At 43.1% G+C, this 64430-nt stretch overlaps 3 protein-coding genes across 9 annotated transcripts; 1 reads left to right on the top strand and 2 right to left on the bottom strand.

Annotated features, from left to right (window-relative positions):
• Positions 1–3730: 3730 nt before the first annotated feature.
• On the bottom strand, positions 3731–16982 carry Cbx3 (chromobox 3). Of its 3 annotated transcripts, none has more exons than XM_052173727.1 (6): positions 16885–16982; positions 15545–15597; positions 12313–12455; positions 9674–9836; positions 5942–6036; positions 3731–4981 (listed from the first exon to the last, which is right to left on the bottom strand). In XM_052173727.1, the coding sequence occupies exons 2-6, from the start codon at positions 15566–15568 to the stop codon at positions 4855–4857; spliced, it is 552 nt and encodes a 183-aa protein (XP_052029687.1). In that variant the 5' UTR covers positions 15569–15597; positions 16885–16982; the 3' UTR covers positions 3731–4854. The 3 variants fall into 3 exon arrangements, with proteins under 3 accessions (XP_052029687.1, XP_052029686.1, XP_052029685.1); XM_052173726.1 differs by having other exon boundaries at positions 16708–16932; XM_052173725.1 differs by having other exon boundaries at positions 16703–16931.
• Positions 16983–17577: 595 nt separating this feature from the next.
• Hnrnpa2b1 (heterogeneous nuclear ribonucleoprotein A2/B1) lies at positions 17578–26249 on the top strand. Of its 5 annotated transcripts, XR_007976608.1 has the most exons (13): positions 17578–17757; positions 19928–19963; positions 20061–20171; positions 20294–20440; positions 20632–20842; positions 20930–21031; positions 21108–21188; positions 22063–22125; positions 22772–22891; positions 23102–23224; positions 23868–23950; positions 25305–25440; positions 25934–26249. XR_007976608.1 is itself a non-coding variant. In XM_052173722.1 (12 exons), exons 1-11 carry the CDS (start codon positions 17752–17754, stop codon positions 23927–23929), a joined length of 1062 nt encoding a protein of 353 aa, XP_052029682.1. In that variant the 5' UTR covers positions 17578–17751; the 3' UTR covers positions 23930–23950; positions 25934–26249. The 5 variants fall into 5 exon arrangements, 4 of the variants coding, with proteins under 4 accessions (XP_052029682.1, XP_052029681.1, XP_052029684.1 ...); XM_052173722.1 differs by lacking the exon at positions 25305–25440; XM_052173721.1 differs by lacking the exons at positions 25305–25440; positions 25934–26249 and adding an exon at positions 24107–24598 and having other exon boundaries at positions 17579–17757.
• Positions 26250–26801: 552 nt separating this feature from the next.
• Nfe2l3 (NFE2 like bZIP transcription factor 3) lies at positions 26802–51572 on the bottom strand. Its single transcript, XM_052173720.1, has 4 exons — positions 50900–51572; positions 35574–35747; positions 30497–30580; positions 26802–29948 (listed from the first exon to the last, which is right to left on the bottom strand). Exons 1-4 carry the CDS (start codon positions 51404–51406, stop codon positions 28740–28742), a joined length of 1974 nt encoding a protein of 657 aa, XP_052029680.1. The 5' UTR covers positions 51407–51572; the 3' UTR covers positions 26802–28739.
• Positions 51573–64430: the final 12858 nt, after the last annotated feature.

Raw genomic sequence — 64430 nt, 5'->3', positions numbered from 1 at the left:
ATTATTTTTTTCTTTTTGCTACTTTGTGTGGGTTCTTCTCCTGTTTCCTAATGATATCTTCTCTGACTCAGCTTTTCCAGTCTCAACTGTAACATCATCTCAAACCATACTTACTGACCCCACCCACTCTTCTGTCTCCTGCAACCTACTCTTTCATCTGACCCTCATTCTACTCTGCTATATTAGCTTCTGCTTGCTTATGTCCTCTACTGTACCCAGAAGTCCAAGAGGCAACCAACACTGATGGTCATAGGGTCAAGCAGTTCTAACAGCTAAGTATTCCCAAAGAGTCAGTTGGTTAACTATTGGAGATACAGGGCCAGGAACCCAACATTAATCATACACCTGTTCCTACATCTTGAAACTTCTCTACTTCTAGCCGTTTTAGAGGGTTCAGATTTTACATCAAGGTCCTTGATCTATTTGGAGTTTATTTTTTGTTCAGAAGCAGGTAAGGGTCGTGTATCATTCTACTTAGGTGTGCTGGCTAGCTTTTATTGTTAACTTGACATAGCCTAGACTAATATGGGAAGGAGTCTCAATTGAGTATTGCCTGAATCAGGCTAGCCTGTCTGCAGCACTCTGTCATGATTGCTACTAGATATTGGTGGGCCTAGCTCACTGTGGATAGTACCATCCCAGGCAGATGCTCTCAAGTTGTACAAGAACCTGAGGTATCCAAGCATGAGCCAGCAAGTAGAATTCCTCCATGACTTCGGCTTCAGTTCTTGCTTGAGTTCCTGTTCTAACTCTCCTCAGTGAGGGACTATGACCTGTAAGCTGAAAAAACCCCTTTCCTCCCTTACGTGGCTTTAGGTCATGGTGTTTGTCCCATGTTGAAAGCAAACCAGAATGGCAGCTGGTATCCAGTTCTTTTCAGAACTATCTGTTGAAGAGGCTGTTTTTTTTCTGTTAGGTGTTTAGGAAGAAACAAGATTCCAGAGGAACATGAAGTTAGATTGTTCTTCAGGGGAAAGATTCAGATGAAGCAAAAAGCTTCAGTCTGCCTAGGACAACAGAACCTGGTCCTTTTGAGAGTGCTGGGGTGGGATGGGGAGGGGAGGTGTTGTGCCACTGAAAATGGTCAAGGTCAGTTGACATCTAATCAGGCTGAGACATTTTGTTTTCTGTATTTCAGCTGAGATAAGTGTTTTGAAGGTCTCAAGTACATTTCAGGATAAGAGGATCAGGAAGAACAATGAGCTTATTTAGTATGTGATGTGACAAGTCACTTGTCCTTGCTGGTAGCTCTTCTGTTTATGGCTTTGTATCTGAAAGGGGCCATTCCCAGAAACTGGGATAGCACAAAGAAATACTTGTTTATTTATGAAAGCAGGCAGGTAGACTGCAGCTGAGGTGACTTTGTCAGCTGTTTGCAGCAGCTATGTTGAGGGGACAGAATGCATCTAGTGTCTGGGCACTAACATTCTCCAGTATTTTGTCATTTTTGTCAAATACCAGGTGGTTGCAGCTTAACTGATCTACATCTGGATTTTTTTTAAAAAGATTTATTTATTATTATATCTAATATTATATCTAAGTACACTGTAGCTGTCTACAGAAACACCAGAAGGTCAGATCTCTTTACAGATGGTTGTGAGCCATCATGTGGTTGCTGGGATTTGAACTCAGGACCTTCGGAAGCAGTCAGTGCTCTTACCTGCTGAGCCATCTCTCCAGCCCCTACATCTGGATTTTTTGATCTGTTCTGTTTATCTGTTTCTGTTTTTTGTGTCACTACATGTCGCTTTTGCTATTTTGACTCTAATATAACGTGAAGTCAGGTATAGTCATACTTGAAACTAAATTATTTTCCTTTTAAAAATACACCATTTAGGCATCACATGCATGATGCATGCAGTCAGGTCCAAGGGAAACTAATTTCCCAAACTCCAAAAGGCAGTTCAAGTTTCTAGAGGATTTCTGGCAGGTAGACTGCATTCCTCAGAAACTTGTGAAATTGGTTTCCAACTGCTAAATGAGTCATTTCCCTTCCCTTTGGCAGAAGGGACACTTGGCTACCTTTGATGCATATTAGCATATCAAAGCACATGCAGGCCACCGGGGTTCTTCAGTATCTAAAGTACTTGTTATACATTTTTAAATTCCTGCTAGCTCAGGCCTAGCCCTCCTCAACCTCCTTACTCTAAACTCCACCCAGTTATTGGGATTCCCTCCCCCATTGGCTACCAGTTCTCCTCGGAGCCCTGTTGTTCTGTTTTCTCCTCTCTATTCCCTGCCATTCTTCCCTCTTAAGGCCAGGTTGTTTGTTGGCCCTGTTCAGTCTGCACTCTTCTCCAGGCTCTTCCAGATGACCCGCACTGTATCTACCTTATTACTTTTTTTTTTTTAAGAAAGGGTTTCTCTGTGTAGATTGGGCTGTCCTGGGACTCACTCTGTAGACCAGGCTGGCCTCCAACTCAGAAATCTGCCTGCTTCTGCCTTCCAAGTGCTGGGATTAAAGGTGTGCGCCACCACTGCCGGCTAAGATTTTTATTATAGTTAGGAAAGTACAGTTGGGAGGCAGAGGCAGGCAGATTTCTGAGTTGGAGGCCAGCCTGGTCTACAGAGTGAGTCCCAGGACAGCCAGGGCTACACCTCGGGGAAAAAAACAAAAACAAACAAAATCTTGCCCATAACCATTCCATGGAGCAGTCATTTAACCCATCATTCAAGTTCCAAACCCTAATGTGTACCCACAAAAGGTATATACAACTACCCCCAATAATGCCTGTTGTATTAAATAAGTCTTTTCCTTTTTATACAGAAAAGTGAAATAAAATGTTTCCTCTTAGCTTTTTTTTTTTTTTTGGCTGAGACTGAGTGTGGTATATTTGAGACAAGTAAAAGCTGAGATGTCAGAAATAGAAAACAAAATGGTCATTAAAATCTACTCTCCTGACGGTTTCAACAAGTACTGCCTAAGACCCTGAAAAGATGAATACATGCAAAGGTTAAAGGTCAACTTGATGGGTTAGGAATAGAAATGTCTCTGCATGGGTCCTTGCAAAGATTACCTGAGGGTAAAGACTCTCCCTAGAGTGTGCAACCCTTCCAACAGTGACCCAGATATAAATAGGTCTAAGGTGGGCTGGAGAGATGGATCAGCAGTGAGAAACTTTCTGTTCCTCCAGTCAACCTGACTTCAGTTCCCAGCATCTATCTACTCTAGATGGCTCACAACCGCCTATTAACTCCATATATCGGGAGTTGTTCTTCATTCCCTAAAGGTACTGGCAGTCACCACCCCCATTATTAAGAGCAAAATCTTAAAAAGGAGATCTAAAGATGATGAAGTATTGCCTGCCATCCTTGCATCAGGTTTAGTCAGCCTGTCCACGCTGCTCCTATCACGCTCTAAGCTTCTTGGGTCCCCAACATCTTCAGCACCAGGCCAGGATGGCTCCAGCTTCATGAACCCTCTATTGCGCAGATAGTCACTGGTGGGACTACCCAGCCCAGACTGACAGTGAGTAAGTGTATCATCACACATCTTATTTGTACACAGATGTATGTCTGTAGTCCCAGTACTCATAAGGTAGACGCAGGAACACCAGAAGTTGAGGCCTAATCTGATGTGGTTATTTTGGGAGGCTGAGAGAGGATGACTGTTCAAGGAGAGCATAAATACAAAGAGGCCCAGAAACAAAAACAAAATAAAGGATAAACTGTGTAGATGTTTCCAACCCTTATTACAAAGTAAACCAGAAAAACAAAAAAAGCCACCACATAAAGGAATATAAAACTATTTATTGACCACTGTTCACCATTATTTACAATAAAGTAAATATACAGTTGGATGGCATTCTGATACTACAAAGTTAACTTTTCTGGCTTAATGAACCAGAATCCAAATACTGAAAAGATTGATCCTACCAGTAAGGAATGAGTCAGGGTAAAGAAAAAGCATGCAGGTCATTAATTGATATTAAGCAAATTTTGTTCACTCACTTAGTCAGCAGGTCTTAAAGTGCCAACTTCAGCTCCAACCATGATTCTATTTCCACATCAAACAGATTCCATGAATCATAACCTTTTAGTACAGACTTTCTACAAAGGCATGACACAAAGGTATAAAGGTTCACCAGAGGAACCTTTACACAGCCTGGCTGACCTGGACCTCTGTAGACCAGCTGGCTTCCTAAATCAGAGCTCCAGCTACCTCTAGAGTGCTGGGATTAAAGGAGTGTGCCACCACACTTAAATCATACTACCACCTTGTCTAATTCCATTTTCTGAAGGGGAAATGGACAACATTCTGTAAATAAACCACTGTATTTATGTGATAATGTATCAATTCTGATGTGGTTGCTTTTAAACTATCCAATAAATTGCAGAATCTGCTTAATATGAAAGGTTATGGTTTCGAGACTGTTCACAATGAGGGAATTTCATCAACTTGTGTTTTCATCTTCAGCTCTTTTGAGTATTAAAAACCAAGACAAAACCAACAAGTTATATTAAGTGTTTTATGCATACACCTCATACAAACAAACAAAAATCCCAGAATGGTCCTTCTGTGTCCCAGTTAAAAATAAGTTCTGACTTGAATAATGACTGTAAAATCTCCCCAGCGTTTAAGAAAAGCTGTTCTTCAAAGCCGAGGAAATACAACATGGTATCAAATATTCTACTGTTAAAGGAAGCAACTACAGAAAGCTCTTACTTGCTCAAAGGAATCAGTGCCTTTTGATGCAGAACAAAAACCAAAACTAACTACTGTCAATACTTTCAAAACCAGCATATCAAACTTGATTTTCATTAGCACGCTTTTTTCCACACTAGTAATTCAAAACCCAAGATCCAGATTTTATATATATATATAAATATATATATATATATAAATGCAAACAATTATTGTGCTTCATCTTCGGGACAAGAATGCCAAGTCAGCCTTTCCTCGTAGAAGGCAATGACAATCTGAGGACACTTCATATTCGCCTCCTTTGCCAGCACCAAGTCAGCCTCATCTGAGTCCTTCCTGTTGTGAGGGAAAAGAAACTGGTTACACATTCGAACTCTGTATGTCAACTCAGATCCATTCAATAAATAATTAAATCAAAATGAATGTTAAATGCTGCTAGAAGGGGTTGCATGGTAGTTAAGGCTATATTTCAATAAACATTTCTCAAGAGGCTATGCATTTGTCTTTTATGGCACTCCTACCCCAGCCTGCTGGGTTTACAGGCACGAGCCACTTCATTTAGCTAATTACATTCCACCCTACTCAAGAAACCTTTGGTATAACTTCCATAGAATTAGCCTTTGATTCTCATACTTGGGGGGCAAAGCCAGGCATAAAACTGTGAGTTGAGGCCAGCTTGGATAATATAGACAATTCCACATAAGCCAGGGCAGCTACACAGAAGACCCTGTTTAACCCCTGCCAACTCCCAAGTACACACACACACACACACACACACACACACACACACACACACACACCCTAACTAGTATATCTATTCTTTTATGTTTAATGAGGGTCAGTAAGATGACTTAGAAGTTAATGATGCTTGGCACACAAGCCTGGCACCCTATGTTTGAACTCAGGAATCCAAATCCACAGGTAGAGAGAATGGGACTCCATAAAGCTGTCCTCTTAACACGTACTGTGACATACATACTCCCCTTGCCATCATGCATGCATGCGCACACACAGTACAAAATAAAAACAAATAATCCCAAATAATCAAAAATAAAATAAAACAACAACAACAACAACAACAACAAAGTCGGGCGGTTGTGGCACAGGCCTTTAATCCCAGCACCGGGGAAGCAGAGGCAGGCAGATTTCTGAGTTCAAGGCCAGCCTGGTCTACAGAGTGAGTTCCAGGACAGCCAGGGCTACACAGAGAAACCCTGTCTTGAAAAACAAAAACAAACAACAAAAAAACCCCAACTAAAATAAAAACCTCAGAAAAACAACTGGCTGCACACTCACCATTTCATGAGAAACATTAATTCTCCACTGCTGTCCGTGGCACCAATTATTCGTTCAGGATCAAGACCTCTAGCAAAGCCCCTTGGTTTGTCAGCCTGTTTATAGGGTTAAGTAATAGCTTTAGCTTAAGTATGTACTTCTGTACAACAAATAACATTTAAAGTTCTTTATGAAACAAAACTTTTATTACAACTCCCAAGAATAAGCCAGGAACAAGTAGACCAAGAACTGAAGTTTGATATGAAAACATCCTTTGGACGGGGGACATAGTTCTATTGGTAGAGTATTTGTCTAGAATGCAAGAAATCCTGGGCTTAGTCCATCACTTGGTAGCTGGAGGCCGAAACAGCAGGAATATTAAGCCTGGGCTAGACAAGACCCTTTCTTTTCTTTTTTTTTTTTTTTTGGTTTTTTCGAGACAGGGTTTCTCTGTATAGCCCTGGCTGTCCTAGAACTCACTCTGTAGACCAGGCTGGCCTCAAACTCAGAAATCCGCCTGCCTCTGCCTCCCAGAGTGCTGGGATTACAGGCGTGCGCCACCACCGCCCGGCAGCAAGACCCTTTCTCAAAATATAAAATAAAGTTTTACTATGTAGCCTACATTAGCTCTAAATTTTCAACCCTTCTGTTTCATTTTATTGACCATTAAAACTACAGTTTGAGATAACATACTGAGCAATTATGTACTCTTGAAAATTAAAATTTAAATGCATTTATAGGTTCTTTAGAGGCAGAACCTTTAGAGGTTCAAGGCTAGCCTAGACCATTTAGTGAAATTTGACCAAGAACCACATATCAATAAAAAACAAAACCAAGTAAATAAATATGCAGCCACTTAAAGCAGTACAAGCTTATAATTTCAGTACTCCGGAATATTATAAGACTGTACCCACATGATGGCTTACAACTACCTCTAACCCCTATTCCAGGGACAACTCCCTCTTCTGACTTCTGCGGCAGCTGCATATATACATATACTCAGTCCTTGCCCCAATTAAATTTTTAGTGTAATACTAGTTATTATTGCTGGGCATAGTGATGCAAGCTTTTAATCCCAGCACTCTGAAGGCAGAGACAGATGGATCTCTTGAGTTCTAGGACAGCCAGGGCTATGTAGAGACCTTGCCTCAAAAAATAAACATATTAGTTATTATTATAAAATCATAATATATATCTATAAAGTTAGGTAACATTTAATTGTTTGTTTATATACATACATAACGTATTTAGTTATAATGTAATTAGTTACTATTCTGTGAAAGCCAATCCCAAACAATAAAACCCAATCAATTCATTTCTAGAAATTGAGTCTAAAATTATTTATTTTAAAAACATAAAAAAAAAAAAAACTCAAGTCTTATTTTGAGTTATCTGACTTGGGATTGTCTTTACACACTTCCTCTAAAATAAATCACAGCAAGCCAGGCAGGGCACCGTGAGTCCTGGGATTGATCCATTACTTGGTAGATGGAGGTTGGAAGGGGGTGGGTGGGTGTGGTAAGACTAGCCTGGTCTATATGAGACTGTCTCAAAACCACATTCATTTTATTTTGGAGACAAATTCTCTGAAACCTGAGCTAGCTTTAAAGTCTCAACACATTTCTCTTACCTCAGTCCCTCAAGCGCTAGGATTATAGGTACGAACCATCATGCCTAGCCCTGTCTTCCTTAAACTAGACACTGAAGAGACTCCTCTTTCATAACATGGTCTATACCCAAAGGTTTTATTTATATGTATGCTTATATGTATTTGTATAAATACATTTTTTAGAAGGAATGGGTCTTAATGTAGGGAAGGCTTGCTATGTAGCTAATGACCTTAAATTATCTTCTCAAGTGTTTGAATTACAGGTGGATGCCAGCTTACCCAGTTTCCAATCAGTATTACACACAAACTATTATTCTTGTTTAGGTTTTTCTTTTGGTATTGCTATTTATTTTTAAAAATCATGTATACTTTTCTGAGCATCTGTAAGTACTAGTGCTTTTGGAGGCCAGAAAGAGCATTGAATTCTCTGAAATTGGAGTTACAGAAAATTCTGAGTACTCACGTAAGTGCTCCAGGAGTAGTTCATGTTCTTTAATTACTAGTACTTGAAAACTGTTATCTTAAAATTACTTATGTGTTTAATTATTTTACCTATACATATGGCTGTGTACCTTGTGTGTCCCTGGTACCTATGAAAGTCAGAAGACTGTGTTGGATTCTTTGGAACTGGACTGTTGTGAGCTATCAAGTGGTGGGGTGCTAGGAACCAAATGGATCCTCTGGAAGAGCAGTACATGCTCTTATCCAGTTTTCCAGCCCTAAAATGTCTGCTCCCAATCCCCTTAAGGGTCTTACTTATAGACCTTGCTGGTCTGGATCCCAGAGAGACCTGCCTGCCTCTGTCTCCCCAGTATTGGAACTACAGTCACACCCCATACCTGGCTGTTTTTCAATTTCTAAAACAATGAATGTTGATTATAGCCTATGTAATTTTTGAGCATAAATATTTGAGAAGTGATGATTATCAGCAAACTACAACTACTCAAGTTTCACACCAGTCTAAGGAGACTATAAAGTCAGACTGGGTTAGATGAACAACTCTAGCCCTTTAGGTCTAGGTAAATTAATTAAGCTCTTTGGTTCAGGCTTATTATCTATCAGAAACAATTAGTCACTATGTCATAGGTTTTTGGTAGTGTATCGATAAGAAGTAGGCTGTTTAGAATACTGCTGGCTCAACCTAGCTTAGGCATTACTAAAGAAATTTACCTTATGCATATACTTTACTTTCAGAGCTCCACTGTAATTAATCATTTTCTCATCTATACAACTGAATCATTATCTAGACTCAACAGGGATGATATCAAGATTTAATGCCCTATATGCAAAGTACTTGTTACCTAGTTGATGTGACCACATTTGACACTCAGTCTTTTACCAATTTAATGTGTGCTGAAAGCCTGGAGTACAAGCCTAATTCAGCACCAAGATCTTTCCTCCAACTATCCCACTAGGCCAATAGAAATAAGTACAATCTATTTAAAGCTAAGGGTAGAGATCACCAAATCTGTGACACCATGCCTAGGATCTATAAAAGGTGTCCCTACCCCACCAATTAGAGTTTAAAAGTATCCTTGGGGCTGGAACAGATATAAGCATTTACCAAAGAATCTAAGTTCAATTGCCAATATCGACACTGGTAGCCCACACCACCTAGAATTTCAGTCCCAAGGTATCTGATACCGTCAAACAACTTCTGGGAACACTGAGCATGCATGAGCTACACAGATATCCAGGTCAAGCGCCATACATATGGAAAATAAAGTTTTCTAATCTTAGCTGGGCACAACAGTGAATGCCTTTAATTCCAGCACTTAAGAGGCAAAGGTAGGCAGATTTCTGACTTTGAAGCTAGGCAGAGCTACAATGAGAAACCCTGTCTTCAAGACACCTCACCTAGTTTTAAGCAAAAGTCAGAGGTAACAGGATGAGTTACCTCTGCTACATGAGACCCACCCCTCAAAAGGACACTAACAAAGGGGAAGGGCTAGGGAGATTAATTACAACAAAGTATAATGGTAACTATGTATGAAAATACCGTAACAAAACCCATCACTTGGGATGCTAACTTAAAGAACAAAATATGAACTAAATAAAGAGCTGGAAAAAAATTCAAAGCAGTTAAAACTGAAGTCACCTTTAGACTTTGGTAAGATGCAGTCTAACGGGCAGCACATACTTACAGCATCTCTCTTCTTCTTCGATTTGCTATCGTCAGATTCACTGTCAGATAAAGATTTCCTTTTTGTACCATCTTTTTCTTTACCAGCTTTTTGAGAATTAAGAAATGCTTCAATTAATTCTGGACAATCTAAATTTTCTTCTGGTTCCCAAGTATTATCAGCACTGTGTTCAGTTAAAGAAAACAAAAAGTTGATTCAATTAAACATTGCCATTACCTGGACCTGTTTATAACTATTTGGGGGGGAAAATCCATATAACAATGGATAATAGTAATAAAATAATAGTAATAGAAAAGAATGCACTCCCCATTTCCTATATTATTTTAGAATGCCTATATTTCTCTTCATGACCACTTTCATATCTCTATGGAAGCAATCTGCTATTTTACCACAAAGGCAGTTGAATACTAGTATTTTTCTGCTCCATAAGCAACTCACTTTACATAACCCCAGTTGCCTCAAACTTTGTATGTAACCCAGTTCTAATCCTCCTGTCTCCTACCAAGTATGAGGGTAAGAAGCACTTTCTATAACACTCAGTTTATCCCAAGGCCTTGTGCACACCAGGCAAACACTCTCCCAATTGAGCTACATACCAATCCCCGAGTTTCCCTTCCTTCCTAAAGGGGACAGATTCCTATGTACTATATAGGCTGGCTATGAACTCTCAGTACTGGATTTTAGGATTTTAAAAAATAGTCCTAATTCCTTAGATATTATGTAAATAGATTTGGGATCTCCGATGATGTTTTGGAAATGAAGATACCAAGACATTCTTAAATGTGAAATGCTCTCAAGTTTTGGTTGATTCTCAACTTGGGAAATGACAGACAGCAAGGGCTGGCAAAAACAAAAGTCAAATCTAGTCTATTGCATGGTTTGTAAAGCATCAGAACTATTTTTTCTTTTTTTTCTAAAGATTCAGACTCTCTGGGCTGGAGAGAGTGGCTCAGACATGGTGATTCACAACAATCTGTAATGGGATCTAATGCCCTCTTCTGGTGTGTCTGAAGAAAGCCTCAGTGTACTCATGTATATATATAAAAAGTCTCACTCTGCAGCCCAAGTTGGCCTCCAACTCCTAATCTTGCCTCATGTTCCACACAGTGCTGGAATTCCTGTGTTGTACCATCATGCCCAGGTCAATATTTTTTTAATTAATTAATTACACAGCATTTTGCCTGCCTGCATGCCAGAAGAGCACACCAGATCTTGTTATAGATGGCTATGAGCCACCATATGGTTGCTGGGAATTGAACTCAGGACCTCTGGAAGAGCAGACAACGCTCTTAATCTCTGAGCCATCTCTCCAGCCCCCCCAAATTAAAAAGTATTCCAGGGCTTATAGTTTCCCAGAGGACCAGGGTTTACGGGATTTCCAGCACCTACATGGTGGCTCAAAACCCCCTGTTGCTTACTAGTTGTAACAGCCATATATCATCTGCTGCTGCCTGTATGCTTCTCATGCCTCAAATTTAGTTTTATTTGCAATATTATCTTCTTTATTATAAATATACTGTAAATGCTAGGTTCTTGATCATAATTATTCAAACTAGTATGATTAATACAACATTAAAATGTTTTAGTAAAACACATTACGAGTAGGAAAAGATGCATCAGGAGGTGAGAGATAAAAGGGAAGGAGTATCCATTACAATATGCTTAGTTTAAAAATGGCATTTGATTCTTTGCATTCTACCTTAAAAATTCTGCCTTTCTGGGCGGTGGTGGCGCACGTCTTTAATCCCAGTACTTGGGAGGCAGAGGCAGGCGGAATTCTGAGTTCGAGGCCAGCCTGGTCTACAGAGTGAGTTCCAGGATAGTCAGGGCTACACAGAGAAACCCTCTCTCAAAAAAACCAAAATAAAACAAACAAAAAAGTTACACCTTAATGAACTTTAATTTTCTAAGTTTGACTGTCTATAGAAATAAACTCTAAAATGCTAGATTTTCAACTGTTGCTAAAACCTTACCTCTTTTTAATTTTTTAAGTGTATGAATGTTTTTCTGCATGTAAGCATACATGTGCATTATGTTGTGTGCCTGGTACTTCACAAGGTCAGAAGGTGGTACCCTCAAATTTGAGCTACAGGTGATTTTGAACTACCACATAGGCGCTGGGAATCAAACCCTGGTACTTTGTAAGAACAAGTGTTCTTAACCACAGGGTCATCTCTCCAGACCCCTCAAAGCCTTAAATAAACCCCAAACAAATCAAACTGGTTCAATATTTAAGCTGAGAGTAAAAATGCTCTTCTAAGTACCATTAAAGGCACTAACTTAAGGACCAAGGATGCAGATGGTAAAGTGTACTGGTTAAGCATGCATGAAAACTCTGGGTTCAATTCTTAGGTTCAAGGAACACATTTGTGGTGCCGCGTGCCTATGCTCTGGGGAGGTGGCACCAGACATAACAGAGTTAAAGGCTATCCTTTTATAGCAAGTCCAAGGCCAGTTTGGTATTCATGGGACCCTATCACAACAGAACAAACAATAAGTAAATGCATAAATGAGGCATAGTGAACAAGTATAATCCCAGCACTTGGGAGAACAAACCCGAGTCCAAGGCTAGTCTGTGCTAAAGACATCCTGGCTTAAAACAACAAAACCGTAAGAAATGAAGCACTGAGGTTTCTTACTCTGTGAACCCCTTCCACTTCAGGAAATACTCCACCTTCCCATTCACTACACGACGGTCCAGTACTTTTTCTACCACAAATTCTTCAGGCTCTGCCTCTTCAACTTTTTTACTCTTTCCATTTTGTTTCTTTCCCATTTTTTGCTAAAACAAAAGAGAAATTAAGAAAAATTTAAAACTTGAGTACATTTTTAAGGCCAAATTGTTCATTCATCTGACACATTTTTTTAAAGTATTTAACCCTCTATCCCTTTAAACTTCTGTGATCCAGGGTAAGCACCTCCTAGAAAGTCAATAGACAATAAAACAAAAGCTCTGCTTCACTGATGTATACTTATACCCTTCACCAGTACAACAGAACTAAAAAAACAAAACAACGAAAACCCCAACCATCTGAGAAATCTTTTCCTTCCCCAGTTTTATTCCCAGGATTCTACATGACCAAGTTTACCAAAATCACCACTCATTTTAATCACAACATAGTAACAAATAACTAGAAAACATTAGACAACATGAAGAATGGAGCAACTATTAGTAACTGTACTTTACACAAGAATGGCTTCTACAGGCTCAGATGTAGGTATGTTGGTCCCCAGGTGGTAGGCCTGTTTGAGGATTCTGTGGCCTTGTTGGATGAGGCATGGTGGGGGGATGGGGTGGTGGTGGGTGCTTAAGAGATTTCAAAAGTCAATGCTGCTTGCATTTAGCTCTGCCTTGTACTTGTGGATCAAACACAACCTCTCAGCTACTGCTTCAAGTGTCATGCCAGGTGCCATCTTCTCAGCAGGATGGCCATGGCCTTACCCTCTTGAACTGTAAATCTTAATAAACTCTCCTAGAAGTGGCCTTGGTCATGGGGTCTTATCACAGCAATAGGAAAACAATTAAGCCTGAAATGTGATAGTTAAAAGTAAGCTAACAAATAACAAAACCCCAAGACAGGGTCACACGTGGCCCAGGGTAGCCTCCAAATTCACCATTTAACCTAAGAAGCCCCCCAATTCCCAATCCTCCAGAATCTATACCTCAAGTACTGGATTTATAGGCGTGGTCCACCATACCCCACTAAATGATTGGTCTTTTTTGTTTGTTTGTTTTTTTTTTCTGAGACAGGGTTTCTCTGTGTAGCCCTGGTTGTCCTGGAACTCACTCTGTAGACCGAGGCTGGCCTGGAACTCAGAAATCTGCCTGCCTCTGCCTCCTAAGCGCTGGGATTTAATCCAGGCATGCGCTACCACCGCCTGGCTATGATTGGTCTTCTCAAGTACAGCAAAATAGACCTAAAACTGCAGCTGTAAGACATCCCTTTCCCAACACCAACTTAAAACTAAATCCCAAGGATAAAAATTAACTGCCAAGTAAAATCAGAGTTTTAGCCTATAGATTCAACCATGGAAATATGTTGACTACCATGGGTTGAGGGCCAACATGGGCTTTAGAGAAAAACCTTGTCCCACAAACCAAAAATGTCTTTTTTTTTTTTTTTTAAATTCTAGTGGGGGTGGATGGATTTGTTAAAGAAGTGTTTTTAAAACCTTGAGATGGTTAAAATAGCATGCTCAAGCATTTCACCTCCAGAACAGTGATATGTACCCCTTTAAAAATTTTGAGATAGCAGCCCAGTCTAGCCTTTAATTTGCTGTGATCTTCCTGACCCAGTCTCTTCCAGTGCTAGAATTATAGGTATTCACCTCCATGTATAACTACAGATGCTACTTAAGAAAATGTAAAGGAATCATAAAACAGCCTCCTCAGATGCCTAGACCCTCAAACCAAGTGAAGTATATAAGTAGGAAAAAAAAAAATCAACAAGCAGCACCTCCAAACCAGGACACTAAAATCCACCAGCATCTGGGGCCTTACCTACACAACAACAGCTTCCAGTTTACAAGATGATCCAGGCTTTATCACTTAAGGCTTTAACCTGACATCTTAGGGTGTTCACATGGGCTTCCGATTACAGAATCTAGTCCAGTCTGTAGAGTATTATGACGTAATAAGACCCTCTTGCTCATTTTGGTCAGAAACCCAAGGATCAAAATCCATGTTTTGTTTTACTTAAATGTTAATGCATATCTCTGTATGCTTGTGAGCAATGTGCCATCATTAATGTAGAAATCATAACTGTAAATTTCACTCTTTGGATATGAATCTTTTTCTAGACAGGGTTTTGGATGCAGCCCTGACTACCCAGTATTTTAGAATCCAGGCTAGCCTGCTTGCTTCAGCTTCTCCCAGGCTGGATCACAAACACCTTCAGACTCATTTTTTTCCTCCCTCCTTTTTTGGTTTCTCTGTGTAGCCCTGGAACTCACAGTGTAGATCTATCTACCAGCCTCTGTCTCTGTACTGGGATTAAAGGTGTAGGCTACCACCGCCTGGCTGACCCAGTTTTATTTGTTTATTTTAAATATAAAAAATAAACTTGCCTAACTTGCTAGAAATCCCAAGAAAACAAACATTGGATTCAGCATCAGTCAGGTAATCTCTTAAAAGAAATAGAATTGATTGAATAGTCTTTCACTCCTAGAGTTTGTAATTCCTGCTCATGGCAACATGAGCTGTATCTAATTCACTCTATGTGCATTAATGAATGCTCAGTATCTCCAGAACAGTACAGATTCAAGGGTAATCATGCCAACCAACAAGACTTTTATAGAGCTTCCCATGTGTCGCTTGTCATGATTAAGTTCATTAATATTATGGAGTAGTGGGCAGCGCCTGTGTGGAAATCATGGAACACTTTGGTGGAATCTGTCTTTTCTCTCCAGTTTTCCTTGGGTTCTGGAGATTGAGCCGTCTTATAACCCACAAACACGCATTTTTGCCTCAAAACAAAAACATCCAGCAAAATCTGTAAACACTTTAAAAAAAAAACGCATTGTGATAAGGTAAGCTTTATTTTAGCATAACAAACTCATTTTTCTTTACAGTGCTGGTAAATACATGAACTTAAGTAGGCTGGCTTCTAACTCACAGCAATTCATTTACTTATGGTGGAATTATAGGAATGCACAACCATGTCCAGCATGGGTTAATACTCCCCCATCCACATGCCCAGACAGGGTTTTTCTGTATAGCTCTGACTATCCTGAAACTCCCACTGCAGACCAGGCTGGCCTCGAACTCAAAAGATACCACCACCACATCGTTTTTTTTAGTTGTAAATTTTAAAGGAAAAAAAAAAAATCCTTCAACTAAGATTCTTATGTTCTAGGTTTTCACAAACTTACCAATGTAGTTTTATTGGAGGCCATTTTTTAAATTTAATCGGAGACTTGAAGAGCTATTGCAAGAAAAAAAATGTAGGACAGTTAAATTTTCATGACACACAAAAGGCAACTACAAGTTTTGTGTGGATTTCATCTTGTAAATTTCGGATAAAAATGAAGGAAAACAGTTCTGAGTTCCCGTGTTATTAGTATGTTACTAATAACCAGTACGTTAGTGTTTTAACCAAGTTAGTAAAAATAATCTCACTAGGAACACTGGCACCCCAGACAACTTTGTGAGAATTGTTACTTTCCCAGTCCAAATAGAATTGACAATTTCAGTGTTTATTTTAAATGAAAGGAAATCTGTTTCAAAACCAGTTACGATTATTTATCCTTTGTCCGTAAATTACCATAGGATCTTTTTCCTTAGATTTCTGTATACTCCAAGGAGCTCATATAATTCCATCCTTATTTTTTCGGAGGCCCTTTCTGTTCAATCACGATGTATAAAAGAAACACATTAAGATGTCTCAGTCCTATTTCTTGGTCTTTTTTTTTCGGGGCGTGTGTGTGTGTGTGTGTGTGTGTGGGGGCGGTAATCACTCTCTATAGTCCAGTCTGGGCTTCAGCTCCTGGCAATCCCCTGCCTCAAGCCCCCAAGTACTATTCTGATAAAAGAAGAAATCGCTCTCCTATACGCCCGCTCCCCTTCGAGGGCCCCTTCCCAGCTCCATTCCCGCTTCGGGAGCCCGTCTCCCACTCGAGAGCGCAGGCCTCGTGGTCAGCGCCTCCGCAGGGAGAAACAAAGACGGCGGCGGGGGCTCAAGGGCACTGCGCCACGGCCCCGCGCCTCCCCCATCCGGCTGCGGCCACGTAGCCGGGAGCGCGCCGAAGCCCGGGGCCTCAGGCCGAGCCTGCACCGCTCTCCCCGTGGACTCGCGGCGAGGCTGGGGGAGGGGAGGTCCGCGCTTTGTCTGGAGTCTCGGCAGCTGTCATCCGGCTCCCACCCTCATGCACAATTGTACCATCTCTCCACGCAACGGCGCGGCGCCTCAGCAAGGCCCCAACCAGTTTCCCACAGCCCGCGGTCCACAGGGCACACAGCCTCCCCGCAAGCTCGGACCCACAGAGCATCCTAATCCAGACCCCGCACAAGATAGAAAGGAAGCCACGAACTTCACCGCTCAGATGCTCAGGGCCGCGGATCCTGCAGAGTCTCCCGCCTGCGCGCTTCAGTTCAGCCACATTCGAGAGGAGGGGGCGCGGGCAGCTCGGTCGGGGGGGAGGGGGAGCACCGCCCACGCCCTGACCGCGCGGGGCCCGCCGGGAACGCGTCCTGCGGGGGGCGGCGCACGCACCTCTCACCGTCCGCGGCGTGGCGCCCGGGGGGTCTCCTGATGGGGGGAAAGGCAGGCAGGCAGGACCGCGGAGGGTTCTGTGCGTCTCGAAGCGCGCCAAAGCTGGGCTCCGCCCACTTCCTCGCCCGAATCTTGAGGGCCGGAGAGATAAAACAGCGGGGTTCTTTAAGCACCACTTTTCACGGGGCGCGGGATCCCGAGGCTGTTGGCATCGGGGGTTGTGCTTGGACTACAAGTCCTTCTGAGAGGGACCGAGTGAGAACCCCTTTGGGACAAGTAGAAATAATTGTGTGGCTCGTGAACCGGAGACAGGCTTGGCAAAGGCGCAGCTGCAGAGTGCACGCTTGGGTGGAGAAGGCCGCACGCCCGAGCTCCGGCCTAAGCCCCTCCCTTCGGCGTTATTTCAAACTGCGCGACCGTTTCTCCGCTCCCTACGCGGTGGTGGGGGCCGGACCTAGTTCCGGGCGTAGTAACACGCTGAGCACGAGCCTTCCGCAATTCACTGAACACAGTTGCGCAAGTGGTGTAAAGCAGTCCCGCTATACCTAAAGGGGGAGGGGCACGTACTTGGCGTAAGGAGAGCGTAGTCCCTTCCCGCCATTGGCGGCGGTTAGGACGTTTACGTAACGGCCTGACGTAAGCGGAGACGCGTTAGTGGGGGGAAGGTTCTAGAAAAGCGGCGGTCTCGGCTCCAGCGGCAGTAGCAGCGGCGCCGGTCCCGAGTGCAGGTGCTCCGTGCGGCGCAGTTTCTTGGCCATCGCCTGCTCTCACCACAGCGTCAGGACGAGTCCCGTGCGTGTCCGTCCGCGGAGGTCTTTCTCATCTCGCTCGGCTGCGGGAAATCGGGCTGAAGCGACTGAGTCCGCGATGGAGGTAACGGGTTTGAAATCAATGAGTTATTAGTGAGGGCATGGCGAGGCCGTAGGCTCCGCAATGTAAACGGGCCACTCGCCTCTGTGGTCCGGCAGAGGGAATGCGGCCACTCGAGTGGCCGTTGGCCTTGGCGAGTGTCTGAGGGGTCGTTGTCGGAGGCCCGATTGTCCGAACGCCTTCCCCGCCCTCAGCCGCCGGGCGCCATTTCCCTTAGCTGGGGTGGGGGATGGGACGTGCCCGCCGCGACATGGCTGACCGCTAAAGGAGCGCGGGAGCGGGCCATCGCTGTCTGTTCTCGATGTGCGCGGGCTTAGGGACTCGGTTCTGTTCGAGGCGCAAGGTTTCTGGGCCTCCCGGCTCCCCGGAGCGATTCTGCGAAGCTTCCCCTCCCCCCCTCTCCCGGGAACCGGATTTGGCGTCCGCCATTTTCCCGTCTCCTTCCTCGCTGCGAATTTGCGTTCGGCACATTTCGTTTACTGGTTTGCTTTCCGTTTTAACCACTGCGTAGGCGTGTTTAGCCATTTTCCTTTCTTTTGGGATGTTTTCATATCGTTTCGGGGTGGATTTAGTGTTTAGGGCTTGGATCTTAAGAGTTCTGCGCACCTCGCTAAAGGCTCGCTGCCTTCCCCTCGACGAAATGGCGCCATTGCGTTCTGAAGCCACATAGCGGGGTGGGGGTGGGGTGGCGGCGCTCCACAAGGCTTTCTGGAACAGGCCAAGAGAACGTAGTACAACCAAGGCCTGGGCGAGTTGCTGAAGGCAACTTCGTTGCAACCAATCCGTTTTATTTTCCTAATACTTAGTTTAAGATTACGAGTGCAGGGTTAAAGCCCTTGGAGAGAAGTAGGAAGTCAAAGTGGAAAAATCGGAGCGCGCATCTGGAAGCTAGTGAGGTTATATTAATCTTGAGTGGAGAGGGTTTTTCTTTTATTGCAGGATACCTTTGTTACTCTAAAGGATCCTTCTGTTTGAAATTATTCAAATTATGAGAGCATTTTTAAGGGAATCGTTGGGTTGGTTAGCAAAATCTTCAGCACGTGGTGGTCACATTAAGGAAGTGAAGTAACTGACTTTTCGTAGTTAGCCTTTTTTTTTAAAGCATGGCTCAGCGAACAAAAATTCATGTCCTAGCTATATAAAAACATAGTTCGGGTTTAGTGTATTAGAACTTGGTCACTCTTTAAATTTTTTTTTTTTGTTGTTGAAATCATGATGGATCATTACATTAATAAGCATAAGATTGCAAGTTGAAAGGGGGGTGTCCTTGGTTTTCTTTGACTTTAAACACGTTTGTAAATAACCTTGTTTATAATCGATAGTAGACGTCTGGTAAGTTTGGGAAAAACCATGAGGTAAGTAAAGAGCTTTTGCTTTTTGATAGTGATATGAAAAAATAGGTGTATTTAATACTTGCAAATTAGATCTTAAGCGAAGCCAATTTACTGACATTTTAGTAGGGTTATCTTGAAACTCCATTTGGAGTCCCGATTTTGAAGAATTTTTTGACTACTTAACATTTTGGGTCATTTCTATAGAAATTCAGCCTAAAAGTGTAGTAAACATTGGCTTTTTAAGCATATTTTGGAGAAACTTAAATTTTGCAATCATGATATAGGTCCTGGATAGTATGACCTAATTCACGAACATCTTGATAAATTTTGTAACTTAGATATTGGTAAGCCAGTAATAAGTGCCTGACAAAACCAGATTTAAGATGATGTAGTTGGAGTTTCAGCATTCATGGAGCTTGTTGCAGAGTTGCAGGATTTTTTTTCTCTTCATTACTTAAAATTAACACCAGAGGGGGCAGTTTAAGAAGAAAATATGCCACTTTTCAGAAACTGAATCTTGAAAGTGGTGAATTTGGAAACATTAGCAAGGTTTTTTTTTAATCTAATAAGTAACAATTTATTCTGTACTCCAGAATTTAATGAATTTCAAAAGAATTCTTTAATACCCCTTTAATGACATAAGAGTTGGGTATGTTTTTTCTGAATTTTTTTGAAGAAAATCTGATATGCTTAAGAAAATATACTGAATTAAAAGTTAGAACAAGTATTAGTGACTTTGAGACTTGTATATCTCAGCTCAGGCAATTTTTGGTGTAACACAACTAATGCAGTTTAACATATGGTTTAAATTTGATGTAAGTTTTTTTTTTCCCCCCCAGAAAACTTTAGAAACTGTTCCTTTGGAGAGGAAAAAGGTACTCTACCAGCAGGTCACCTCATATTTAAGAATTTAATTTCCTGCATACAACGAGAAAATGTAAATAAAAATTGAAATGGTATTTCCCTTTGCAGAGAGAAAAGGAACAGTTCCGTAAGCTCTTTATTGGTGGCTTGAGCTTTGAAACCACAGAAGAAAGTTTAAGAAACTACTATGAGCAATGGGGAAAGCTCACGGACTGTGTGGTACGTTAAACTCTGCAAGTTTGGCATATATTTGGGGTGTGAATAATATGGAATAAAACACGTTCTTATTTATGTTGCTCCCTAATGCTGTGAAATTAAACTCTTACCTTTTTTATTTAAAGGTTATGAGGGATCCTGCAAGCAAAAGATCAAGAGGATTTGGCTTTGTAACTTTTTCATCCATGGCCGAGGTTGATGCTGCCATGGCTGCAAGGCCTCATTCCATCGATGGCAGGGTAGTTGAGCCAAAGCGTGCTGTAGCAAGAGAGGTAAGGAAAACCCAAACACATTGATCCCATTTCTTTTCTGTTGACTTTTCTGTATATAGATTTCCAAGACACACACCCCCCTTTCAAACCTATTATATCTGGAGGACTTCCTCCTAAGATGGGCATGTAAATTTAGATGTAATCAAGTTTTTTTTTTATGTGTCAGGATAATAACTTTGTAATTATTGTAGGAATCTGGAAAACCAGGAGCCCATGTGACTGTGAAGAAGCTGTTTGTTGGTGGAATTAAGGAAGATACTGAGGAACACCACCTTAGAGATTACTTTGAAGAATATGGAAAAATTGATACTATTGAAATAATTACTGATAGGCAGTCTGGAAAGAAAAGAGGCTTTGGCTTTGTTACTTTTGATGACCACGATCCTGTGGATAAAATTGTCTGTAAGTGTTTAGGCTTATGAGGTGGGATTTGTAGGAAAAAATATAACAATTGCTTATTTTTGGTATTGACAATTGTTTTTATTTCAGTGCAAAAATATCATACCATAAATGGTCACAATGCAGAAGTTAGAAAGGCATTGTCTAGACAAGAAATGCAGGAAGTCCAAAGTTCTAGGAGTGGAAGAGGAGGTAACATTTTACTTATATATGTATATATGATAACTTGTCTTGAGTTCTTGTTACTAATTAGAATATAATGTTCTAGGAAACTTTGGTTTTGGGGATTCTCGTGGTGGTGGTGGCAATTTTGGACCAGGACCAGGAAGCAACTTTAGGGGGGGATCTGGTAAGTTTGTTTCAAGAGTTTTTGAATGGTGTGATATGTTTTTGAATAAAATGTCTTCAGGGACATAAACTCAAATTTGCAGTTAACCTGTAATATAGCGTAGAGGAAGAAAGACCCTATGCTCAGATGAGGTTCCATCCGACCTCAGTGTACACTGACTAGTTCATGTAGCGTTCTCATGCTTTGTCAACACACAAATAAGATTAGATTTTTTTAAAGCAGTTTAAATTGCTGGATGTATAAGCATATACCTGAGACCTCAGCATTCTGGAGATGAAGGATGAGGAAGGATATGGGATATGATACAATTTGGAAAAAAGAACCAAGGGAAGTAGCTGGGTCTCCTAAAGCTGCACAGGAATTAGCTAGGTATACACACATCTGAAATTATGAGCTGAATTTGGTTACACATAATGAGCATATATAGTGTCTAGGAATGCACTTAACCTAAGGATGAATCCTAGAACCTGAAAACCCGACAAGATACCCATAATTTCGGTAATTAGTAACAAGAGGCAGTATGATTAAAGGTAAAGGTCATACATATATTTACATTCAAGGTGAGCTAAGGCTAAGTCCCTGTCTACAATTCACAAGTGTTTTTAGGTTCAGTTTATATGAATGTGGTTCAGTATGATAAAACTTTGTTTATTATATTTTCTTCACTTTAATTAAGGAAAACAAGTTTTAAGTAAGGCTTTCTGATAGGTCCAAGCGTGGTATTAGCAAAAATGTGTTGCATTGGTAGTAAAGTTGAATTAATATGCTTTGATTTTCTCATTCCCCCAACAAATAAACGAGTGAGATTTCTAGTCATCCTCAGAGATGCTAATGTGGAAAAATTAAGTGTGATTTTACTACTTTCTATAAACAGATGGATACGGAAGTGGACGTGGATTTGGGGATGGCTATAATGGGTATGGAGGAGGACCTGGAGGTTAGTTTTAATTGATTTTGATTTATGTATCTTATGATTAATAGCATTGTATTTGGTGTTTGGTAAAATTGTATATCGCTTGTTTGCCTATCAAAGTGGTTATTTGGCTTTGGAAGATGAATTTTGAGTTTTACAGCTTAACTTGCCTTATACCTATTACTACTGTACAGTGTAAAATTGTGAGTTAGAATGAGTTTCTGTTTCATAAGAAATTTTAGGTGAGTTCTGTGGATTGTAGAAAAACTAGAATATTGTAAGTCAGTGCTATGGCTAATGTGTAATCAATGCTAGGGGCTCTCTATAGTAATGGGTTTCATGTATACCAGACTGGCCTCTCAAATTGCAGGTCTGCCTGCCAGAGTTCTGGCCATTATGCTGACCTCATATTTCTTCCTCAAAACTGCAAAGCATATTTGAAACACTTAACTGATTCAAAGGAGAGTTGTGGGATTAAAGGAGGTTGTTCTGAATTGCTTTATGTGCTTACCCAAGGATAGGTATTTGTTTTGTCTTTGAGTCTATTCTAGAATAGACTTTATGTAACAAATCTTAATGTATTTTGAAAAACCAGAAATGAGTGTGATAAAGACAATTCAAATGGAATTGAAAAATTTAAGCAATTACTTAAAGGCTTATTTTATAATAGGTGGCAATTTTGGAGGTAGCCCTGGTTATGGAGGAGGAAGAGGAGGATATGGTGGTGGAGGACCTGGATATGGCAACCAGGGTGGGGGCTACGGAGGTGGTTATGACAACTATGGAGGAGGTAATAAATTCATCTACAACCTTTATGTTGGAATTTGGAATAGAATTAATGACATTTATTTTATTGTCAATTAGATGCCTTAAATTGTAGGAATGTAGATAGGTATTGTGTACTTTTATGTTTTGGAGAAAATTTGACTTAATTAAACATTAGTGTGGATTCAATGCTTGTATTGTTGAGAAGTTAGCTGGTATTCCATTTCTTTTACAGGAAATTATGGAAGTGGAAATTATAATGATTTTGGAAATTATAACCAGCAACCTTCTAGCTATGGTCCAATGAAGAGTGGAAACTTTGGTGGTAGCAGGAACATGGGAGGACCATATGGTGGAGGTAATTTACTTAAACACTAAACATTCCTTGTGGGTGATTGCTGAGTAATAGAAGTCCAAACAATTCTGCATCTTAGAAAGGGAGAAAAATCTAATAGATGTTAAGGAGAATATCCTCATGTAAATGTTAGGTGATTTGTTTTTGTTCATAAAATGGATTGAGGGGGCACTGTTTCAGACAGGGTCTCTAATGTAGTCCAGGTTTTTCTACCAAGTACAATTTGGTAATTAACTCTGAATTTAATTAACAGTCATTACTCCCGGTAATCCTAACAATGGAGAAATGGAGGCAGTCTAACTTGTCCTTCATGGACCTTGAAACCCTGTCTCAAATATAATGCTCTTGTCATTTAGCTTCATAAAGTTTTTTTTTAAAATCTCTTTGAAGACTGGGTCCAATTTATTTTAAGCTGCTTGAATTAGAAAGTAATAGACTTAGAAAGATGGTGTCACACTTTTTGCATGCCTTTAGTCCCGGCACCGAAAAAGAGTAGGATCAATTTACATTGTAGGGCAGCTGGGTCTGTACATACAGTTAGTCACAAGACTGAAAGAGAACTCAGTTTCTAAGATGCAAAGACATAGATACACACCTTACGATCTATGTATGTTCTAAGCATGCTTTCTTGTTTCAATCATTGTAGGGAACTATGGTCCTGGAGGAAGTGGAGGAAGTGGGGGCTATGGTGGAAGGAGCCGATATTGAGCTTCTTCCTACTTACCATGGGTAAGTAGTTTTTGAGTTTTACAATTATTATTATCTTGGGAGAACTAGCTGCAGGAATAAAAGCATTTTAGGATCATGTTATCTTTCCTTAAAATATGGGTAGATGGATAATTTCATAACCTATTTTTTTTTTACTCTTTACTTCTGTTGAAACAGGCTTCACTGTATAAATAGGAGAGGATGAGAGCCCAGAGGTAACAGAACAGCTTCAGGTTATCGAAATAACAATGTTAAGGAAACTCTTATCTCAGTCATGCATAAATATGCAGTGATATGGCAGAAGACACCAGAGCAGATGCAGAGAGCCATTTTGTGAATGGATTGGATTATTTAATAACATTACCTTACTGTGGAGGAAGGATTGTAAAAAAATGCCTTTGAGACAGTTTCTTAGCTTTTTAATTGTTGTTTCTTTCTAGTGGTCTTTGTAAGAGTGTAGAAGCATTCCTTCTTTGATAATGTTAAATTTGTAAGTTTCAGGTGACATGTGAAACCTTTTTTAAGATTTTTCTCAAAAGTTTTGAAAAGCTATTAGCCAGGATCATGGTGTAATAAGATATAACGTTTTTCCTTTAAAAATTTAAGTGCGTGTGTAGAGTTAAGAAGCTGTTGTACATTTATGATTTAATAAAATAATTCTAAAGGAAATTGTGTAATTATAGACTTTTTATTTTAAATAAGTTAAGGAGTGGGTAGTATAATTAAGGTCCATTGCAAAGTTGTTGTTGTATTTGTGTAAGATAAAAATGCTGGTCAGATTTAAGTGTGTTGTCTGAAATTCATCAGGAATAAATTACCTAGTTAACTTAAGGGATATCTCTGCAAGGAGAAACACCTTTTTAGATCTTTTAGATGCTGCTTCTTCAATGCAAGGAAAGGAAATAACCCCAGCGAGGTACTCTTCAGGGACACAGGTCTAGTACAAGAGAACTCTTGACGACTAATCTCAGCCAGTCTTAAAAAACTGTGCTGTATCTACAAAGCTTTAACTACAGTAGTTGATAAGGATGCCAACGAAAGCTGAGGGTGTAGAGCAAAGTAGTACTAAGCTTCAGTTAAACTTCTTTAGGTAAGAACTTATTTACTTTTTCTTTCTTAATTTTCCTCCCTTAAAAGATAAACTAATAAACTCTTCAATGGTCTTCCAGTATAGTTCTTATGTAGTTTAACATAGCTTATAAATTGAGTTTAACAATAAACTCAAGAAGATAATTTTATAAACCCTGTTTTCCAATCTGTCATTTACTTAAATTATTTTGGTTGTTTTCCCTTTTTTTCCTTCTTTCTCACCCCCTCCCTTTCCATGAAGATTCAGGTGCTTAACATATCATTTTTTTCCCTGCTGGAATTTTAGCATTGATATGAACCATGGACAAGTATATTCTGCTGCCACAAAGACTGTAAAGTGCTTCATTTCAACAGCTGAGGCAAGCCAAGTGATCATTAATAAAGCTTTTCTTGCTTCCTTCAGTGGTGTTGGTAGTAAAATGGTAGGTAAAAGTTAGGCTGCAAGTTCAATAAATGAGATTTACCTATCATTCCACCCTTGTGTATTCATTCACCTATCCTGGTTCAAGCAGTTGAGTCAACTAGGCATTTAAAGGCATTGTGTTTATTACTTTTGGTTACAACTATACATGCATATCAGGGATGAGTCTTGACAGGTGTTAAGGAGAGTGTCATCTACAATAGAAATTTCTGTGCAACAGCAGCAGCAAAACCCTTTATGTACCCTGTACTAAATAATTTGGGTTAAAATGTAATTTTTGCCCATTTTCCTGCCCTAAAATTTTGTTGGTTGGCTATTGAAGTTTCCTAAACCAGCCCTCTCATTTCTAGGCTTTATTGCCTTTTCAGAAATGTGATTTTCAGCTTATACACATCAGTGAGTCTGCTTTAATCCTTAAACCACCACTGAAGTTACTTAGGTTCTTTGGACAAACATGATAAACTTCTTCAGATACTTTTTTTTTCCTTTGGCAGGAAGGTGTCTTGCTGCAGGTAACTAATGAAGAAGTGGTCAACCACAGAGTCTTCAAGAAATAAGAAATTCTGTACCATCTGAAAGTAGTTCTTGTGGTGCCTTCGTTTAAGAAGCACTTTTAAGATTAAAAGGGAATGTTCTGATTTAAAACTTCATTTAGTACAGGTTCTTAATAAAATTACAAAAATGAGTGCTGATTGTAAAGGGTAACAAAAATAGCAAAGGATAATGTATTATGTTTAAAATTAGGATTTGTGAGTAGACAGAAAAGCTCTATTTTACAAGTTTTATAAAATAAATACTTTTGTATCCAAATTACCTGGTGTAATGCTTACACATAAGTGTGAATCTTGTTCTATCGACATCAGTTGTCTACAAGATGCCACTACTTTAAATATTAGATTAGTTTTGCACAGAACACATTTACAGTTTTCATTCATTACTAATAGGAGAAAAGAATCAATTGTCAGTTGCTGTCTAATGAAATACACCTTACTATGAGTTGTGCACTGCTACAACTTGTTGTTGAACATAAGTACACATTTACAGTTTTCATTCATTACTAATAGGAGAAAAGAATCAATTGTCAGTTGCTGTCTAATGAAATACACCTTACTATGAGTTGTGCACTGCTACAACTTGTTGTTGAACATAAGTTGGTGGCATTTTGAAACCATGGGTTTTAACCAGGTAGAGTATTTCTGTTGAATCAGCATTTGCAGAAACACCAGAGTCAAAATGAGTTTTATTCTAATTGTGAAGAATAGCAGTTTAAACTCAGTATTGTGGTTTAAGAGTAATGGGAAAATTGATTTAAGACAACCAGAGTAAGCAACTAACCTCATTTGCTTATGACAATAAGGCAATATATACAGGTAAGTCAATGGCTAATAAAATGTGAGCTCTTACCATCTAGTGAACTAATATATCAAGAATAGAGGTAGTGTGCTATGGTGCATGCTCTCAATCCCAAAGCTGCATGGTGACAGTGTCTTGTTCACATAACCCGCCGCCATTAAACCCTTAATTTGTTTTTGGAGCAAAATGAAGTCTACATCACTATTGTTTTTTAAAAAGTCACTAAAACAATGAAATTGAGGCAGTGCCATAAAGGGAAAATGCAATGACTCAGGAGAGGTGTGGTACTATGATGCTATAAAAGTAAATTCAGGGAGGAGGGATCACTGGAGGTGTCTTAAGATTATCTTTTATAATCTGAATAAATTGCACACAGCTTTTACATACCCTGGATCTGTCTGGATTGAGTTAACTTGCTGGGAACTTGAATTTGGGCCTCTTGGAACAGTTAATCGTGGTAGTTCTAAACTGATGGTGGAAGGATGGCATGCCTTCCACCTTGAGCAGTCTGCATTCTGGTACCTGTTGAGCACTTACCGGGAACAAGGGTTTCTATTATGAAAGCTTTTACCAACTCAGAAGCAATCTTACATGTGACAAGTGGTATTGTCCCAAGAGTACTGATAAATGGGTATTGCAAAGAGATCAGACACCACCTACATTGCCTTGTGCTCAACTGAGCATAATGTATATATACATAATGCAAAATACTGTGGAACTTTGGGATGATAAATCTCCCCTTTCCTAAAAGGGCACACTATCTGCTCTAAGTATGGAGGTCAAGGTTGAACTAGTGTCTGAATGGTCTTGTGTATAGAAAAATAATACAAGCGCTTTGACAAAATGGAAGTTTTCACCAGACAGCCCTTGTTCAAGAAAATTTGTACCATGTGTGTGAAATGCTGAGACTCAAGTTAGGTTCTGGTTCACAGCAGCTGGTGAACAGTCATTCTCCACCCCAATTAGTGTAATACTTAACGGTTTTTTACCTGGCATCCACAATGCTAGGAGCATCCTTGCTTTGGGTTTATAAAGGTTATAGGGGATGTAGAGATGGCGCTGGTTAAGAGCACTGACTTGTCTTCCAGGAGTTCATTTACTAGCAACCATGAGGTGGATCTATAATGGGATCCGAAGTTTAGAGACAGCTAGTGTTTACATGGTTTATGCACTAGATGTGAATGTATGGAGCATTGGCTCATACATCCCATATTCAGTATGATTGTAGAAAACAAAGCTGATGGCCTTTGTCAGGTATTTCAGTCCAATTGATAACCTTTAGGACTCACAGCAATGGGTGACCATGGGACAAGACATTGATTATAGGTTATTTGGATGTTAGTGCAACAAAAAACCTTGCCTAAAATTGATGACAGGTCAAATATCATAAAAATGTGACTAGTTACAGTGGTCCATTTTATTACAGATTACTAGTGGTTCATGTACAGGTGTGTGTCTTTTAAATAGATCATCACAGGCTAGTGCAGCTGCTGTAAATTTCATATGGATGTAGGTCTCTGTGACCTGTAACTGCATTTTAATAATGTGGGTACTTGGGTTTGAAGCTTGTCAATGATGGACCTTGCATATTGTTAAAACGGTTAACTGAGTAGATTTTTAAATATATAAAGAATAAGGCAAGTATTCTTTGGACTTGTTGGAATAAAATTTTTTAAGTTCAAATACAAAATTTTTTACACACGTTAAATATTAAAATGTAGCCTTCAGAAAAGACTGAATTTTGAGTCAAAGTCTCAAAACAGGTGACCACAAGGTGGCTGTAGTTTTGGAGAGTACTTCACATCATTATGAATCATGCAGGAATGTGGATTCTCCCAACTTCACAGAAGCATAATCTTGATTCCTAACATTTATCAGAATTAACTGATAGCAGTACCTTTAAAATCTTAAAGTAGTTTGAACAGTTTGTGATGCTGCTCACTGTAACTATTCAGTTTCTTCTCTCTTTGTGGCTTCCTTTTTGTGGCCTGATGAGACCATTTCTTTGGGCACAATCAAAAAAGTTCCATCATGGCTGTACTGAAGTGCATAGTTGCTTGGATTGACTGGCCTACCTTGGTCATCTCTTAACCTATTAAAAACATCACGGTAAAGGTCATGTAGCTTCTGTCTCATTATGTCAATAGCTTTGTTACATTGAGTTTTCTCATTTTTAAGGGCTTCTTTCTTTGCTTGCAAGTTACATATATCATCTTCTAGATTTAAAATGATGTCTAGTTTCCGTTTACGGCAGTTCTGTGCAGCAACTTTGTTTTTTCCTCTTCGCCTGATATCACGGATGAGAGAAATTTGTAGGTCTGTCAGGTAGTGTCTGCTTAACATGCTGTTGAAAGAGTCAACAGGCATGCGGACAATTTCATCTACAGAAAAGGGAATGTGCAGAGCTTTAGCACGCTGTTCATCACGGCTCAAGTTTCTGTCTGGATTATCAAGGCACCCACTGATTTTCTGTGACTTTCCAGACCATGTAAAAGATTCAGATGTAGGATCTGGTACACCTGACTGTAAGTGGTAAGTGTGGTCATGAAATACTTGCTGACATTCAAGAGACCCATGAAAGCCAACCATAGTCCTATGGTCCATATGTTTATGGGGTTCTGGGTAGCAGCCTCCTATAGCTCCTAAATCATGACAAAGATATTGTAGGTCACTGTTGTAACCTATGGTCCCATTATAAATACAATAAGAACTAGAGTTGGTAAGAGAGGTGCTATTGTGACTTGAATTTAATGAGAGAGCAGAATCTGGTTCTTCAAAAAGTTGAGAAACTTCTAGTGGACTGAAACCTGTGGCCAATGACATTAGGCTTATTCCATCAAACATATTTGAATCCAGGTCATAGAGATCTTGGCTTGTTTGGTTCCTCATTTGATTGTCAACAGGTGGAAGAGACATTGCACGAGTGGCTTGCTCAGGGCTGGTATGAGAATTTAACTGCAGAAATGGTTCTTGTGCCACTGTAGACCTTGCTGATGGATCTCTTCTAAAGGTGGTGGTGTTGGAGCACAACAGCATGGCTTCATGAAGATTGACATCATGGCTTATAGCTTGGCTCAAATTTATGTTCTGTGTTGAAGAATTCACACTTTCACAGACACTGCTCAGAAAAGGTGGAATGTCTTCCACTGAGATGCCCTGAAGAACAAAAACACTATGTCAAAGGGAGTTTCATTATCTAATATATAATCTCACATTACTTTTATCAAGTTTCTTTGCAATATGGATATACTACTGACTGAACAATTCCCTGTTTGAGATACAATATGTAATCTCAGAATATGCTGATGAACCTCTGGGGGTAAAGGGTTTTAAGTCAGGGAATTGAGCTTATTTCAATCATTAAGCATTGTAACATTAAGATACAGCTCTTAGTCAAAGCATTTGGAGCTAACATCCACATTGTGAAGGGTCAAGGGTAAGCTAATGAGCAGTCTGGGGCAGGGGGTGTTAAGAGACTCATGCTACAAGGAAAACTAACAGTATGGTCTAACAAAATAGTATACATTTTAGTTTCTCCAAAGTGATTATTTCTATGAAAACTTAGCCTTTTGTGTTTTAAAATATACTTGGCAAATTCTTGTGTCTTCCAAGTGGGAGAATCATTGGTTCACAGAGGTCAATTCAGGGGTTTTACTGGGGGTGGGGTGGGATGGGTGTTAAATACAAGTCAAGGTTCCTTTTACCTCTAGAGAATGTTCAGGCTGTGATGAAAGTACTTGGAATAAATCTTCCAGAGAGAAAGATGTATCTGACCAATGTAGATGGCTCTGTATATGAACAGAAAATGTTTACCATCAGAAAAACACTGAAATCTTAGTTTTACCCCCCCCCTTTGTTCTTTTTGAGAGGGGCTTATAAACAAAGCAATCCTGGTCTGAATTCATGGCAATACTACCTCAGCCTTTTGTGTGCTGGGAAATCTGGAATGCACCCCCACATTTGGCTCAAACTTGTGGCTTTTAAAAGGTTTGGTTTTGGTCGCATTTTTTTCTAGTTTTTTTGAAATAGGGTCTCTGTATAACAGTCCTGGCTGTTTTAGAACTCGGAGGACCAGGCTGGCCAGGAACTCAAGAGATCTGCCTTCCCAGTTCTGGGATTAAAAAGATATGCTTCCCTACCACCTGGTTTGAGAGTTCATTTTTGCTGAGAGAGATTTTGTATGAATCTTATCCTTAAGGATTACTATAAACTCATTTTCACCATATATCTAAGGATTCTGAAAATTTTTATTTTTTATATATTTATATATATATTTTTTTGGTTTTTGGATTTGGTTTTTTCGAGACGGGGTTTCTCTGTATAGTTGACTATCCTGGAACTCTGTAGATCAGGCTAGCCTCGAACTCAGAAATCCGCCTGCTTCTGCCTCCCAGAGTGCTAGGATTACAGGCGTGCACCACCACCGCCTGGCTAGGATTTTGATTTCTAATAGACGAATACATCTGTTTCCTATTTCTTGGAATTTTAGGTGGGAAGCTTATATCTCCCTGGACATGGATAGCTCTATTATCTGTCTTGAAACCTGGTTCCAAACCTTTTGATTTTAGTTCTCTACTAAATTGTGGCCTTAAATTCATTTTTGTATCATTTTAAAATATTCAGCAAGGATAGAAAGACAGTAAAACTCTCTCAGCCCAACTCTTGGCAATCTGAGTTCAATCCCTAGAAACCACGTCAAGGTGGAAGGTGAGAACAGACTACACAGCAATGTCCTTTCACCTCCACCCGTGCCTGGCACACACAAAATATCCATTCAGAGTGCACAGAATTCGATTAATGTGTTATTTATGACATTTACCAACTCCCTACATTCCACTAAGTGTTTAAGATTTTGTAGCAGAGAAAGAATTGGACTGACAGTATACACAAATACATTTGTCAAATACATTGGGTTCTATGAAACATTTTGGGGTTCATAATACCATAGGCTTTCTATTTATTGCTGCTAAATGAATATTAGTTTTTAAGTTCCTTAACTGGAAAACTATTTTAGTGGCTTGTGGATTTTTTGGCCAATTTGTTACATAAAATGATGCTTCATATTTTTAATAGAATTATTGTATTAATAACTCCAAACTTTTAACCTTTTTGCTTGTTTCTCAGTTGGCTGTTGAGCTTAGGAAGTTGAGGATATTCTTTGTAGCCCAGGAATGGTGGTAGATCCATAGGGAATAAATAGAGTGATTCCCCTAGTGACAACTCACCTGAGGAATTAATTCAGTTCCCAGTTAAGTTCTCTGCTCAGTCTAACAGCTTCATTTCATTCAGTTTTTACCAGTGTATCACCTCTAAACTGAGGATTCTAACGGTAGAAATCACTCCAGGCTTCTAGTAGTTTTTTGCTTGTTTGTTTTGTTTTTTTGAGACAGGGTTTCTCTGTATAGCCCTGGTTGTCTTGGAACTCACTCTGTAGACCAGACTGGCCTTGAATTCAGAAACCCACCTGCCTCTGCCTCCCAAGTGCTGGGATTAAAGGCGTGTGGCACCACCATGTCTCGAAGTACACCAAAACTGCAGACAGTGCTGGAGAAATGGCTCAGCAGTTAACAGTACTGGCATCTTTTGCAGAGGTCCCAGGTTGGAGTCCTAGCCTGCATTGGATGGCTTTAAAATTCAGTTCCAGGGGATATGATGCCTTCTTATGACCTCCATAGGCAGCAGGCATGTATATACATGGTGCAGACATATAGGCAGGCAAAACACCCCTACTTGTTTGTTTTGTTTTAAAACCAGAGCATTTATTTTAAGAAAGCCAGGCTGGAGAGATGGTTCAGCAGTTAAGAGCACTGGCTGCTCTTGTGGAGGTCCTGAGTTCAATTCCCAACATGGTGGCTCACAACTATCTATAGTGGGATCTGATGTCCTCTTCTGTCTGATGCTCTCTTCTGGCATGCAGCCATACATGCAAACAGAGAGCTCATATGCACATTAAACACTGTTGCCGGGCAGTGGTGGTACACACCTTTAATCCCAGCACTTGGGAGGCCGAGGTAGGTGGATTTCTGAGTTCAAGGCCAGCCTGGTCTACAGAGTGCATTGCAGGACAGCCAGGGCTACACAGAGAAACCCTGTTTTGAAAAACAAAACAAAAAACTGGGGTATTCTGAGGAATATTGCTACTATGGAGGTGAAATGGGTCACAACTCACAACCTTGCAAGTTTGAGACTAGATTAATAAGCAACACAGCTTATTTGTAACAGTTCTCAAGAAGAACAAGGGTACAATTTGTATGTAGTACCTAGTGACTCAGGCCAAGGACAGGAGCCTGGTAAGGCATGCCAAGGAATGATAGCACAAGCCTCTGATCCCCAGCATTTAGAAGGTGGAGGTAGGAGGATCAGGAATTTAAGATCTGTTTTGGACAGTTTGGGCTATGTAAGACCCAAGAAGTGCCTGCTCTGCTTTGGGTGTTTAATATGTTTCTACGTATTAAAGTTTGGTCCAAACTGCTGTTTCCTTACACTGTAGCTTCCTACTTTATTTAAGGAGTCCTAACAGAGATTTAGTTAGGACAAGTAATTCAAAGAAAATGTCTTTCCCAGGAAAGCCAATGAGGGAGTAAAGATAAAGACACTGACATGAGAGGGGAAATTGGAACGGGGAATTTCATATCAAGTAAAGAAGAGTAGAAACCATTTGTTAGGTGAATGAGGCACTACAGAAAGAGGACTGACTTATTTTGGCAGTTTGACATGGGGTCTTGCTAAGTTGCCCAGCCTGCCTGTGAGCTTTCAGTCATGCCTCCAGTTTGCAAGCCACTGAGAGTATAGGCCTGAATCATGGCTTCTCAACTTTAGAGTGACGGTTGAAGTTGGAGAGGTTAGGGAGCAAAGGTTGGGTGTGTTCTTCCTTTCAAAATGAAGCCAAAAGAGGCCTGAAGGAGAAGTGTTCCCTGCAAAAAGCAAATGCCCAGAGCCGTGTGTTAGCTGTTAAATGGTTAGATGATCACCTGGAAAGGGGAGGGCATGCCCTGGACATTCAGACCTTAAAATGACCATCGAGGGCAAAGGCCAAGTGCCCTAGCTTTGGAGGGAATAGATCCCCAGAGAGCCAACCAAATAAAAATGCCTATAAATATGGACCAGTATAAATATTCAACAGTTTTAGATACATCCCACCATTAAGTGAACACTACCTGCTGAGTTCGAGCAGCCAAATATTTCCTTCCAAGTTCTTTCTATCCTTTGTCTCCCCCAGTGGAGGTGGGGGGGGGGGAACCACCTAACCACAGGGAGGACAATCTGCTCCACCAGAGGGTGGTTTGTCAGTCTGAGGATGCAGCAGAGGAGGAAGAAGAGGAAAAGGAGACTGGGGTGTTTAAATTTGTTCTTAAGAGCTGCAGCACTACAAGGACCTGAAAATGTGTTTGTTCTTTTGTTTTTAGTGGTGCTGAGGATTGAACTAGGGGCTCCTGGTGTTAGGCAATTGTCCAACTACTGGCCTGTATCCCCGATCTAACCAGAGTCTCTAGAAGCCATGGCCTTGACCTAGGTTTCACCTTGGTATAAGAACAGTGGGTTCCTAGAACATCAGGCTGAAGTGGGGCAAGAGTGGAGGGCAAGTAAAGAAAGCAAATCTTCTGATATCCCTGCAAAACAAAAAATCCTGCAAAGAAACTATGTCTGAAGACTGATTCCAACTCTAGTATTGTAGAGAGACTGGAAATGGTCCACAGAATAGTTACCTTCCTTATCTTGGGCTACTTCTAGATCTCCGAACAGCCAGCCATTGCTTGCCCACCTGTGTCAAAACTAACCTGTGTCTCACAGATAAGAACTAGTAAATTAGCAGACAACTGGCTTCCATCAACTGGAAAGCCCAGAGAGCATCTGGGTGGACCTATAGAAAAGCTCGCCCCACCTCACTGCCTTTCTGACGTACCCACAAATGTATTTTGAACTTACCTATATATAAAAAACCTTCATGAAACTGCTTCCATGTTGGAACATGGAATTAGGGGTAACCTAAAATCTGTCATGGCCTAAATTCTGGGCCATGGTCACTCAAAATTGACTCCAGAATAGAGTGTCTCTTACTCTCTTTAAGATGAGAGCTTTGGTTTTTTTTCCATCAACAGCTCTGCAAAGTCAGTTCCTTGGTGTAATGTTGTATGGTGATGAGGGCTGTCTAAGGGCCCTGCTCCTCATCCTCTAAGGATTTCCAGACTGAGCCCCAGATTCCATCTCCCAGAGAAGGAGGTGCTGCGGCTGGTCACAGAGAAAACAGCCACTAGGATGGGGATGCCTTGTGCAGGTAAAAGTGTCTTGTGTGTCTATGAACCACCAGTTTTATCTGGAGCACCTCTGTGCCAAACATGTGGTTAGGACCACATGAGGGCTAAGTCAGATCTAGGTTATGGCCTACATGACACGGGAAGCACTGACTACAAAAAGAATCCATCATTCAACTCAGGTCTTGGGGTTCACCCTGTACAGTCAAAAGAAGTACAGGAAGATGCCCTCCAGGAGCCTGGCCCTGGTCTCTTAGTTGAGGGCGGAAGTAGGACACAGGACCAGTGATTCAGCCTGACCCATGAGCAGACTGAAGACTTGGGTATGAGCATTAGTGGAAATTGAGAGAGAGATTTGTAAGGTTGGTCCTTTGATCTCCTAGACCAGGCCAGGCTAATCTGGATGCCAGCTGGTTTTTCCTCCTTGTCTTGGCAAACACGAATAAATGAACCTGCTAGTAAGTTGTCTTTAGCCAGAGAAGTCTTTCTAAAGGCCAGTGGCCAGCCTGGACAATTTTTCACAGCTTACCTCATTCCCAGCCTCAGCGGTCTCGGCTTCCCAGTTACATGCGCCTGCAATTTTGTTTTCTTCTTTCTTACTCTGCTGCCGTGATTTTGCCTGGGCTGACCCCCCTTCCTCAGTTTCCTCCTGCTGGGAACTGTGATCCACAGCTTCACTCTTTTCTCTTAGCATCTCATTCTCCTGTAAGAAGCACCCAAAACTGTGCTAAGCAGAAAGCACATATGAGACATCTTTAGAATGGCATTGTACTTATTGTTGGCTGAAACCCACAGTTGCTGTCATCTGAGGCTGGTGCTTCATTATTTCACTCTAAAAGGAGCATTTAATTCTGAAACAAAGGTCGGTTTTATGCCCTGATTTTCCGATGCCCCATTCCTCTGTTCCCTCCTTCTTACCTCTCCTTTTTAAAGACAAGATCTCTTTGTGTGGCCTCATCAGGTCTAGAACTTGTGACCCTGGACCCTTTTGTTTTAACCTGCAGAGCACTGGGATTGCAGGTACTTGCCACCACTCCGGGGTGGTTTACAGGAGCTGCTAACAGGACTAACTCAAGGGTCTGCCACCCTACCAACACACAGAAATGTTTGAAAAATGGAAATGTCGACAAAACGATGACCTACCAATGTGGGGAGCAGGACAGAAAACCAGTCCTAGAGGCCCCCTCCATTTTCTTGGCTTCTCTACCTGTCCAGCTGTGGGACTCTGCTTTTCTCCCTGTGAGCAAGCTTTCTCAGGACACTGACGATCCCACTACTTTCTTCCTTCTTTCCCATCTGTGGACAATCCCCATTAGCCACCTACTGGGGACTGGTGCCTTCCAACTACGGAACCCCTCCCTTGGTCCTCCTTTAGATTCTATCTCATTATTCTGCCCACTTTGATGGGAAAATTCTCCAAGAATGATCACCTGGGCTCTTGTGTGTGTGTTCTCTCTCAGATCCAGCCCAGTGAGGAAGTTTGTTCTTGGCACACCCCTGAAATAGTTTACCAGGGTCTGCCAAATCTAAAGGCTCTGCATCCTTATTATTTTTTTAAAAGATTTATTTATTATTATATGTAATTACACTGTAGTTGCCTTTAAACACAGCAGAAGAGGGCATCAGATCTCATTACGTATGGTTGTGAGCCACCATGTGGTTGCTGGGATTTGAACTCAGGACCTCTGGAAGAGCAGCCAGTGCTCTTAACCACTGAGCCATCTCTCCAGCCCCTGCATCTTTATTATATTGGACCTGGTCAACAAATTCTGACTTAGTTTTTACTACCTCCTCCTGGAAACAGCTTTCTGCATCTGGCGCCGCAGCACTGCATCTCTTTCTTAGAAGTTGCCAGCGACTTCTACGTTGTTGATTCTTCATCCTCAGATCTCTAAGCTGAGCGATGTCCCAAATCTCTGTTCCTCTCTTCAAATATTATCATCCCACTTTTTTTTCTTAGCTTTCCCTGAGCTAATTAAAGATTCATTTATTTTTTATTTTATGTGTATGGGTGTTTTGTCTGCATGTATATCTGTATTATGTGTGCCTGGTGTTGATGGAAGTCCATAGAAGGTATTGGATTCTCCAGGGACTGGAGTTGCGGGCAGTCACCAGTGGGTGGTGGAAATCAAACAGGTTGTTTGGAAGCTCTGCCTGCACTCTTCTTTTGCTTGTTTTTCGAGACAGTGTTTCTCTGTGTAGCCCTGGCTGTCCTGGACCTCCCTCTGTAGACCAGGCTGGCCTCAAACTCAGAGATCCGCCTGCCTCTGCCTCCTGAGTTCTGGAATTAAAGGTGTGTGTCCTGCCCGCCTGTGAGCCAGTGCTCTAAACCACTCAGCCATCTCCAGCCCTTCTCTATATTTTTAAAAAGCACCTTAACTTAAGCCAACCCACAACCATTTTTTCTATACCATTTAGCACTAGCTATATTTATTTGCTATCTGTCCGACTAGCATGGTAATTTTTTCTCTCTCTCTTCCTGTCTCTCTGTCTCTGTTTCTCCCTCCCTGTTTCTTTCTCTGTCTCTCTGTCTCTCTCTCCCACCTCTCTCTGCACAAGAGCACTCATGCATATGCGTACAGAAGCCAGAGGAAGGCGTTGGGTGTCTCGCTCCATATCATTCTCTGCTTTATTTCCTTTCATTGAACTGGAAGTAGGATAGCAGCCATTAAGGCAAGCCCCACAGCACTGGGTTACAGGTGCCCAGTGACTGTGCCCAAATTTTTACATGGAAATTTGAATTCAGGTTTTCATGCTTTGTAGGACAAGCATGCCCTACCGCCCCCTCCACCAAGCCAGGGTCTCTTTGTATAACATTGGCCGGCATTGGCAGTCCTGGAACTCATTCTGTAGATTTTAAGGCTGGACTTAAAATCAAGTAGCCTGCTTCGGTCTCCCAAGTCCTGGGATTAAAGATATGGGTTGCCGGGCGGTGGTGGCGCACGCCTGTAATCCCAGCACTCTGGGAGGCAGAGGCAGGTGGATTTCTGAGTTCGAGGCCAGCCTGGTCTACAGAGTGAGCTCCAGGACAGCCAGGGCTATACAGAGAAACCCTGTCTCGGAAAATAAAATAAAATAAAGATATGGGTCACCACTGCCCTGCAAGGACAAGCACTCTCCCTGAACCATCTCCCCAGCTCCAAATGGTAGTTTCTTTCCCTTTTTAACTTATTTTATTTTCATATGTATGTATATATGTATGTATGTATCTATCTATCTATCTATCTATCTATTATCTATCTTTCTATCTATCTTTCTATCTATCTTTCTTTCTATCTATCTATCTATCTATCTATCTATCTATCTATCTATCTATCTATCATCTATCTATCTATCAGAGACAGGATCTCTTCTCTAAATAACCCTGGCTTTCTTGGAGCTCATTCTGTAGACGAGGCTGGTCTTAAATTCACAGAGATTAAGACCTGCTTCTACCTCCTGAGTTCTGGGACTACAGGTGAGCGAGCCACCAGACCTGGCACAAAACAGTAGTTTCCTGAAGGCAGTGACTCTATACCTCCTGTCTTCTCCAGAGCTTGTCACTTATTGTTCTTTAGCAAATATCTGCTGAGGTCAAATCTTAGACGCAGAATCCTTAGGCTTTGTCAGGAATCCATTTGGATTACTCCTGCTCGGAACCACAGGGCTAAGTCTTCCCTACTTTGGGGGTGTTGGGGAGGAGGGGGAGGAGGGGGGAAGGAAGGGGAGGGGTAGGAGGAGGTTACTGATTGCAATTTACTTTACTGTTTGTCTTTTGTCCAGGCAAGACTTCTTTTGTTAACTTTAAATGCTGGATTCTCAACAAAGCTGATTTTGTTTATAAAACTGCTATGGTTGGACAGAACTTGCAAAATCTGCAATGTCTAAGGTAACTCAATACACAAGAACACCCACACAGATATGTAAACAGAAGTACATGCATATGCCATCATGTAGAACCCGTGCCGTCCAGATCAAGCCCATAAAGAAGAAACTGAGCAGAAGTCTGGGAAGTCTCTCTCTCTCTCTCTCTCTCTCTCTCTCTCTCTCTCTCTCTCTCTCTGTGTGTGTGTGTGTGTCTGGTGGTGGTACAGGGGAAGTGGGAGGGAGGGGATCTTTTAGAGTGCAATGGGCTGGTAACAAATGTGTGTGAGACATTCTGGAAAACTCAGAAAAGGACTTAAGTTACAGAAATCCTCTATGACCAGGATAGCATTGCGAGAGGTTAACAGTTGGTTAAAAGGGCTTTCATGTGGGGATGGAGAGATGGCTCTGAAGTTTAAAGCACTGGCTGCATACTATTCTTAGCATCCATATGGGTAGCATTTCAACCATCTATATATAACTCCTGGGGTTCCCAACACCCTATTCTGGCCTCCAAGGGTACTATACACACTTGGTATAAACTTACATGCAGGCAAACTTGGTGTTTGACTTCCTTAGTGCATTGACACTTATATACATAGAAGGGGGTCGGGAGCAGTCATAGTGGCACACACCTTTAATTCAATCACTTGGGAGGCTGAGGCAGGAGGTTCTCTATGAGTTCAAGGCTAGTCTGGAATACATACCAAGTTCTAGGTTAGCCAAGGCTACACAGTGACAGCCCATCTCAACTTCTACCCCCTCCCACCTCAAAAGGGGGTGGGGAGTCCTGTCATGTGATGGCAGATCCCAGCTCACTGAATAAAGAGCTAAACAAAAAGACAACTAAGGAATAAAATGACCAAATGAGTGAGAAAAATGTCTCATAGTAGACAACAACTAAAAGAAAAAAATGGTGATGCTAAATAATGCAAAGACATTTAAACAGCTGCAGAGTGTCATTCTATGGAGTACTTGTTAATTACAGAAAACATCAACACTACAGGGGAAGCCTGGCAGATGCCATCTTAAGAGATGTCTAAGCCTACCATGGTAATCCAATCCAGAGTAATCTGGAGACAGACACCACGTCCCTGCTATGAAGGAAACAACACTAACTGTAGTTTTTAAGTCAAAACTCATCTCAATCTAATGAAGAGAAGTCATTCCAGAAAAATGGTGACTGACAGTGTGTGATGGGCTCGATGCTACCTGGGGCATAGACTCTGAAAACAGACAGGCAAGACAATGATCCTAGATTCACAATAAATGTCCTTACTTTGGTAACTGGCTACAGAAAAAAAAAATCACTCAGAAAAATAGGAAAACACACAATGTATCCAATATTAAATGGCTTTGACTTACTCTTTAAAAGTGTCACAATATAAAATAATCATATATTTTATACATATGGATAGTTATTAAAGTCAAGTGGAAAATTATAAAATCTGGGCAAGGAACATTATTCAATAATCTTGCTTAAAAGTTGTTTTTGAGACTTTTATTTCATGTGTATAAGTGTTTTACTTGCATGTATGTCTGTGCACCATTTGTGTGAAATGCCCGCAGAGGCCAGAGGAGAGCATTTGATACTTTGAGAATGTATAGATTGTTGTGAGCTATCATGTGGTTGCTGGGAATTGAACTCAGGACCTCTGAAAGAGCAGCCTGTGCTCTTAACCGCTGAGCCATCTCTCCAACATCACACCCACCCTGCTTCCCTTTTTTTGAGACAGGTATATATGTCTGGCTGTCCCAGAACTTGCTATGTAGACCAGGCTAGCCTGGAACCCACAGAGACCCACCGACTCTACCTTAATTCCTTAGTGTTGGAATTAAAGGAATGCACTATCACACTCAGCTCTTGCACTTTTTTAAATTTGAAATTATATTCATTTTTATTATTTACATTTAGATTATGGTTTGAGGTAAAAGATCACCCTAAAAGGCCCTAGACAGCAAAATGATCTTGGCAAAGCAGAACTTCTCTTTCATCACAGTGTCCTGGAATCCAAGAGTGTTTCAGGAGGAGGTTGCAGATTACTCCAGTGATGCTTTGAGGTGGCTCAAGCCTTAAGTACCAGTGGGAGCTCCTAAAACGCTGGTGGCCTTCACTGTTGTTTTAGGGTAGAAGCCCAGTGACATTTGCAAAGAATAAACAAGAGGTGACAATTAATAATTATGCCACTGGACAAGTCATCCTCTCAAGATTCGGTAATGGAAAGGAACGGAGACATGGATCAAGACAGTACAGTTTGTTCTGAAGAGATGCTAGGGCAGAGGCAGGAGGATTGCCACAAATTCCAGGCCAGCTGAGTACCTACTGAGTACTACTGGAGTACCTACTGAGACTTAATCTTAAAGCCATCCCCAGCAAAAGAGGATAAAGAAAAGGAATTCTAAGAAAACAAACAAAAGGGCTGGAGAGATTCCTCTGCTGTTAAGAGAGGCGGGCTACTGCTCCTCTTGCAGACAAGCCATGTTTGATCCTCTCCCCCACATGGTGGCTCACAGCCATCTGTAACTCCAGTTCTAGGGAACCAGATACCCTTTTCTAGCCTCAGGCACATATAAGTGGTGCACATACAGGCACACAGATGGTACATGTACATACATATATAGATAAATACAGGCAAAACACTAAAACATATATAATAAAGCAAATCTTTTTATTTATTCATTTTATGTATATGAGTACACTGTGGCTGTAGACACACTAGAAGACTAGAAGAGGGCATCGGATCCCATCACAGATGGTGTGAGCCACCATATTGTTTCTGGGAATTTAACTCAGGACCCTGGAAGAGCACTCAGTGCTCTTAACCACTGAGCCATCTCTCCAGCCCCAAAGCAAATCTTTTAAAAAAAGAGTTAAAAAAAAAAAGCCCAAAACATCTGCATAAACAAATAAATAATCTCGCTGATCTCACTATTGTATCACAAGCAAGACTTGAACTCATGATCCTTTTGCCTTTAGAGCCCAAGTGCTGGGCTGCACAGCAATAGGTGTATCATGGGCATTGTCTCAGAAGATCCTTGTGTATTCACTCAGCTTATTGCTGGCAGCAGAGAGGAAGTGAAGTGGAACAGGGATCCTAAGACGTAATGCAGACAGGTGGGGTTTCCCTGGGTTAGTGGGACACACATAAAGATGTCGGCACCCCCCACAAGGATGGACTAGCAGTGGCTGTTGGTGACCATGTCTCTCTTCTCTTATTTATGGTCAGGTAATGCTGGCCAGGCACCTCATCCTACGACTGAGAAGGTTAAGGTGGGAAGAGGCAGGGTCACAATGGCTCAAGCATGGAACAGTTCTGATATATATATATCCTGTAATACAGTATTTGTATTTACAGAGTGAAAAGAGCTGGCTGCCTCTATGATAGACTTTGTACAGCTTGCAAAGCCCACAGGGGTGTGGCACTGCATGTTAGCCACAAGCTGAGTGAGGAAGGGAACTACCCTGAACCAATAGCTGTGTAACCTTGGACCACTTGTTGACCTTTCTGACCCTTAGGTTCCTGACCTCAGAAAGGAGGAACTATTAAGGAATTTGCATTTGGGTAGTTGAGGAGATGTCCTTTCACACATTTCAAGACACACCAAACTTGTTCAACACTGTCAACACCTCAACTGGCTTTCCAAAAGAAAGTGCTACTGGACCCCATCACAGGGCGGTGACCCGGTGACCAGCCTCTGCTCCCTCCTTTCCAGCTTCTCTCAGCTTGCTGGCTCCCAGCTGAGTGCTTCCGTGAGGGGCACAGGCACTGTCATTAAGTTACTTTTATTTGTGTGGAGGTAAGTCTTACCCTAGTGGTCTGGAAGCTCACTACAAAATAAAAAAAGAAAGGTTCCTAGGAAGCCAGCATAAATTGTGTGTGTGTGTGTGTGTGTGTGTGTGTGTGTGTGTGTAACACTTCACATGATTTTCAGTGTTGGCGCTTGCAGGAAGGCCCACCCAATCATGTCCCACTTTCATTCTGTACAATGAACCATCGGAACCTGGTTGGACCTTTGGACTAGCCTGTCTGCAAAGGCTCATGATTTTCTCTATGGCACCTAGACCGTCTTTGTGGGGCCTTTTCTTTCCTAGTAGGCTATATAAAACCATATGCTAGCTGGGCGTGGTGACACACATTTGTAATCCCAGCACTTGGGAGGCAGAGGCAGGCGGGTTTATGAGTTCGAGGCCAGCCTGGTCTACAGAGTGAGTTCCAGGACAGCCAGGGCTACACAGAGAAACCCTGTCTCAAAAAAACCAAAACAAAACAAAAACCAAAAACCAAAAAACATATGCTGCCTGCTCGCCTGTCATCCTGGCCAGGAGCAGTCTGTGGAGGGAAGGTTTTCTGTATCAGTGAAGAGAAGGGTGAGGGGAAGAGAGATGCAAAGCTGGGCATTTCTTTATGAGGTTTTGTTTGTTTATCTTGTAAAGTCTCTGAAGACTTGTGTGTGTGTGTGTGTGTGTGTGTGTACCGGCCACGCCCTTTGTGAGAGCAGTTGCAGCGGCCTAGCTGGCCCTTTCATTTCCTCACCTGGTGGAGGAGTGAAGAGGACCTGCTTTGACTTTTAGGGTTGGGTGAACCTTCAAAGACAAAGAACAGAGCAGTGTCTGCCAGTGGGTTGACATCAGAGGGAGCTGAGACTCCCCAGGCTTGTCTCTAGGCTGGAGGCAAGCTGGAGTCATCTGGCCTGGAGAGAATCAGGGAGCCAGATAAAGACAGCCTGCGTCCTGCTTGGCCTGGGAAGTTTTTACTAGCAGTTTACAGTAATTACATACATGTCTGCTGAGCCCTCGCTGTGGGCCCCATGGCTACTACCTTATTTAAGCTGCTCAGCACCCTGGCGAGGTATGTACTGGTAGCATTCCTTTCAGAGGGTGGGGGGGAAATTGAGGCACAGAAGTTAGACAAAGAGCCTGCCACACAGTAGTGAGTGACAAGATTTGCATCTGGCTGTGGCATTTTCATTTTATAGCTGGCTAGAAGCCTGGTACTAAGTCTGTCTGTCTGTCTGTCTGTCTGTCTGTCTGTCTCTCTCTCTGTCTCTGTCTATCTCTCTCTCTAATTTCGGTTTTTCGAGACAGGGTTTCTCTGTGTAGCTCCAGCTGTCCTGAAACTCACTCTGAAGACCAGACTGGCCTTGAAACTCAGAGATCCACCTGCCTTTCTCTCTGGAGTGCTGGGATTAAAGCCGTGTGCCACCACTACCCAGCTGGGTGCTGCTTCTTAATGACCCTCCAGATCCCTTAAACTCATCCTTGTTTAGCCAGTATAGGCAGGAACTACAAATGAGTCAGGACCCTCTGAACTAGACATGCTGGATGATGGGAAAGAGGTTTGTTTTCCTAAGCTCCATTTTCTTCCCTTATAACATATGTTAGAAGGTTTTAGTAGTAAACTTGGAGACATGCAAATCCACTTCTGAAGGCCCTTGGAGCCAGCTTGTTAACAACTGACATCCTCCAGGTAGCCGAAGCTAAGACACAGGAGCCCCATATTCACTATGATTAACTGCCAGAAGTCCAGTACAAAAACAAAACTAAACAAACCAGAATCAAAAACCGAAAAACAGGTCAACTTCCAAATACAAACCTTAACGTTCAAGACACAAGGGCATGATGAACCCCAAGCCCCAGGACCATTTTGACTAGAGCCACTGTTCTGGGATGAAGCCTCTTCTGCAGGCTGAAGTTTCTTGGGAGTATGTAGAACTCAGGGTGCCTGGCCATGCACAGGAACCAAGCAGACACGCCCCTTAGCCCTCCCGGGAATGCTCCAGAAAGGACAGTGATATTCTCTTCTCACCAATTTGGAAAGCCATGTTTGCAGAGGTCCCAAGAGGAGGTGGGGCTGAAGTGGTTTTATTTGTCAAGGTTTCCGGTGTCCATGGACTCAACTAACTGAATAGGCTATAGGCTTTGTAGGAAATGACGGATGTGGGTATGCCAGCTGACTTTAAGTATGATCAGTAATTGAGTAGTCACATCCAGTCAACTGAAATCCCTCAGGAACAACACTGAGGCTGCCAGGAGGAGAAAGCTGGCTGTGAGCCGGCAGCTTCCTGGGCTCTGATGAGCTGTCGAGGGTGTTCTACTGTCCCACTGTCTGGATTTGCCAGTTCCTTCATTTGTCTGCGTGTGTGCATCTATTCATTCATACTCTGTGCTTTCCGTTTTCCCCAACAATGCCTGGCTATGGAGATAGGAAGCCAGTTCTAGCTCCTGGAGGCTTCCCAAGGCACGACCACATTGTGCCAGTCACCACCTGCTACTCAACCACAACAGTTGGGGGCACATGCCTCTGCCACCTCCAGCTGCCCAACAGTGTATGAATTCTCCCAGATCCTTCATAGCTGCACCTGAGGAGCCTTTCCCACTCAAGGCTGTCCTGAAAGGCAGCAGACTGTTTTTCCCTTTGAAGTTCACAAATGGGTGGGAGGTGTGGCTAACTCCGTGTTTAGGAACAGTACCCAGCTCTATTCCAAGCGAGGTCACTAACCTGATCTATCAGTTTAGGCAGTCCCAAATCTCGCCACCTAACCCAATTATAGTGACACTTGAAAGTCTACTCTTCAATGACCCTGTCCACTCTAGTGGCTGACACAAAATGGTCAAGATTTAAGAGCTGACCTACTTTCTTCTTGGTGATCTGGCCTTGAAGGACCCAAAACTGTCACAGCCATGGCATTCACGAAGTGCAAGCCCCAGCAGAGAGGCCCTGCAGATCCTCAGCTGCCACACAGCAGACACTGCAGTTCAAAGCAGAGGGTGCTCTGTGTTGGCTCGAGAGAAGAGGAGGTGTTCTGTGAATGGGTGGCCGTTGAGCCAGCCTGAGGATTTAACTGTGAACGACCCGAGAGCAATGAAAGGCTGGCATTCTGGGCAAAGATAAGGGAGGCAAACGTGATCCTGGGTTGTCTGGGGAAAGGAAAGTTTGGGCTGGAAAGTAGGCCAGAGGCAGTGTATCAGCAGGCTGTTAGTTCAGCAAGGCTGGTTGGTGTCACTGTGGCCACACCTGAGGGCCCTTAAATGACAAAATATGGAACTGGAAGGTAATGAGAAGCTGGTGGAGCCTCCTCAATGGAAGTCGTAAAGTAGTGCAGGCAGCAGAACAAAACGGGGGTGGTGTGGGGTGGGGGGGTGGCCTCTGGAACCCTGGCTGGATGAACTCGAAGGACCATAGCTTACCATCTCGGATCAGTTTGACTGGCACCGTGCCATTTATGCTCCCCAACAAACCTTCTAGCACCCACTGTACAGGAAAGAGGACTGAAGATTCAGAAAGGGGAAAGGTGGGTGGCAGGTGGCACGTGCAATGGAGACAAGCCAATTGGTTTGGCCTGGTGCCAGCACTCTGATTTCTATAGACTGACTTACCCAGAATCCTGAGCCCTGTATACTGGATTCCTACTATGCGAGCTAAGCAGGAAGATAGAAAGAAAGTGGGGACTAACTCAGCAAATGAGGAGGATCTTTCTCTGAAAACAAACAGACAACAACAAAAACAGCAACAACACCACCACCACCAAACCGTAATGATGATGACAACAGATTAAATAAGTTCTCAGCAGGACACACCAAGTGCTGCCACAAACTGCCCCATGCACTAACTGACTCAGCTTCTAATAGCTGCAGTAGAGCAGTGAGTATAGTTGACAGAGGGTGATAGGATTGACCTCTAAATGCTCATTAACTTCTAACCCCTAAGCCCTAAGCATGTAGTCATATTAGGAAACCCGGTCATTGCCAATGTAATTAGGTAAAAGAGAGCCTGTGGCCCTAGGTGACTGCGCTTCCTATAGAAAGAGAACATGCAGGGAGGGGGCATGAGAAGGGGAAGGCAGACTCAGGAGCAGAAGCCACAGAATACTGGCAACTCCAGCAAACCACCAGATGCAGGTTCTCCCTCCCATCAGTTCTGGGAAGGACTCAATCAGCTGATACCTTGCCTTGGGCTTCTTGTCTCTCAGCACCTTTCTATCGAAGCAGCTAGTCCACAGATCCTAGTATAATGACCTATGACCTCTGTCATCCTTTCCCACCCAAGGAGCCAAAGTATACCCTTACAATGTCTACTAATAGCAAGAGGAAACCCCCGCTATGAAAGTGCACTGCTCGCAATTGGGGCCATGTCTGCACCACAGCTTAGTGAAAATCAACAGTTTGCTTCCCACCTCTGACCAACTGCCTACCCAAGTGTTAGGAGAGAGCTTTGATTCTGAAATGGAAACAAAATGTATGTCCACAGTCAGCGATGTGGACTCTCTCCCTTTTTTTGGTTTTTTTTTTTTTTTTTTTTTTGGTTTTTTTGGTTTTTTTGTTTGTTTTTTTGAGACAGGGTTTCTCTGTGTAGCCCTGGCTGTCCTGGAACTCACTCTGTAGACCAGGCTGGCCTTGAACTCAGAAATCCGCCTGCCTCTGCCTCCCAAGTGCTGGGACTAAAGGCGTGCGCCACCACCGCCCCGCTGACTCTCTCCCTTTTATACTTTGGATTAAGCATGGACTATAGTGATTCTATGACCTGAAGAAACCCTCCTAAAGGAAGCTAGGCTGTTTGGTAGGATCGCTCTTACAGCAGAGGATTGCTGTCACAGGAGATGAAACCACGAAGTGACCACAGCTCAGTTCCCGAAAGCTCTTGAAACATATAGCTCTTTGACATATATTCAACTCCACAAGCCTGTTATTTTTAATTTTTTAATTATTTTCTTTGATGTGTACAGGTATACATCACATTATAGGCATGAACCACATGGGTGCATGTATGTCTGCACACCCTGCATGTAGTGCGGTGCCTGCAGATCCTCTGGAAATGGTGTTACAGATGACTTCGCCACTATGTGAGTGCCAGGACCCAAACCTGGGTCCTCTTTAAGGACAGCGAATGGATGCAGTGCCTTCGGACTTAGCGTTAGATTTCCCCTGGACCGGGAGTATGGGTGCTGGGAATGGAGCCAGGGTCCCCCGGAAGAGCAGCAAGTGCTCTTAACCTCTGTGCCACCTCCCCTGCCACCATTGCTTTATTTCTTGAGAGCCCATACTTCTCCGTGCTGAGCTTGGGCGTCATCGGTTCTAAGTGAACAGCCATGGTTGTACACGGAAGCTCTCCGCTCCGCTCCGGGGACTTCCGGGGTCTATTTTCATAATTATTTGTTCCTCTAAGAAATGAAATCAAAGCAGTGTTTGCTTTTGATACTTTGAAAATCCCCTACTCTAAAATGTGTATGTGTATAAAAGCTGTAAAAATTGTATTCTAAAACAAGACTCTTCTACGGCCCAAATGTAAGTCACTGGAATTCTCTATCAAGTGTGATCATACACACTCACTCCCTAGTAAACAAGCTGGGCACACAGCCGAGTCTGAAGGACAACAGTGAATGTGCTCAAGTGCAGATTTCAATGTAGGGGAAAGAACAGGGGCGCCCCAGGTGACCCGTTTACACTTAACCCTTGCCTTTCCCCTCCAGGAAAACTTCACTCTCCCACCTTTAGTGAGACACTGGAACTTGAGGTGTTTTGCCTGCATGTCTGTCTGTGCACCCTGTGCATGCACTGTCCTCAGGGGTCAGAAGAAGGTGTCAGATCTCCTGGAGCTGGAGTTAGAGATGGTCGTGAGGCACCATGTGAGTGCATGGGCAAAAACCTACGCCCTCTGCAAGGGTGGCAAATGCCCTTAGCCACGGAGCTCTCCGGCCTACAACCCAGGCGTGGTGACACACACCTAATCCCAACACTTGAGGAACTGGGACAAGAGGAGTAAGAGTTCAAGGCCAGCCTGGTTAATAATACTCAATTACTCAATAAAGCTAGTTGTGGCTCATGCCAGTAAGCTTATATTAGAGGGGGAAGGGGAAACCTTAAGAGTTCAAGGTCATCTTTGGCTCCATAGCAAGCTCAAGACCAACGCCCTATTACAAAACACCCATCACCACTACCACCACCACCAGGACCACCACAGCACCACCACAAACCCCAATCAAACATACCACAAGCAAACAAACTAACAAATCCTGCACCAGGAAGCACTTGTCTTGGGGGCCAGGAGCCAGGTTGAATAAGAGGCGAACTCAGCCCATCCCAGATGCACGCTAATGAACCCGAGCGCAGCCCACAGTACTTAATTAATATACCAATCTGGGAGCCAGAAGACCCAGTTCTTAGTCCACTTCTGCCATTAACTAATGTATGTATTCAGCCAATGTCCTGACCTCCTTGGATATCGTTTCCTCGATTTTAAATCGGACACGAACATGGCATTTCCACAGTGGTGCGCTGGCTCCTAAAGCTCTAAAGGACTCAGCAACTGATCAGCCTGACTGAAAAGAATGCCCCTCCCCCCACCATGGTCTTGTAGAAGAACATGCAGCCCAGTCAGGGAAGGCACTGCTAAGAGAGGTGTTGGGGGGGGGGGGTTGGTGGGAGATTGGAGGATGTGGGGCCACAGGGGCTTTGTTCTCTCCTCTAAGAAAGGCAGACTCCAGGTCCTCCTTGTGAGAACCGCTGACAACAGAGGGTAAGAAGAGCGAAAAAGGAGCCGACAGATTCTGCCCTCCACTGCTAGCCAGGTCTGCGACCTTGCAGAGTTTCTTAACCTGTGTTTCGGTTCCTAGGCCGTCAGAGCTACCTCCAAAACCAGCCCACCAGTCTATATAGGTACCAACCAGGTAATGGTGGGAAGGAAGTCTTCAGAGAGAAAATCTATTCTCTTCGAAGGCCTGTGCACTTAGCAAGCTGGGTGACATTTGGCTGTGAGACACGTGCGGTACCCCCTCGTACAGAATCCACCTAGGGTTTCAAAGCCGCACTTTGCAGGACTAGAAAATGTATGGAGGTAGCAGGCACCCTCCTGAAATGAGAGGTGCCTCTCCTCAGATGACACCCTTCTCTCTTGAAGTTCAGATCTGTAGACTGGAAGAGGGAGTGGCTTCCTGTTAGTTCTAAACTAACAGGAGCCTATCAATGCTACTACCCCCCACCCTGTTAGTTCCCTTTCCGGAGAGGAGGAAGGGATCAGATCACCCTAACAATGAATCACTAGGACCTCACGCAATGACCCCTCCAAGAAAGGGCGGAGGAGCCTGTCAGACAACCGCCTACACAAACGGAGATTTTGAATAGCCGCAAACAAACCAGTTTAGTTCCAATTCCCATTTTGCATAAGACTGCTTTTCACAAAAACAATCTCCTACAACGTCGGTGGATTGACATCAGTTAAAGTCAACACTGGGCCAAAAAGGAAGCTCCTCCAGGAGGCAGAAGCTCTCTCTTTGCCAGGTCTTTCCTTAGGTTTTAGTCCACAGATCTTGGGGAACTGTTTAGAAACAAAAAGTTCTAACTGTAGCTGCAGAGGAGCATCGGCAATCAAAGGGAACTTGTGTGTTAGAGTCTTGTGTATGTCAGTTAGGGATGTCACACGTTCCATTAGGGAGTATTCTCAGGCAAGGGGTTGGATGGTTAGATCACAGAGGGACCACCTGCACTGAACACCGAGGCCCCTTATCCCAGGAGTACAACAGCACATCCACAAACTGGCTCCGTTTAAATTCAGGGCAAGGACCTTGCCTTGGCTTAGGTGCGTGGTTCTTCAGAGAGATTCACATCTTATCAGGGGCTAGGGCTTCCTTCATATCCTTTACTCCGGTATAGGTTTCCCATCAAGGCATCTAAATGTATTCTGGGTACGGATTAAAGGCCATGGTTTAGACAGCACCATTCCCTCCAGCTTCCCCATTACCAAAATACCCTCCATAGCCATCAAACACAAGGAAGGGTGGTCTCTGCACGCAATGGATTTCATCCACTTTCCCTAAAAATCAAATCTCCAGAACTCACCCTCTTCATTCAAAAGGAGGAGGGGCACATTTGTCCCGCAACCTATTACTACCTTGAGTAAGGAGAAAGGAGAGCGCGGGTGTGCCCCTGCCTAGCCGCCGGGACCCTACAGCTCCGGGCCAGTTCTTTCTGCCCTGGAGGGCGTACAAGGGCCACTCGCTTGCGTTCCTTTAGGTTACCTGGCTCCCGCATCCGCCTGCATCTGGCACCTGCGCCGTCGGTTCTGCCGCCTTCTCCTCCTCCTCTTCGGCGGCCAGAGGGCTGCTATGAGCCGCTCGGGGGTCCCCGCCGCCCACGGGTGCTGCCTGGCCGCCGTCTCCCACGGCCGACGAGGCGGCAGTGCCGAGCAGCCCGTGGGCCCCGTCTGCGTTCCCGGTCGCCACGCTGTGCACTAGCCACGCGTCCACGCGGGTGCGGGGAATGAAGGGGACTCCGAGCGCGCGCACTTCGTGCAGCAGCCGGCCTTTGGCCGGTAACAGGGGGGAGCGTCCCCAGCCTTCCGAGGCCGAGAAGGGGCTAGAAGCCGAGGCGGGGCGAGTGGGGCAGAGTGGGAGCAGCTCTTCCCAAAGTGAGGCGGCCGGCGGCGGCAGGCAGAAGTCCAGGTCCACAGGGAGCCCCACCAAGCTCAACAAAATCGTGAGGTGCAGGAGGCCGCCGCCCGCCCACCACGGCTTCGGGAGCTTCATCTCCCACGGTGCGCCTGGGATGCCTGTGTCCACCCGGCCCGGCACTACAGCCGCCCCGGTGGCACCAGCCGGAAAGACAATGGACCAGGGCGTACAAGGGGCCGTTGCAGCCTCACCCCAGCCAGGCACAAAGGCGCGCCCTCGGCTTCCCACACAGTGCCTGGCGCGGCCGGGGACCCAGAGAGGCGGAGAAGACACCTGCAACACCCAGCTCTCAGGCCCCGCCCCACTGCCTGGCAACGCCCACAATTAAGTCCCGCCCTCATTCAAGCTTCGCTACGCCCCGAGCCTCAGGCACGGCCTCTGGGACACACCCACATCCAGGCCTCTTTATAGAATGGGTCTCAAAGCAGTTTGGAATGGAAGCAGTTTAAAGCTTTCAGATGCCCCTGGCAGCACTGTGGTAGTGACCTGGACCACTCTAGCGGAAAGTCTTACGGAGTGGAGGAAAGTTCGAGAAGTTGAATGGGAGCAGATAGGATGTGTAAACTAGGGGGAGAGTAGATGAAGAGTTTTGAGGAACCAAGTTCATGTGAGCACATGTGGTGGCTACTGGTCAGCACAGAGGGTAAAAGGAGTAGACCCTAAATTCAGATTGCGCCCCCATCACCAGCCAGCATGGGTTTCTTACTAATCTTTCTTTCTTTCTTTCTTTCTTTCTTTCTTTCTTTCTTTCTTTCTTTCTTTTTTTTTTTTTTTTTTTTTTTGAGACAGGATTTCTCTGTGTAGCCCTGGCTGTCCTAGAACTCACTCTGTAGACCAGGTTGGCCTTGAACTCAGAAATCCACCTGTCTCTGCCTCCCTAGTGCTGGGATTACAGGCAAGTGCCACCACCACCCGGCCTAATCTATGTGTCCGCAAAACAAGGAAAATAGTTCCTCAAATAGGGATTCAGGGAGATCAGATGAAATCCACAAAAGTCAGGAATTGATACAGATTCCAAGCCTTTCTTTCTTTCTTTCTTTCTTTCTTTCTTTCTTTCTTTCTTTCTTTCTTTCTTTCTTTCTTCCTTCCTTCCTTCCTTCCTTCCTTCCTTCCTTCCTTCCTTCCTTCCTTCCTTCCTTCCTTTTTGGTTTTTTTGTTTGTTTGTTTGTTTGTTTTTTGAGACAGGGTTTCTCTGTATAGTCCTGGCTATCCTGGAACTCACTCTGTAGACCAGACTGGCCTTGAACTCAGAAATCTGCCTGCCTCTGCCTCCCGAGTGCTGGAATTACAGGCGTGCGCCACCACTGCTCGGCAAAGCCTCCTTTTCAATGAAAGAATATTATATAGACACACGCACATATATATCTACATCTTCAGAGTCTTCACCATTCCCTAGACATACTTTGAAAATTCTTAGTCTTCTCTCATGGCATTTTGGCTTTATACCTGAGAGCTGAGAATACCAGCTCTGCAGGATGTGTGTGTGTTCAAATCCACCAGCCCAACACTGCTTTCTACGTTGAGCTTAGGCAAACTTTGCTCTCTGTATCTTCCAGGAGATTCCGGCAAACCATCCAGCACAGGCAGGAAGTACTCTGTTGTCTGTGGGTTGCTGTCCCCTCATCTTCTAAGGGGTGGCCCCTAAAGCTCCCTCCTCTGGATATTCAGCATATGGGATTAATCTCTCTCCATCTGTTCTCACACAGAGCTTTCCCCAGCTGCCAACACTGCAACACTTGGCCCATTCTGTTTTGTGTTTCATAGAGGCTGAGGGCTAGCATGGCTGACTCTTGAAAATTCTTGAGGGCCAGGAACCTGTTTGGTTCACCTATGTACCTGCACAGCACTCAACATGGGCTTTGCAAGTGGAGATTTTACCAACCCTTTCTGGTTCCCACTGGGGACTCTGGTTAAGACAGCCCCACTGAGGGTTTGTCAACTCAGAAATTTTGTAAGATGCTCTCCTTCCCTCCCTCATTCCCTCTCTCCCTCTTTCTTTCTACCCATCCTTCCTTCCCTCCGTTCATCTTTTTCCTTTCTCCTCTCCCTCCTTCTTTCCCTCCTTCTCTCTCTCCCTTTCTCCTTCCCTCTCTCTTCCTGAGCCTCTCTCTCCCTCTTCTTCCTCCCTCTCTCTTTTCCTCCTTCTCCCCTTTTCTCCCTCCCTCCTTGTGACAAATCTTATCCAGCAAAAGCAGAAGCAGAGATTTTTGTTTTTAGGAGGTGCTAGGGATAAAATGTCCTGAGCTACAGACATATCCAGTTCTTGGTTTTCTGAGACAATATGTACTCCTGGCCGGCCTCAAATGCTCCAACCCCCGCCTCTGCCTCCCTAGTACCAGGATTACAAGACATGTACTGTCATGCCATGCAGAAGGTGTTTCTGCTTTACGTCTTGAGTGATTGGAAATGAGGGTGTGTGTGTGTGTGTGAGGGTGTGTGTGTGAGGGTGTGTGTGTGTGTGAGGGTATGTGTGTGTGAGAGGGTGTGTGTGTGTGTGTGTGTGTGTGAGGGTGTGTGTGTGTGTGAGGGTGAGTGTGTGTGTGTGTGTGTGTGTGTGAGAGAGAGAGAGGGTGTGTATGTGTGTGTGTGAGGGTGTGTGTATGTGTGTGTGTGTGAGGGTCTGTGTGTATGTGTGTGTGTGTGTGTGGGAGGGTGTATGTGTGTGTGTGGGAGGGTGTGGGAGGGTGTGTGTGTGTGTGTAGGTGGGTGGGTGTGGGTGATACAGGATGATCTTGGCTCAGTAAATGTCTGCCACATTCAGCTTTTTATAGACCGACTTTCTTCCTCAGGTGCTGTTGGAGATTGTGAAGAATATGAAATGGGACGCCTGAGTTCAGTAGCTTGTAGCTTGTTAGGGAGCATGTCTATAAATCTGTGAAATTCTTAGAAACAAAGATAGCACTTGAGTTCTAAAATATTTTGATGTAAGTGACTTCAGGGTTTCAATAGGATATGCTGTGAACCAAATAAGAATATAGATGAGCCATCAGTCGTGGTAGTAACTTCCAGAACCTTGTGCATAGTTGGTGCCCAAAAGATGTTTCTTTCCCCCCTTGGGTTGGGATGTAGCACAGTTGGTAGAGTGCCTGTCAAGCGTGCACAAATCTGGGTTTGTTACTTTTTTTATTGTGGGAGTGTGTGTGTGTGTATGTGTGTGTGTGTGTGTGTGTGATCTCCCCTAGTTGAAGACATGACACAGCATGTATATGGAGTTCAGAAGACAACTGGCAAGGTTGGTTTCCTCCTTACCATATAGCCCCCAGGGATTGAACTCAGGTTAGCAGATTTGGTGGCAAGCGTCTTTACCCAATGAGCCATATGCACAGCCCAAGCCCTGGAGTTGATTCCCAGCAGCACATAAACCAGACAGACTATGTGGTGATGGATGCCCACCTACGATCCCAGCACCTCGGATGAAAAAGCAGAAGGATCAGACACAGGAGTTCCGACTCAGACTGGGTTACATAATTCATTGTGTAAGAAAGACTAAATAAATAAATAAATAAATTAATTAATTAATTAATTAATTAAAGAGTAAATACGCCAGGCAGTGGTGGCACTCAGGAAGCAGAGGCAGACAGATTGATTTTGAGGCTAGTCTGGTCTACAGAGTGAGTTCCAGAACAGGCAAGATTACACAAAGAAACCCTGTCTCAAGCTCCCTCCCTTGGAGGGGTGGGGTTGGGGGCAGGGTAGCCGGCTTGGAACTCAGTATGTAGGCTAGGTTAACCCTGAATTTAGCAAGATGCCTCTGCCACTGGGCGGAGCTGGGATTAAAGTGTGTGCTACTACATTTGGCGGGAAGGGCATTTTTAAAAAGTCACTTGTATTTATAAAATCCTCAAATTGGTGGGTGGCTCCCTCTTTCTCCCTGGAGGCTGGTGGCCACCAGCCCGAGGGGAGGAAGGAGCAGAAGCAGAGAGCAGGGTTAGAGGGGGATGGCTGTGGGTATAGCCTGGCTTCTGTGGACTTCCAGAGTCTACTTTAGGGGTAGGGGTGGAGAGAGCTTATTGGGCATGGCACCAAGCTAGCAGAAAGGGATGACTGGTTATAGCACAACACCTAAGCATCATGGGTGGGAAACCAGAGAAGTCTTGTGTGCTGAGTTATGCAGCCTTGCAGAGAGCTCTGTACAAAATCACTTTTCAGACAAGGCCAGCCACCTGTGTTCAGGGACATCCTCCAGACAAAGACAGGCAGAGACAGGGAAGCCCCTCTGAGAAAGGGAGCCCTCTATTTCGTTCGGAACTCAGAAAGCCATCTGGGCCTGGGGGACTGCTACCTTAATAGCAAGGTTTTCCAACATCAGTGCTACTCAACGGGTCTGAAACTCATACCTGTCTGAAAACTTTCTGATCCAGAGGAAGTAAGTACCCTTGGCTTCCTTAGGAGATCGGTTCCAAGGCCTTCCCTCTGGGGTACAAAGGTCATCTGGCTTTATAATTTCTAATGCAATGCAAATTCATATAAACGGCTGTTCAACTTTATTGTTCATACTCTAAGGATGGGGAAAAAATCTGTACAAGTTCAGTGCTGACAATTCTTTTAAATACTTTCACTCCAAGGTCTATTGAACCAGAAGGTTTCAATAGAGAAGGTTAGTGACGATGGAATCACTCTATTGTTCCACGGTGTTCCTGAGGAGGTGTAATCAATAACTTTGCAAATAGCCTAAAATGTTCAAGGGAGTGGGGTGGGGGCTGGATCCCCTTTGATTTACAACTCGATGTATGTATATGATTACACTGTAGCTGTGCTCCATCCGGCCCAAAGATTTCTTTGTTTATTATTAGATGTAAGTACTCTGTTGCTGTTTTTAGACAGACCTGAAGAGGGCGTCAGATCTCATTGTGGATGGTTGTGAGCCACCATTTGGTTGCTGGGATTTGAACTCTGGACCTTCAGAAGAGCAGTCAGTGCTCTTAACCGCTGAGCCATCTCTTCAGCCCTCCATATGGCTTTTCAAATGGCCTTAGTGTTTACTTTTCCATGTCCCCTCCCTTACACTACCCTCCCATCCACCTCTGCCATGTAATCCTCTTACTTGTTTCCCCTTTATCTGCTTTTAACACTGCATGCTATTTCCCCTTCCTTTGAAGATCCCTTCCCCCATCCTCATGAGATACTTGACCTGTGGCTATTCTAAGTGAAACACACATGTTTAAAACTTAAGAGCTCCATTAGAAACAATGAATTCATGAAATTCTTAGGTAAATGGATGGAGCTAGAGAACATCATACTAAGTGAGGTAACCCAGACTCAAAAGGTGAATCATGGTATGCACTCACTAATAAGTGGATATTAGCCTAGAAACCTGGAATACCCAAAACATAATCTACACATCAAATGAGGTACAAGAAGAAAGGAAGAATGGCCCCTTGTTCTGGAAAGACTCAGTGAAGCAGTATTCAGCAAAACCAGAACGGGGAAGTGGGAAGGGGTGGGTGGAAGGACAGGGGGAGAGAAGGGGGCTTACGGGACTTTCGGGGAGTGGGGGGGCTAGAAAAGGGGAAATCATTTGAAATGTAAATAAAAAAATATATCGAATAAAAAATTTTAAACAAAAAAAACCAAAAACAAAAACAAAAACAAAAAAAAAAAAACCAAAAAACTTAAGAGCTAACATCTACATATAAGAGAAAACATGAGGGGTTTGTGTCTTGGGGTCCGGGTCCACTCACACAGGTTGGTTGTTTCTAGCCCATTTACCTGAAATTTTAATTTTTCTAAACTGAATAATATTCCAGTATATAAATGTACATTTTCATTATCCATTCATCAGTTTATGGAGATCTAGGCCATTTCCATTTCCTGGCCATTGTGACTAGGACTGCAATGGATGTGGATGAGCCCTTTGGGTATATGCTTGTCTCAGTTACCCTTCTATTATTGTGAAGGGATGCTATGACCAAGGTAATTTATAAAAGAAACACTTTTGTCTTTGAAAATGGAGAAACTGAGCTGGTGACTGATGAGAAGGTTGACCTTTCAACTAGCTAGCATTCCTAGTAGGTACTGGATGTCTTAGTCACTGTTTTACAGCCATGAACAGATACCATGACCAAGGCAATTCTTTTTTTTTTTTTTTTTTTGACCAAGGCAATTCTTATAAGAGAAAACATTTAATTAGAGGCTTGCTTATAGGTTTAGATTAGTCCATTGTCATCATGTCAGGGCGCATGGCAACATGTAGGCATGTGGACTTGCTTATAGCTTCAGAGGGTGAGTCCATGACCCAAATTGCAGGAACATGGGAGCAGAGAGGCAGGCATAGCGCTGGAGCAGTAGCTAAGAGCTTATATCCTAATCTGCAAGTTGGAGGTAGAGTGCGGGACTGGGCCTGGCATGGGCTTTTGTAACATCAAAGCTCAACCCAGTACCACACCTTTTCCAATAAGGTTATACCTAGTAATCCTTCTCAAAGCAGTTCTACCAACCATTCAGAAATATGAACCTATGGGGCTGTTCTCATTCAAAACAGCACAATGCCAAGTTAGCTGGGTCTTGTGGTAGATGCATTTTCAGCTTTTTGAGAAAACTCCACACTGATTTCCATAGTGACTGTACCAGTTTTCACTCTTGCCAGCAATGAATAAGTATTTCCCTTTCCCTGAATCCTCACTGACATCTGTTGCCATCTGATTTATTAGTCTTGGTCATTCTGACTTGGGGTAAAATGAAATCTCAAAGTCGCGTTAATTTGCATTTCCCTAATGACTTAATCATGCTGAACATTTTAAAAGCTTTTCTCAGCCATCTTTTGAAAAATCTGTTTAGTTCTTCTCTTAGGGGTTACTATTGTAGCAGTGAAGTACCATTACCAAAGAAGTTTGGGTTTATTTGGCTTACACTTCCACAGAACTGTTCATTATTGAAAGATGTCAGGATAGGAACTCAAACAGGGAGGATCCTGGAGGCAAGAGCCAATGCAGAAACTATGGAGGGTGCCATTTCCCGGCTTGTTTCCATGGCTTTGCTTAACCTGAAGGACCACCAACCCAGGGATAGCACCACCCACCATGGGCCGGGCCCTCCCTCATCAATCACTAATTAAGAAAATGCCTACAGCTGGGTATTACGGATGACTTTAGCTTGTGTCAAGTTGATAGAAAATTAGCCAGCACGCTTCTATACTCCATATTTTTGTGACTGGGTTTTGTCTGTTTTGTTTTGGATTTGGTTTTTTCCAGACAGGGTTTCTCTGTGTAGCCCTGGCTGTCCTGGAACTCACTCTGTAGACCAGGATGGCCTTGAACTCAGAAATCCACCTGTCTCTGCCTCCCAGAGTGCTGGGATTACAGGCGTGCTCCACCACTGTCCGGCAGGTTTTTTGTTTTCTTGATGCTCACTTTTTGAGTTCTTTATATACTCTAGAGACTTACTGTGTGTCAGAGGTGTAAGTGGTATGGCTCCCTTTCTAACTGCCGCTCTATGTGACTGATGGTGTCCTTTTCTGTATAAAAACACTTGAGCTTCATGAGGTTGCGTTTATTTATTATTGGTCTTAATGTTTGTGCTACCAGGGTTCTGTTCAGAAAGTCCTTTTCTGTACCAATGAGTTCAAGTTCATTTCCTCCTTTCTCTTCTATCTGGCCTTATATTGAAGTATTTGATACATTTGCAGTTGAGCTTTGTGTAGGGTGAAAGATATTAATCTTTTTCATTCTTCTATACATAGCTTATTTGGTTTGATCTGTACCATTTGTTGAAGGTGTTTCCATTTCTCCAGTGTGTATTTTTGTCATCTTTGTCAAAAAAACCTTTGGTCTGTATGTGTGTGCAGTAATTTCTGGGTCTTCCTATTCCATTGGCCAATGTGGCTGTATTTATGCCAATACCATGGTACTTGGAATCTTATTTAGAACAATAATACAACTAAAAGAGACCAAGTGGATACAAATAGGAACAGAATACTTTAAAGCATCCTTATTTGCAGACAACATGGCTTCATACATAAAGACCCTGCATAAAAGTCTCCACCAGGAAACTTCTAAGGCCAATAAATCCATTCAGCAAAGTTGCAGGATATAATTCAGAACCCTCAAAAGTCAGTAGCTTTTTTGTATACAAATGACAAGCATACTGAGAAAGAAATTATGGAAACAGTGCCTTTCACAATGCCTCAAAGAATAAGATATCTCAGAATATCTTTAACCAAGCAAGTTAAAGCCTTGTATAATAAAAACTTTAAACCATTCAAAAAAGAAATTGATGACATCAGAAGATGGAAAGATTTCCTATGTTCATGGATTGGTAATATTTATATGATTAAAATGGCCAATCTCGCTGGGCGGTGGTGGCACATGCCTGTAATCCCAGCTCTCTGGGAGGCAGAGGCAGGCAGATTTCTGAGTTCGAGGCCAGCCTGGTCTATAGCGTGAGTTCCAGGACAGCCAGGGCTACACAGAGAAACCCTGTCTTGAGAAAAATCAAATCCAAAAAACAAAAAACAAACAAACAAACAAAAAACCCCCCAAAAACAAAAAAAAATGGCCAATCTCTTAAAACAGCCTACAAATCTAATGTAATCCTTATCACAATTCTAATACAATTCTTCACAGAAATTGTAAAAATAACATTAAATTTCATATGGAAACACATACACACACACACACACACAAATCCCAGGAAAACCAAAACAATTATGAATAATGACAGAACTTCTGGAGGTGTCACCAACCCAGATTTCATGGTGTATCTTTAGGGCTTCTTCCATGTAAAGTTATATCCACAAATAAAGACACTTCGACCTCTTCCTCTCCTATTTGCATTCCTTTTATTTGTTCCTTTTTGATGTGACTAAGACTCTGGCCTGAAGTTGAGTAGATGGGATGTCCTGGGCATGGTGCCTTAATCCCTGCACTCAGCAGACAGATCTCTGTGAGATGAGACCAGTCTGAGCTAAATACTGAGTTCAGGTCAGCCAGGGCTGCAAAGTGAGACACTGTCAAACAAACAAACAAACAAACAGCAACAAAAAACGATGCTCTGATCTGCTTCTCTGTTCTGTGATAAAATACTGACCAAACCAACTTAGAGGAGGAAAGGGCTTATTTGCCTTATGCTTCCATATTTATACCCCTACTTATGAGGAGCCTTTTGATCAAGTGTAGCAAGTCTGGAAAGGAAAAATACAAGATGCGTGGTTCAAATATTAAAGGAGAAATTCCCAGATACACTGTGAAACCTGGGATGGCGACACCTCCAGAAGTTCTTTCATTATTTAAATTGTTTTGGTTATCCTGGGTTTTTAGTGTGTGTGTGTGTGTCATTGTTGTGGTTTGAATAAGAATAATCCCTATAGGTTCATATACTTGAATGCTTATCGTGATAGTTTGAATATACTTTGCCCATGAGAAGGAGCACCATTAAGACGCCATGCAGACAGGTGGAGGAGAGCAAGCCAAGGACAGACTCAGACTGAGAGTCACTCCAGTCCTGTGGCCGGGAAATAGAGAGCCTAGAAGGTTAGAATCGGTGACTAGCTATGACTATCTGCCCAGTCATAGTGCTTAAAGCTTGTTAATAGACCTAATAGGTCTTTGTGTCAATTATTTGAGAATTAGAATGGAACCGGATAAGGCTATCATCCATAAATGACTGACTACAAATTTCTGTATTTCAAAAGCACTGACCTACAATAATAAAAATGTTTCTTCTCAAGGGCTATCTGAAGAGCACCACCCTGCATGCGGATGTGGGCTGGACCTGGTGTTTGCATTTAAGAAACAAAAAATGGCAGAAACAACCGTGATACACTTCCAGGATGCAGTTGCAGACAGACTTAATGGTGGCTGTGCTACTTACTTACCTTCTTTTTGTCTCTTCCTCCTCCCTCCTGGAGCCCTGTTCTGCCATGGGTGGCCAACATAAAGGTTCCCATGGCAAGGCCCCGGTGTCACTGGTCAGCAGACAATGTGAATCCGAGGCCTGCCACCCAGTCAAGGAGAGCCTGGAGGCAGACACTTCTCGGAAGTCTCAAGCTTGGCAGAGACTCGAGATAAGTGTGGCTTTGCTGACTCCACTAGTGGAAAAAAATGTTTCTATATTGCATATGGTTTCTGGATCCTGAGCTGAATCTAAGATAACACATTTCAAGGTACACTATTTGGGGATAGTTTGCTCTGTAGCCATAGATATCCAGTATACTCTGTTAGAGGGAAGGCAGAACAGAAGAAAAACTAGAGGAGAAACAGTGATGTTGTACAGTGAATGATACATTTTGATGAACAATTTATAGCTATGATATAACATTACATCAGTGCATTCTGTTCCTTAGATGCAATTATCTGGCTTAATCCTGTAAGTGTAAAATGATGACTTGGTTTGAAAGGCATTCATCACAGAAGCATGGGCTATTCTAGCTGATTGGAAGTGATGGGGATAAGGAGAGGGCCCAGTGGCAATCCTAAATGTCAGCAGCAGTGCTGAAGGGCTCCCACAGTGATCTGAGCTCTGCTGCAGCAGCTAGGGCTGGAGAGACTATGAATTCATAAGACTTCACAGCACCAGGTTGCCATAAGATAGCCCAATCAGAGTGCAGGCAGAGCTTGGGTTTGGGGTTTTGCCAACAGCAGAAAACAAGCCCCAATTCCCAAGCATGCTAGGCTTTCTCTTTCCACTTTCCCCTCTTCTACTTTTGGGTCAGGGCAAGGCCCCAGCACCAACAGCAGGGTTTAGAGAGCAGTCTAGTTCCCTTTCCTGATTGGTCCCATCTTACACCTCAATTTGTATGCAAGGACTCCTATCCAGTCACAGCACGCTGGTCTCTATATAGCAGGAGGAAGACTGAAGAGTCAAACTCTTGATCAGAACCCACTTCCCAGCTGACTCCTGGCTCTGACAGGGGCCTAACCCAGGGTCTTCTTTGGAGATGGAAGATTGCTCCCCAGACTCGACAGGGGAACTTTTCTGAGTTCCCATTGTTTCTGTTCTAACAGATGTTGCACCTGCTTCTGGTGCAAGGAACTTGCTCCTGCCTTAGGGGACATTGTCTCAGGACCCACCATATCTGCCTCAGCCTCAGCTTCAGCTGTAAGCAGAGAGCCTTGACCCAGCTCTGCCGGAGGAAGGAGACCCTGTGGGTGGCCCGCTCTATGGGACCTGGCTCTGCACAGACGGCTCGAGATCAGTATTTAGTACCCTTTAAAAACTTAAACCTATGACACTTGTCAAAAATCTCCCAGAACCAGGAAGCCGCTAAGGGTGCAGTCCCAGGGCGGCCTCTTTGCTTGGCATCTTGCTGCTGCCAAGGGTCCTCGGAGCCTCCACTCTCCCACTCGAGAGTCTACCTTCCCATTTGAATTGTGAGTCCCCCGTGGCAAATTAAGTTCCTCTTGTTTTCTTTGCACATCCACTTTCTGTCTACTCCAGTCCTGGAGGCCAAGATGAGACCATCTTCTCTCCCTGTGCTAATTTCTTGCAATCATCTAAATAGGAAACTTTTTGTCACCTGAAGTTCCTGACAATGAAGTGGGTGGTATTTCCACACAAAACTAATCTCCAATGCCCTGGGGGACACCAAAGGAGTACTTTTCAAGCCAATTCAATGCTTTAATTCACACTTCACAGGTTAAAAGCCAGTCAGACAAGATTGCCCTCACTTCAGACGCCAATCTTCAATCCATACTCCCCAAACTTCCAATTGATGGGGATCCCTCTTGAATTGGTTGTTGGGGACCATTTCCTATCCCCAGACTCTTACCTTACCCTACTTCAAGAATAGAGTGGACAGATAGCAAAGAGTAGAATTTTAAATGGGATAGTATAATGAAAACATTTCCACTTGAGATTTAACAGATCAGGGCAGCAGTAAGTGTTCAGACTAGGAGCCAGAACAGCTCTGAGAAGAATGACAGTTCCAAAGCTGTTGGCGAACAGTGAGGCTACCACCCCAGCTGAGAGCTGTCCTCACAGTCAAGTTTGCAGCTCACCTGCAGCAGCGCCAAAAAGCCTTGGGGGCTGGAGACCTGGGTCTTTTGGGCAGGAGGCCTTGGGAGCTGGCAATTGCTGAGGGACAAATTTTCTATGATTTTAGCAGCTGATCAAGTTCTTGAAGCCCAGGGCAGAAACCTCAGGTGCAGGGAACTTTAAAGTGTTGAGACTGTGTGGAAAAATAGGTGGCATCTTGAAACTGGATTAAATGCATTTTGCATTATGATGTGGCCACAGGCCTATGGGGTCAGGTAGTAGAATGTGGTGGTTTGAAGAGAATGGATCCCATGGGTTCATATGTTAAAATGCTTGGTCCCCAATTGATGGAACTGTTTGGGAAAGATTAGGAGGCGTGGCTATACTGGAGGTGTGCCACTGCTAGTTAGCTTTCTCTGTTTCCAACTTGGGGATCACGATGTAAGCTCTCAGCTGTTCGTGCCACCATGCTTTTCTTCAGTCATCATGGAGTCGATATGAAATGTAAGCTCAAATTAAACACTCTAATTTATAAGTTATCTTGGTCAAGTGTCGTATCATAGCAATAAAAAAGTCATTAAGACATGTTTTAACAAACAGCACGGCTCAGTAGTGTAGCTTAATTTTGAGTGTTCATACAGACAGACACATATGGGCGAATGCTCTCATGTACCCCCAACATAAACAATCACAGTACGCTGTTACTAGTTGTGATGATGGATTTATTAATTATGCTAACTGGTAACCATATCACCGTATATATTTTTATATCAAATGACCACATTGTATTCCTTAAATAGATACATTTTTAGTTGCTGGCTGTGTCTCAGAAAAGCTATGTACAAAGGAGTGGTCTCCTAAATAAAGTCTGGGTTGCTGTGGGTTTCCCATGGGCAGGGGGTGGGGGATGGGGAGAGCACCCGGAGCAAGGCATGGTGGGAGACCGCTGTCCTGGGGGCTCAGCTGTTGGCACAGAGGGGGCTCCTGCTTCTTTTCCTGGTGGTGCTGACAGGTGGGACAATCTCTGCTTTGAGGGGGGTGTCTTGTCTGGGAGATTCCTTAGAGAGAACAGTTCTTGTCCCTCACTGCTCATCTGCCAAAGGGACCTAACAAATGCTACCTCTGGCCACTTTCTTTCAGAGAACTTAGTTAAATGCTACCTGAGGCTATGTTCAGGAATAGAAAATGA

Source organism: Apodemus sylvaticus, chromosome 2, assembly GCF_947179515.1.
Source record: "Apodemus sylvaticus chromosome 2, mApoSyl1.1, whole genome shotgun sequence".
NCBI classification, from domain to species: domain Eukaryota; kingdom Metazoa; phylum Chordata; class Mammalia; order Rodentia; family Muridae; genus Apodemus; species Apodemus sylvaticus.
Note: the sequence above shows the minus strand (reverse complement) of the source record. Positions and strands in the feature narration are given on the sequence as shown.

Bases quoted from the DNA above. Each gene is read 5' to 3' on its own strand.
- Cbx3 (XM_052173727.1), bottom strand. From the start codon at position 15,568: ATGGCCTCCAATAAAACTACATTG. The intron at 12,456-15,544 runs GTAAGTTTGTGA...CTTTTGTTTTAG, and splicing joins CCTCCAATAAAACTACATTG to CAAAAAATGGGAAAGAAACA. The intron at 6,037-9,673 runs GTAAGTATGTGC...CCCTATAAACAG, and splicing joins CGAAGAAGAAGAGAGATGCT to GCTGACAAACCAAGGGGCTT.
- Hnrnpa2b1 (XM_052173722.1), top strand. The intron at 20,172-20,293 runs GTACGTTAAACT...TTTTATTTAAAG, and splicing joins GAAAGCTCACGGACTGTGTG to GTTATGAGGGATCCTGCAAG. The intron at 21,189-22,062 runs GTAAGTTTGTTT...TTCTATAAACAG, and splicing joins CAACTTTAGGGGGGGATCTG to ATGGATACGGAAGTGGACGT.
- Nfe2l3 (XM_052173720.1), bottom strand. From the start codon at position 51,406: ATGAAGCTCCCGAAGCCGTGGTGGGCGGGCGGCGGCCTCCTGCACCTC. The intron at 35,748-50,899 runs GTAACCTAAAGG...TGCTTCTTACAG, and splicing joins CAGGCGGATGCGGGAGCCAG to GAGAATGAGATGCTAAGAGA. The intron at 29,949-30,496 runs GTAAAAGGAACC...TTTGTTCTTCAG, and splicing joins AGCCTGAACATTCTCTAGAG to GGCATCTCAGTGGAAGACAT.